Source organism: Miscanthus floridulus, chromosome 16, assembly GCF_019320115.1.
Source record: "Miscanthus floridulus cultivar M001 chromosome 16, ASM1932011v1, whole genome shotgun sequence".
In the NCBI taxonomy this organism is placed as follows: domain Eukaryota; kingdom Viridiplantae; phylum Streptophyta; class Magnoliopsida; order Poales; family Poaceae; genus Miscanthus; species Miscanthus floridulus.
In genome coordinates this window covers 30364946-30437034 of record NC_089595.1, presented here as the reverse complement: position 1 = coordinate 30437034, position 72089 = coordinate 30364946, and the positions used below count along the sequence as shown (strand labels likewise).

The following is a 72089-nucleotide window of genomic DNA, read 5'->3' as shown; positions in this document are numbered from 1 at the left end:
TGTCCCTTTCTAAGCGTCGAATAAACCGGTGAGAAAAATAACATTGTAAGTCTCTGGTACTCTTTTATGTCTATATTTGAACTATTTATATTGTATTTAGTGGATGGTCTTAATCTAATCCTTAAATTTATCGAATCATATTGTAAAATTTACGATATTACCAAATTGCTAAAATGAATTTACCGAATTATATATCAAAATTTTTAAACGGCATACCCTAAGTTAAAATCCTAGATTCGCCACTGCTCAGCGGAGGTCCAAGTGCTCCATGAAGGCTCATGCCATAAGAAGCACCGCCTGGCCAAGTGGCCATGGATGTCCATTGGTAGCGGTAGAGGCTCCAGCGCACGCGAAGGTTCAATCGCCGGAAGTCCAGCGAGGTTTCGGCGGCAACGGTATTTAACCCCGTTGGTGAGTTCTCAACGACCTACTATTTTATAAGCCTTTATTATTCACAGAATGATATCCTATCACTCCCTTGTGTCCAACCTTCGCTTGCGGGTCTTCTATCAAACATTATGTTTTAATCTCATGTCAACACATTAGCCATGACCTATGCAACTATCATATACTGCGCTCGAGTGGCAATTCTCAAGTGGCATAAAAATTAAAGCTATATCACGCTAACATGCAGGTTGTCACTACTGTAAAAACGTCCATGTTTACTTACAGGTTTCCAACCTCCATATAAGGTAATACTCACTTGTATAGATACTCCATTTTAACCCTATCACCTTCGTGACTGACTGCTACTCTACACCTTCACGTGGAAGTTTAAAACAATCTAGTAGTTGTGCTAACCTTCACCTTGAAGGGCAATACATCTATCTTGCAGGTCTCCATGCTTCACTCAAGGTAATGATTTTTTTTTTGCCGCACAAAAACTTGTTATACTTACTCGACATCATATCTTGGTTGTCGAAAAGATCATACCTTCGTTTATGTCATGCCTCGAATTTCTTATGCCTGTGTCGAAGCTTTCGCAATATAAGTTGCCCTGCAGGATTGTACCTTCGACAACACTCCACAACTTTTATGTGGTTACAAATTATTGGAATATCTATACAAACTAATCCACAATAAACGAATCCCATTCCAGTTTCAATCCATTTTGTAGGGAACAAGTCATCCGTTTTGACTCTCACACATATATATCCATGCCTTAAATATCACATTTTCACTATGTAAATGCTTGGCTTACCTTCGCACTTATTATGTGCAAGTATTCCCCATAAACAGGCACAGAGCCAGCGGTGGGGCTAGGGGGGCTCTAGCCCCCAATAACGCTCGCGAGCAAGCAAAGCCCCGTAGAGCTGCCGGCTAAAATTTCAGCTGTAGATGTACAGGTAGGAGGGGCTGAGATTTGCTGAGCCTCTTTTCTTGCTAATTGCCGTTGTTTAGCCCCTCCTAAATTTTTTCCTAGCTTCGTCCCTGCCCATAAATGCATCAAACATATTCATTCATCATATCATCGCATTGCGTAAGTATGTTGCATACCAAACTCAATTCGACCTCCAAAAAACAAAGGAGGACGAAGAGGGAGGCCACAAACTGAGCACACTCGCTAATAACCGCGCGAGGGGTTCATCACAACAAAACCTCACTTCGCCCTTTGAAAAACAAAGGAGGACGAAGAGGGAGGTCACAAACTGAGCACCTCAAAAACAGCCACGCGAGGTGCTCACCACAACATAAGATTCCTCTATGGAGTCGATATATGAAAATAACTTCAATTTGTTTTGCAGGGCTGCTAGTTTGCATGCAACTTTTGCAATGCAATTATAGCAAGTAGAATGTTTCTCTCAGAAAGCTTATCGACTTTAGAATGGTTCAACACCACAATATGAGATTCCTATGTAGGTCTTCGCCACGACTACAAGGGAAACTCCTCTCCCAGTGAAAAGAAAAGAAAACATGAGATTCGACTGCATCCCTGACACCAAGATCGACCTCAGTGACATCGACGTCACCTTCGTCAACACTTGGCGAGGGGCTTCGCCATTGACCTCGGCGACATCGACTTCACCTTTGCCAACACTTTGGCGAGGGGCTTCGCCATTGACCTAGACGATATTGACTTCACCTTCGCCAACACTTTGGTGAGGGGCTTCGCGATCGAACACGGCGGCATCGACGTCACCTTCGCCAACACTTCGGTGAAGGGCTCCGTCATCGATCTCGACGACATCGACGTCACCTTCGCCAACACTTTGACAAGGGGCACCGCCATCAACCTCGGCGACATTGACATCACCTTCGCCAACATTTCAGCAAGGAGCTTCGCCATCGACCTCGGCGACATCGACGTCACCTTTGCCAATGCTTCAGCGAGGGGCTTCTACATCGACCTTGGCGACATCGGTGTCACCTTCACCAACACTTCGGTGAGGGGCTCCGCCATCGACCTCGGTGACATCAATGTCACCTTCGCCAACACTTCGACAAGAGGTGCCGCCATCGACCTCGGTGACATGAATGTCACCTTCGCCAACACTTTGACAAGGGTCGCCACTATCGACCTCAGCGACATCGATGTCACCTTCGCCAACACTTCGGCGAGGGGTTCCACCATCGACCTTGGTGACATTGATGTCACCTTCACCAACACTTTGGCAAGGGGCTCCGCCATCGACCTCGGTGACATCGATGCCACCTTTTCCAACACTTTGAGAAGGGGCTCCGCCATCGACCTCGGTGACATAGACGTCACCTTCGCCAAAGGGGCTCCACCATCGACCTCGGCGACATTGATGTCACCTTTGCCAACACTTTGAGAAGGGGCTCCGCCATCAACCTCGGTGACATGGATGTCACCTTCGCCAACACTTCGGTGAGGGGCTCCCACATCGACCTCGGTGACATCAATGCCACCTTTGCCAACACTTTAGCGAGGAGCTCTGCCATCGACCTCAGTGACATTGATGTCACCTTAACCAACACTTCGACGAGGGGCTCTACCATCAACCTAGGCGACATCGATATCACCTTCACCAACACTTCGGTGAGGGGCTTCGCCACCGACCTCAGTGACATCGACATCGTCATTAGCATCAACTACAGCTTCAACTTTGCCCCACCATCACCTTCGGTTCAAGTGAAGAACCTCCTCTCAAGTTCATCATCAACACCTTCATCAACTAGGCACGAGACCTTCATCTGCTCATAAGCACCAGCCAAGAGGGGCTAAGGCGGATGCATTGGAGAACCAATTCAACCCGGAGGATATGTCTTACCTGGTGTTCATGAGCAGAAGGAGGCAAGCCCCGCCGGCTACGACAACTACTCCGGCTATGTCCACCTCGACAAATGTGTCATTATCGACCTTCAGTGACAACTCTTGCGTCTGTCCACGATTGGACGACTATGACAGCCAGTATGATTGCTTCAACTACTACGACTACTTCGGCTACATAGAGCTACCCCTAGAGAGGTGAAGACCCTTGCAGCAGCTGAGACAAGCAGGAATCATCCTGGGCATTTGGTTTTAGTTGACTTTTCGATTCGGTTTAATCGGTATAAAGAAACTTTAGTTTCCACAAAGTAACACTAGGTCGGTTCTATAGAAAAGAAAAACCGACAACTTTGGTTTCAGTTTTCTAGTTCAGTTTTCATTTTTAACCAAGCAAACCGATGAAAACCAGAACAACAGACACTACATTCTAGACTTTAGAGCTACAGCAGAGAACAGACACTGTAGGGTACCAAAATGTACCTCTGCTGTAGCTCTAAAGTCTAGAATGTAGTGTCTGTTGTTCTGGTTTTCATCGGTTTGTTTGGTTAAAAATGAAAACTGAACTAGAAAACTGAAACCAAAGTTGTCGGTTTTTCTTTTCTATAGAACCGACCTAGTGTTACTTTGTGGAAACTAAAGTTTCTTTAAACCGAATCGAAAAGTCAACTAAAACCAAATGCCCAGGATGATTCCTGCTTGTCTCAGCTGCTGCAAGGGTCTTCACCTCTCTAGGGGTAGCTCTATGTAGCCGAAGTAGTCGTAATAGTTGAAGCAATCGTACTGGCTGTCATAGTCGTCCAATCGTGGACAGACGCAAGAGTTGTCACTGAAGGTCGATAATGACACATTTGTCGAGGTGGACATAGCCGGAGTAGTTGTCGTAGCCGGCGGGGCTTGCCTCCTTCTGCTCATGAACACCGGGTAAGACATATCCTCCGGGTTGAATTGGTTCTCCAATGCATCCGCCTTAGCCCCTCTTGGCTGGTGCTTATGAGCAGATGAAGGTCTCGTGCCTAGTTGATGAAGGTGTTGATGATGAACTTGAGAGGAGGTTCTTCACTTGAACCGAAGGTGATGGCGGGGCAAAGTTGAAGCTGTAGTTGATGCTAATGACGATGTCGATGTCACTGAGGTCGGTGGCGAAGCCCCTCACCGAAGTGTTGGTGAAGGTGATATCGATGTCGCCTAGGTTGATGGCAGAGCCCCTCGTCGAAGTGTTGGTTAAGGTGACATCAATGTCACTGAGGTCGATGGCAGAGCTCCTCGTTGAAGTGTTGGCAAAGGTGGCGTTGATGTCACCGAGGTCGATGTGGGAGCCCCTCACCGAAGTGTTGGCGAAGGTGACGTCCATGTCACCGAGGTTGATGGCGGAGCCCCTTCTCAAAGTGTTGGCAAATGTGACATCAATGTCGCCGAGGTCGATGGTGGAGCCCCTTTGGCGAAGGTGATGTCTATGTCACCGAGGTCGATGGCGGAGCCCCTTCTCAAAGTGTTGGCAAAGGTGGCATCGATGTCACCGAGGTCGATGGCGGAGCCCCTTGCCAAAGTGTTGGTGAAGGTGACATCAATGTCACCAAGGTCGATGGCGGAACCCCTCGCCGAAGTGTTGGCGAAGGTGACATCGATGTCGCTGAGGTCGATAGTGGCGACCCTTGTCAAAGTGTTGGCGAAGGTGACATTCATGTCACCGAGGTCGATGGCGGCACCTCTTGTCGAAGTGTTGGCGAAGGTGACATTGATGTCACCGAGGTCGATGGCGGAGCCCCTCACCGAAGTGTTGGCGAAGGTGACACCGATGTCGCCAAGGTCGATGTAGAAGCCCCTCGCTGAAGCATTGGCAAAGGTGACGTCGATGTCGCCGAGGTCGATGGCGAAGCTCCTTGCTGAAATGTTGGCGAAGGTGATGTCAATGTCGCCGAGGTTGATGGCGGTGCCCCTTGTCAAAGTGTTGGCGAAGGTGACGTCGATGTCGTCGAGAACGATGACGGAGCCCTTCACCGAAGTGTTGGCGAAGGTGACGTCGATGCCGCCGTGTTCGATCGCGAAGCCCCTCACCAAAGTGTTGGCGAAGGTGAAGTCAATATCGTCTAGGTCAATGGTGAAGCCCCTCGCCAAAGTGTTGGCAAAGGTGAAGTCGATGTCGCCGAGGTCAATGGCGAAGCCCCTCGCCAAGTGTTGACGAAGGTGACGTCGATGTCACTGAGGTCGATCTCGGTGTCAGGGATGCAGTCGAATCTCATGTTTTCTTTTCTTTTCACTGGGAGAGGAGTTTCCCTTGTAGTCGTGGCGAAGACCTACATAGGAATCTCATATTGTGGTGTTGAACCATTCTAAAGTCGATAAGCTTTCTGAGAGAAACATTCTACTTGCTATAATTGCATTGCAAAAGTTGCATGCAAACTAGCAGCCCTGCAAAACAAATTGAAGTTATTTTCATATATCGACTCCATAGAGGAATCTTATGTTGTGGTGAGCACCTCGCGTGGCTGTTTTTGAGGTGCTCAGTTTGTGACCTCCCTCTTCGTCCTCCTTTGTTTTTCAAAGGGCGAAGTGAGGTTTTGTTGTGATGAACCCCTCGCGCGGTTATTAGCGAGTGTGCTCAGTTTGTGGCCTCCCTCTTCGTCCTCCTTTGTTTTTTGGAGGTCGAATTGAGTTTGGTATGCAACATACTTATGCAATGCGATGATATGATGAATGAATATGTTTGATGCATTTATGGGCAGGGAGGAAGCTTGGAAAAAATTTAGGAGGGGCTAAACAACGGCAATTAGCAAGAAAAGAGGCTCAGCAAATCTCAGCCCCTCCTACCTGTACATCTACGGCTGAAATTTTAGACGGCGGCTCTACGGGGCTTTGCTTGCTCGCGAGCGGTAGGGGGGGCTAGAGCCCCCCTAGCCCCACCGCTGGCTCCGTGCCTGTTTATGGGGAATACTTGCACATAATAAGTGCGAAGGTAAGCCAAGCATTTACATAGTGAAAATGTGATATTTAAGGCATGGATATATATGTGTGAGAGTCAAAACGGATGACTTGTTCCCTACAAAATGGATTGAAACTGGAATGGGATTCGTTTATTGTGGATTAGTTTGTATAGATATTCCAATAATTTGTAACCACATAAAAGTTGTGGAGTGTTGTCGAAGGTACAATCCTGCAGGGCAACTTATATTGCGAAAGCTTCGACACAGGCATAAGAAATTCGAGGCATGACATAAACGAAGGTATGATCTTTTCGACAACCAAGATATGATGTCGAGTAAGTATAACAAGTTTTTGTGCGGCAAAAAAAAAAATCATTACCTTGAGTGAAGCATGGAGACCTGCAAGATAGATGTATTGCCCTTCAAGGTGAAGGTTAGCACAACTACTAGATTGTTTTAAACTTCCACGTGAAGGTGTAGAGTAGCAGTCAGTCACGAAGGTGATAGGGTTAAAATGGAGTATCTATACAAGTGAGTATTACCTTATATGGAGGTTGGAAACCTGTAAGTAAACATGGACGTTTTTACAGTAGTGACAACCTGCATGTTAGCGTGATATAGCTTTAATTTTTATGCCACTTGAGAATTGCCACTCGAGCGCAGTATATGATAGTTGCATAGGTCATGGCTAATGTGTTGACATGAGATTAAAACATAATGTTTGATAGAAGACCCGCAAGCGAAGGTTGGACACAAGGGAGTGATAGGATATCATTCTGTGAATAATAAAGGCTTATAAAATAGTAGGTCGTTGAGAACTCACCAACGGGGTTAAATACCGTTGCCGCCGAAACCTCGCTGGACTTCCGGCGATTGAACCTTCGCGTGCGCTGGAGCCTCTACCGCTACCAATGGACATCCATGGCCACTTGGCCAGGCGGTGCTTCTTATGGCATGAGCCTTCATGGAGCACTTGGACCTCCGCTGAGCAGTGGCGAATCTAGGATTTTAACTTAGGGTATGCCGTTTAAAAATTTTGATATATAATTCGGTAAATTCATTTTAGCAATTTGGTAATATCGTAAATTTTACAATATGATTCGATAAATTTAAGGATTAGACTAAGACCATCCACTAAATACAATATAAATAGTTCAAATATAGACATAAAAGAGTACCAGAGACTTACAATGTTATTTTTCTCACCGGTTTATTCGACGCTTACAAAGGGACATGAATGTCTTGGCTATATCATTTTCGTCAACTTTAAAAAAAATATCTCGCTCAACGAAAGTGACTAGACAATCATTCAAAAGGCTAAACAATAATTTTCTATAAAAACCTGAAGAGCAAAGATTAAATTACCGTAAATACTGCAGACGAGACGTGCGAGAAATAGATGGTGATCCTCCAATTCAGAGCAGGGTGGAGGGCGGCAGCTGGCAGGCACCAGGGGCCAGGGCGCCAGGGCGACACCGACTCGACTCACCCGGTCGGGGCGTCAGGCGCAGGCAGTGTATTCCTCCGTGGCTCCGTATTCAAAATAGAAAACGGAAAAGTCGTGTACAGAGTCTGAGACTCAGAGCGCGCATACCGTATGGGTTCACTTGTCAAGTGGGCCGCGTTACATGGGCCTCCCGTCATCAAAGGATGGTGTCCAGGTATGCTTTTTCATTTTTCTTTTTTTATAAATACAGCATATACACTATATTATATAGTATATATATACCACTTGCAGCCGGTTTTGCCGGGTATGCCGGTGCATACCCGGCATACCATGTGGCTCCGCCACTGAATTTTGGTACCCTACAGTGTCTGTTCTCTGCTGTAGCTCTAAAGTCTAGAATGTAGTGTCTGTTGTTCTGGTTTTCATCAGTTTGTTTGGTTAAAAATGAAAACTGAACTAGAAAACTGAAACCAAAGTTGTCGGTTTTTCTTTTCTATAGAACCGACCTAGTGTTACTTTGTGGAAACTAAAGTTTCTTTAAACCGATTAAACCGAATCGAAAAGTCAACTAAAACCAAATGCCCAGGATGATTCCTGCTTGTCTCAGCTGCTGCAAGGGTCTTCACCTCTCTAGGGGTAGCTCTATGTAGACCGAAGTAGTCGTAGTAGTTGAAGCAATCGTACTGGCTGTCATAGTCGTCCAAACATGGACAGACGCAAGAGTTGTCACTGAAGGTCGATAATGACACATTTGTCGAGGTGGACATAGCCGGAGTAGTTGTCGTAGCCGGCGGGGCTTGCCTCCTTCTGCTCATGAACACCGGGTAAGACATATCCTCCGGGTTGAATTGGTTCTCCAATGCATCCGCCTTAGCCCCTCTTGGCTGGTGCTTATGAGCAGATGAAGGTCTCGTGCCTAGTTGATGAAGGTGTTGATGATGAACTTGAGAGGAGGTTCTTCACTTGAACCGAAGGTGATGGCGGGGCAAAGTTGAAGCTGTAGTTGATGCTAATGACGATGTCGATGTCACTGAGGTCGGTGGCGAAGCCCCTCACCGAAGTGTTGGTGAAGGTGATATCGATGTCGCCTAGGTTGATGGCAGAGCCCCTCGTCGAAGTGTTGGTTAAGGTGACATCAATGTCACTGAGGTCGATGGCAGAGCTCCTCGCTGAAGTGTTGGCAAAGGTGGCATTGATGTCACCGAGGTCGATGTGGGAGCCCCTCACCGAAGTGTTGGCGAAGGTGACGTCCATGTCACCGAGGTTGATGGCGGAGCCCCTTCTCAAAGTGTTGGCAAATGTGACATCAATGTCGCCGAGGTCGATGGTGGAGCCCCTTTGGCGAAGGTGATGTCTATGTCACCGAGGTCGATGGCGGAGCCCCTTCTCAAAGTGTTGGCAAAGGTGGCATCGATGTCACCGAGGTCGATGGCGGAGCCCCTTGCCAAAGTGTTGGTGAAGGTGACATCAATGTCACCAAGGTCGATGGCGGAACCCCTCGCCGAAGTGTTGGCGAAGGTGACATCGATGTCGCTGAGGTCGATAGTGGCGACCCTTGTCAAAGTGTTGGCGAAGGTGACATTCATGTCACCGAGGTCGATGGCGGCACCTCTTGTCGAAGTGTTGGCGAAGGTGACATTGATGTCACCGAGGTCGATGGCGGAGCCCCTCACCGAAGTGTTGGCGAAGGTGACACCGATGTCGCCAAGGTCGATGTAGAAGCCCCTCGCTGAAGCATTGGCAAAGGTGACGTCGATGTCGCCGAGGTCGATGGCGAAGCTCCTTGCTGAAATGTTGGCGAAGGTGATGTCAATGTCGCCGAGGTTGATGGCGGTGCCCCTTGTCAAAGTGTTGGCGAAGGTGACGTCGATGTCGTCGAGATCGATGACGGAGCCCTTCACCGAAGTGTTGGCGAAGGTGACGTCGATGCCGCCGTGTTCGATCGCGAAGCCCCTCACCAAAGTGTTGGCGAAGGTGAAGTCAATATCGTCTAGGTCAATGGCGAAGCCCCTCGCCAAAGTGTTGGCAAAGGTGAAGTCGATGTCGCCGAGGTCAATGGCGAAGCCCCTCGCCAAGTGTTGACGAAGGTGACGTCGATGTCATTGAGGTCGATCTCGGTGTCAGGGATGCAGTCGAATCTCATGTTTTCTTTTCTTTTCACTGGGAGAGGAGTTTCCCTTGTAGTCGTGGCGAAGACCTACATAGGAATCTCATATTGTGGTGTTGAACCATTCTAAAGTCGATAAGCTTTCTGAGAGAAACATTCTACTTGCTATAATTGCATTGCAAAAGTTGCATGCAAACTAGCAGCCCTGCAAAACAAATTGAAGTTATTTTCATATATCGACTCCATAGAGGAATCTTATGTTGTGGTGAGCACCTCGCGTGGCTGTTTTTGAGGTGCTCAGTTTGTGACCTCCCTCTTCGTCCTCCTTTGTTTTTCAAAGGGCGAAGTGAGGTTTTGTTGTGATGAACCCCTCGCGCGGTTATTAGCGAGTGTGCTCAGTTTGTGGCCTCCCTCTTCGTCCTCCTTTGTTTTTGGAGGTCGAATGGAGTTTGGTATGCAACATACTTATGCAATGCGATGATATGATGAATGAATATGTTTGATGCATTTATGGGCAGGGACGAAGCTTGGAAAAAATTTAGGAGGGGCTAAACAACGGCAATTAGCAAGAAAAGAGGCTCAGCAAATCTCAGCCCCTCCTACCTGTACATCTACAGCTGAAATTTTAGACGGCGACTCTACGGGGCTTTGCTTGCTCGCGAGCGGTAGGGGGGGCTAGAGCCCCCCTAGCCCCACCGCTGGCTCCGTGCCTGTTTATGGGGAATACTTGCACATAATAAGTGCGAAGGTAAGCCAAGCATTTACATAGTGAAAATGTGATATTTAAGGCATGGATATATATGTGTGAGAGTCAAAACGGATGACTTGTTCCCTACAAAATGGATTGAAACTGGAATGGGATTCGTTTATTGTGGATTAGTTTGTATAGATATTCCAATAATTTGTAACCACATAAAAGTTGTGGAGTGTTGTCGAAGGTACAATCCTGCAGGGCAACTTATATTGCGAAAGCTTCGACACAGGCATAAGAAATTCGAGGCATGACATAAACGAAGGTATGATCTTTTCGACAACCAAGATATGATGTCGAGTAAGTATAACAAGTTTTTGTGCGGCAAAAAAAAAATCATTACCTTGAGTGAAGCATGGAGACCTGCAAGATAGATGTATTGCCCTTCAAGGTGAAGGTTAGCACAACTACTAGATTGTTTTAAACTTCCACGTGAAGGTGTAGAGTAGCAGTCAGTCACGAAGGTGATAGGGTTAAAATGGAGTATCTATACAAGTGAGTATTACCTTATATGGAGGTTGGAAACCTGTAAGTAAACATGGACGTTTTTACAGTAGTGACAACCTGCATGTTAGCGTGATATAGCTTTAATTTTTATGCCACTTGAGAATTGCCACTCGAGCGCAGTATATGATAGTTGCATAGGTCATGGCTAATGTGTTGACATGAGATTAAAACATAATGTTTGATAGAAGACCCGCAAGCGAAGGTTGGACACAAGGGAGTGATAGGATATCATTCTGTGAATAATAAAGGCTTATAAAATAGTAGGTCGTTGAGAACTCACCAACGGGGTTAAATACCGTTGCCGCCGAAACCTCGCTGGACTTCCGGCGATTGAACCTTCGCGTGCGCTGGAGCCTCTACCGCTACCAATGGACATCCATGGCCACTTGGCCAGGCGGTGCTTCTTATGGCATGAGCCTTCATGGAGCACTTGGACCTCCGCTGACTATTTTGGTACCCTACAGTGTCTGTTCTCTGCTGTAGCTCTAAAGTCTAGAATGTAGTGTCTGTTGTTCTGGTTTTCATCAGTTTGTTTGGTTAAAAATGAAAACTGAACTAGAAAACTGAAACCAAAGTTGTCGGTTTTTCTTTTCTATAGAACCGACCTAGTGTTACTTTGTGGAAACTAAAGTTTCTTTAAACCGATTAAACCGAATCGAAAAGTCAACTAAAACCAAATGCCCAGGATGATTCCTGCTTGTCTCAGCTGCTGCAAGGGTCTTCACCTCTCTAGGGGTAGCTCTATGTAGCCGAAGTAGTCGTAGTAGTTGAAGCAATCGTACTGGCTGTCATAGTCGTCCAATCATGGACAGACGCAAGAGTTGTCACTGAAGGTCGATAATGACACATTTGTCGAGGTGGACATAGCCGGAGTAGTTGTCGTAGCCGGCGGGGCTTGCCTCCTTCTGCTCATGAACACCGGGTAAGACATATCCTCCGGGTTGAATTGGTTCTCCAATGCATCCGCCTTAGCCCCTCTTGGCTGGTGCTTATGAGCAGATGAAGGTCTCGTGCCTAGTTGATGAAGGTGTTGATGATGAACTTGAGAGGAGGTTCTTCACTTGAACCGAAGGTGATGGCGGGGCAAAGTTGAAGCTGTAGTTGATGCTAATGACGATGTCGATGTCACTGAGGTCGATGGCGAAGCCCCTCACCGAAGTGTTGGTGAAGGTGATATCGATGTCGCCTAGGTTGATGGCAGAGCCCCTCGTCGAAGTGTTGGTTAAGGTGACATCAATGTCACTGAGGTCGATGGCAGAGCTCCTCGCTGAAGTGTTGGCAAAGGTGGCATTGATGTCACCGAGGTCGATGTGGGAGCCCCTCACCGAAGTGTTGGCGAAGGTGACGTCCATGTCACCGAGGTTGATGGCGGAGCCCCTTCTCAAAGTGTTGGCAAATGTGACATCAATGTCGCCGAGGTCGATGGTGGAGCCCCTTTGGCGAAGGTGATGTCTATGTCACCGAGGTCGATGGCGGAGCCCCTTCTCAAAGTGTTGGCAAAGGTGGCATCGATGTCACCGAGGTCGATGGCGGAGCCCCTTGCCAAAGTGTTGGTGAAGGTGACATCAATGTCACCAAGGTCGATGGCGGAACCCCTCGCCGAAGTGTTGGCGAAGGTGACGTCGATGTCGCTGAGGTCGATAGTGGCGACCCTTGTCAAAGTGTTGGCGAAGGTGACATTCATGTCACCGAGGTCGATGGCGGCACCTCTTGTCGAAGTGTTGGCGAAGGTGACATTGATGTCACCGAGGTCGATGGCGGAGCCCCTCACCGAAGTGTTGGCGAAGGTGACACCGATGTCGCCAAGGTCGATGTAGAAGCCCCTCGCTGAAGCATTGGCAAAGGTGACGTCGATGTCGCCGAGGTCGATGGCGAAGCTCCTTGCTGAAATGTTGGCGAAGGTGATGTCAATGTCGCCGAGGTTGATGGCGGTGCCCCTTGTCAAAGTGTTGGCGAAGGTGACGTCGATGTCGTCGAGATCGATGACGGAGCCCTTCACCGAAGTGTTGGCGAAGGTGACGTCGATGCCGCCGTGTTCGATCGCGAAGCCCCTCACCAAAGTGTTGGCGAAGGTGAAGTCAATATCGTCTAGGTCAATGGCGAAGCCCCTCGCCAAAGTGTTGGCAAAGGTGAAGTCGATGTCGCCGAGGTCAATGGCGAAGCCCCTCGCCAAGTGTTGACGAAGGTGACGTCGATGTCACTGAGGTCGATCTCGGTGTCAGGGATGCAGTCGAATCTCATGTTTTCTTTTCTTTTCACTGGGAGAGGAGTTTCCCTTGTAGTCGTGGCGAAGACCTACATAGGAATCTCATATTGTGGTGTTGAACCATTCTAAAGTCGATAAGCTTTCTGAGAGAAACATTCTACTTGCTATAATTGCATTGCAAAAGTTGCATGCAAACTAGCAGCCCTGCAAAACAAATTGAAGTTATTTTCATATATCGACTCCATAGAGGAATCTTATGTTGTGGTGAGCACCTCGCGTGGCTGTTTTTGAGGTGCTCAGTTTGTGACCTCCCTCTTCGTCCTCCTTTGTTTTTCAAAGGGCGAAGTGAGGTTTTGTTGTGATGAACCCCTCGCGCGGTTATTAGCGAGTGTGCTCAGTTTGTGGCCTCCCTCTTCGTCCTCCTTTGTTTTTTGGAGGTCGAATGGAGTTTGGTATGCAACATACTTATGCAATGCGATGATATGATGAATGAATATGTTTGATGCATTTATGGGCAGGGACGAAGCTTGGAAAAAATTTAGGAGGGGCTAAACAACGGCAATTAGCAAGAAAAGAGGCTCAGCAAATCTCAGCCCCTCCTACCTGTACATCTACAGCTGAAATTTTAGACGGCGACTCTACGGGGCTTTGCTTGCTCGCGAGCGGTAGGGGGGGCTAGAGCCCCCCTAGCCCCACCGCTGGCTCCGTGCCTGTTTATGGGGAATACTTGCACATAATAAGTGCGAAGGTAAGCCAAGCATTTACATAGTGAAAATGTGATATTTAAGGCATGGATATATATGTGTGAGAGTCAAAACGGATGACTTGTTCCCTACAAAATGGATTGAAACTGGAATGGGATTCGTTTATTGTGGATTAGTTTGTATAGATATTCCAATAATTTGTAACCACATAAAAGTTGTGGAGTGTTGTCGAAGGTACAATCCTGCAGGGCAACTTATATTGCGAAAGCTTCGACACAGGCATAAGAAATTCGAGGCATGACATAAACGAAGGTATGATCTTTTCGACAACCAAGATATGATGTCGAGTAAGTATAACAAGTTTTTGTGCGGCAAAAAAAAAATCATTACCTTGAGTGAAGCATGGAGACCTGCAAGATAGATGTATTGCCCTTCAAGGTGAAGGTTAGCACAACTACTAGATTGTTTTAAACTTCCACGTGAAGGTGTAGAGTAGCAGTCAGTCACGAAGGTGATAGGGTTAAAATGGAGTATCTATACAAGTGAGTATTACCTTATATGGAGGTTGGAAACCTGTAAGTAAACATGGACGTTTTTACAGTAGTGACAACCTGCATGTTAGCGTGATATAGCTTTAATTTTTATGCCACTTGAGAATTGCCACTCGAGCGCAGTATATGATAGTTGCATAGGTCATGGCTAATGTGTTGACATGAGATTAAAACATAATGTTTGATAGAAGACCCGCAAGCGAAGGTTGGACACAAGGGAGTGATAGGATATCATTCTGTGAATAATAAAGGCTTATAAAATAGTAGGTCGTTGAGAACTCACCAACGGGGTTAAATACCGTTGCCGCCGAAACCTCGCTGGACTTCCGGCGATTGAACCTTCGCGTGCGCTGGAGCCTCTACCGCTACCAATGGACATCCATGGCCACTTGGCCAGGCGGTGCTTCTTATGGCATGAGCCTTCATGGAGCACTTGGACCTCCGCTGAGCAGTGGCGAATCTAGGATTTTAACTTAGGGTATGCCGTTTAAAAATTTTGATATATAATTCGGTAAATTCATTTTAGCAATTTGGTAATATCGTAAATTTTACAATATGATTCGATAAATTTAAGGATTAGATTAAGACCATCCACTAAATACAATATAAATAGTTCAAATATAGACATAAAAGAGTACCAGAGACTTACAATGTTATTTTTCTCACCGGTTTATTCGACGCTTACAAAGGGACATGAATGTCTTGGCTATATCATTTTCATCAACTTTAAAAAAAATATCTCGCTCAACGAAAGTGACTAGACAATCATTCAAAAGGCTAAACAATAATTTTCTATAAAAACCTGAAGAGCAAAGATTAAATTACCGTAAATACTGCAGACGAGACGTGCGAGAAATAGATGGTGATCCTCCAATTCAGAGCAGGGTGGAGGGCGGCAGCTGGCAGGCACCAGGGGCCAGGGCGCCAGGGCGACACCGACTCGACTCACCCGGTCGGGGCGTCAGGCGCAGGCGGTGTATTCCTCCGTGGCTCCGTATTCAAAATAGAAAACGGAAAAGTCGTGTACAGAGTCTGAGACTCAGAGCGCGCATACCGTATGGGTTCACTTGTCAAGTGGGCCGCGTTACATGGGCCTCCCGTCATCAAAGGATGGTGTCCAGGTATGCTTTTTCATTTTTCTTTTTTTATAAATACAGCATATACACTATATTATATAGTATATATATACCACTTGCAGCCGGTTTTGCCGGGTATGCCGGTGCATACCCGGCATACCATGTGGCTCCGCCACTGCCGCTGAGGCTTCAGAGCCGGGCTGGTTGAACCTTCTGAGACGTGGTACCTTGGTCTTGGAAGTGTAACTGTTAGTGCATAAATATAACGAGATGTCGGTTACAGGGGTCCTGCAATCATCAGTCATGCTGACGATAATGTATGGCATTGATAATATGATATGTGTTTAAGTTTCTGAACCTCTACATTCAAATATTGTCTGACGTACAGCATGATTTTTGAACCACTATCGAATATTGAAATGATCATCTCTGCCGTGCCAAGTATTGAAATGGTCCCCTTTGTCAGTTCAGGCAGAAGTGTGCATGGGAGCATCCACACTGAAGAATTGAGGAAACAATGCGGTTTGTTCTGGGAACAAGAACAATGCAGTGTGTCGAAATATGAAGTGAAGAGATTGAACTAGTTTAGCACAAAGATTTGTCATAGAGAGGTTTAGCAGTAAGAAGACTTGTAGTGATAGACTTTGTAGTGACAAATAATATAAGGTACCAATCCAGAATTCCAGATAGAGTTGTTTGCCGTCAATGAAATACATATGGATGAATGACATATACTTGTTACACCAAAACTCTGTTTGATAAATGGTATGATCATTCGGACATAGTGTACAAGAGCATGGATATGTTACAAAAATGGAATTCTTATAATGAAATAAATAAATATGGATGTTTGGAAATCAAAGTATGTTATCTCCAGCTCTACAGCAGGCTGCTCTTGCATTTTATCTAGTCCTGTTTGTGCCTCCATCACTATTTCAATTCGACTGTATGGTAGAACAAAGCTTTCAGCAGTGGTGCCTTCCCTTGCTCCACCTGCATGCAGCAGAGCAGAGAAACATTTGAACTAATTACTAATCATCCAACATTATCTGAAAATAGCACAAGGTAAAGGTTACAGCACAGACAGATTTGTCAAGACCAAAAAAGGAAGAAAAAAAAAACTAATAATAATGCAGCATTGCAGCTATGGAGATTTAACTAACAGAGAAACCCACCAAGAATGATCCCTGGCCAACAGTCCCTGGAGCAGCTGCATTTACATGGGGCTCCCTGTAATAGATTCATCTAAATTGAAAAGTTAATCACACGAAGCAATATAGAGGAACCTAAAGTTGAATGATATGAAGGTGACCATGGACCTCGCCCAGAACCACAAGGACCCGGCCGGCCATCACTAGCCGCTGGATCGGTGGCGCCGCGGGCCAATCCCACATCTGGGGAGCACCGCCACTGCCGGTCCCTGCCTAAACGGAGGCGGCACGGAGGGTGTAGTAGGAGAAGAGGTAGCGGGAGCCAGTAGTCCGGACCACCATTGCTGGAGGAGCTGAAGAACAAGCAGGCCGCGGAGGCGCTGGAGCACGCCGCAGAGCGGCAGTAGCAGGCACAAGGCGGCGTTCGTGGAGCTCGCGTCGCGTCCGCTCAGAGGCAGATGGAGACACGGCGGAGGCCCAGCTCTGGGAAAATGTATATGTGGTGGGCCATAGGCGGGCCGGGGGACGTGCACCGCGGATCAAAAGGGAAACTCGGTGTTGGGCCCCGGCGTAAACTTACGGTCTTCCTTGCCGCACGCGCCAAACTTGTTGTGGGCTTGTGGTTGTGGCCCGTACTAGTTAATTAGTACACCTTGCAATTTTTTTATAAAAAGAAGAAGAAAAAAAAAAGCGATTGCCTGATTGATCATGCTAGGGTCTGATACAAATCCCGACCATATTTATATATGGTCACGTAAACATCCTTCTCGTCCCAAGGTGTGACTCACTAACTCATGATTCTCTATGAAATCCTTTTGTTTGATTGGTAAGTATATAGTGCATCCACTAGGTCCAGGGGTATTACTTCTTGGTGATCGTCAACATATATAGTTCATCACGTAATGGCCTTTTTCACGCACCTCTCACCTCGTCGGTGGATAAGTCATATATATAGAGGTACATCGATTTATATCATGCGTCTAAAAGGACACTACATTTGTTTTGCGAGATAAAAAAAAGATGCTTTATGTTGCTCCAAGGATGAACAAGTTTGCTAGAGTTTCTTGTTTGAAAAACATTTGCCTTGGAGCTCTCTGCCCCTGTGTCATCCCTAGTGGCGACTCAGGTGATGACCCCTACTCCCTCCTCCCCTCTGTCTCTGTCTCGCGCCGCTGGATGTCCGCTTGCGGAGCACTATCTCCTTTCGAGAGAGAAAAGTATGACAAAATTTTTACCATCCTTTTTTTTTTAAAATATGTTGTAATACTAATGATTTCGTGAAAACTAGTATTGCAATACTTATCATTTCTTACTTTAGCCAAAATATTAATAGTCGCCTGAACTTTTATTCTCAATGTTTCGTCCTTTTCAGTATTGAATATTATTGGAAATTATTAGAAAACAAATGCTCAGCTGGAGTAGCTCAGTTGGTTAGAGCGTGTGGCTGTTAACCACAAGGTCGGAGGTTCAAGCCCTCCCTCTAGCGCATTTTTATGCTTTTTGTCCCCTTGGATTTTTTTTTTCATTCTCCTTACCTTTTATGCTTTTTGTCCCCTTGAATTGTTTTTTTTTTTCATTCTTCTTACCATGCTGTCACTGTGGATTTCTTTTCATTCTTTTATGCTTTTTGTCCCCTTGGATTGTTTTTTTTTTTCATTCTTCTTACCATGCTGTCACTGTGGATTTCTTTTCATTCTTTTATGCTTTTTGTCCCCTTGGATTTTTTTTTTCATTCTTCTTACCTTTTATGCTTTTTGTCCCCTTGGATTGTTTTTTTTTTCATTCTTCTTACCATGCTGTCACTGTCGATTTCTTTTCATTTTTCTTTTTCATTCTTCTTACCTTTTATGCTTTTTGTCCCCTTGGATTGTTTTTTTTTTTTTTCATTCTTCTTACCATGCTGTCACTGTCGATTTCTTTTCATTCTTCTTTCCATGCTGTTTTTTTTCTTAAGACCCTTTTTCATTCAACACTTTGCTATGATGCAAAACAGTTTGAGCATTGTGCAAAGCATTCAACACCTTCTAAGTTCTTTTTTTTTTACACCTTCTAAGTTCTTTTTTTTTGTGAAATGCAAATTCAATGTCCCTGAATTGGGAGAGTCATTTACAAACATACAAAGCACATGAACGTTGGTTTCGTTTTTAGGCCCCATTCACTGGTCTGAAAGCTGAAAAACACTGTTCCGGCTGAATTGTTGGGAGAGAAAAACACTGTTCCACCTAAAAAAAGAAGCCGAACAAGCCGAATATGGAGTAAGCCGAACAGAGCCTAACTATGATTGGTTATAAGACGACTTCACTATAAGAATGTGCCTTTTCCTACAGTTTCTATAAGTTCTATTATATATACTTTGCATCTTTTTCAATAGTTCAATCAAATCCCTGACAGGCGGCATAATCCTCAACCAACTAATAATTATCCACGCAGGTTAATTTGATAACTTTTGGAAGGGGGAGGGGGGTTGGAAATAAACTGATGGATAATGAGTCTGAAAGGGCTACTAACATCAATTTGCTAAGTTTTGAAACTGCACCATTAGAGCAATTCACAGTTTTCTGAAAGAGTTACCAACTTTTCCACCACTAACATGGCTTCCTCCATGCTGGTCTTGCTGGTTATCCAAATATGCAACTGCAGGCACCTGGTGGTCATGCATGTTTCGTGACTGGTCAGATACTACAGGGTACATATGTTGACGTAGAGTGTTTGGTTGCAGCATTTTAAACGTTTGGTTGAAGATTTTGCGGCGTTCAAAATTGGCCAGCAAGCCTGGCTATAGGGAAATGAAAATAAGATCTGTTTCTTTAGAGCTAGGCTCGTGAGATACAGCATATTCACAAGCAAATAATGATATTAACAGATAATTAGCATATTTTGAGGCATATTAGTATATTTAAAAGTAAGTTAAGGTTTAACATGATAAAATAAAAATACTACACGCTTACTTCAAGCAAAATAAATACTTTATTATCTTAGTATTTACTGTATGCTTCATACGAGAAACGAAGGTGCGAATCCTTGACTTCTACATAGAATGGTTCCATCTGCTAGAGCTCGTATTTAACGGAAGTGTCGATTCTAATTGTCTACAGGACTTCCCGAAATGACCTAAATAAATGAGTAAATGACATCTGGAGACCTCAGGTAACGGTTGAGCCTGCCTGTTTTAACTCTACAGATGTAAAAATAACTTGGTAGAGCCCATTTGTGCAACTTTGTTACTACATTGTGTTTTTTCTTTCTTTCTTTTTTGATAATGTACCTTTTTTTTTTAGAAACTTTTGATAATGTATTACAATATGTTTCTCCAGCTTGGTGATTTGAGCTCTTATCTTCTGTTCGTAAATGTACAGATAAGCATATACATAGCAGTGATTATCTGGAAATTTGACATGTACCGGTAGCAGTGGCCTTAGAACAAGCAAGCAACCGAGCTGTTCTACAATCTATCTATTCAGAACTCCAGAAGTACAAATATTCTGGTACAATTTTGTTGTGCTTTCTAAAACTACACTGAGCTGTTAAGGGCGCATGACAAAACCACAAGGGAAACGAAAAAGAAGACAAGGCTGCTAGTATTTGCAATGCAAAATCACATACAAGAAACGCAGCAGTTGCTGCTTCCTATGCAAGCTACTCAGAAAATTTTCCTCGAGGCGCTCGCCTCAAACTATCAGTAGCATAGATGTGAAAAGCAAATGGTCTACACGAGAACATCCTTAAGCTTGGCCTTCTGGTCATCGGTTAGGGTTTTCGGGAATAACACCTCGAATGTCACATACAGGTCACCTTTCTTGTTGCTTTGGTATAGTGGCATGCCTTCACCTTTGAACTTCCTGATCTCCTTCGGTTTGGTGATGCCCTGTGAATTAGCGACAAAATTGAGCCAGTTTGTTGCAGATGATAAATCATGTTGATGGGTGGCTGTCTTTACCTTGGTGCCAATTTCTACCAGATGGTTGTCAAGATGCTTGATGGTCTTCTCAAAACCAACCAGAGCTTGCACCTGCAATAGCAACATGTGCCCAGAAAAAAAAAACAGAAAACTGTGATTAGAGGGGATCTACAGCGAAAGAGTCAATGCATCTTGCATGGAAAACCACTAGATAGAATCATTAGACAGGTAGAAGTTGGTTAAGAGGATAATGCAATTTCAAAAGTACAAATGATGATACTGGTTCTTTAAGAGGGAAAGTTTAAGATGCAGTAGTATGTTTAGATCAAGTCTATGCTAAATTAGTAGCAAAATTACAATTCTGGCTTGTATTGAATTAACAGTCATCGGTAACAGAAATGTTTTTTGGATCATGTGAGATGACACCATGCTCCGGTCAAGACGCAGAACATGCACAGGACAAGAGAGGCCGGTACCAGGGATATTGTAACTGTTGCATGCAGGTCATTGCCTTCTCGTCTAAAGCGGCCGTGTGGTGCTGTTCGGATCCTGAACTGCTTGTAAGGTTATTCAATGGAAGCCCACAATTAGTAAACACGATGGTACACTAAGTAAATTTCAACCAAATAGAGACAGGGACAAAACAAACCTTCAAATCGCCAGGTTCCCCATCAATCTTAGGCTCGCCTTCCTCGAAAAACAAAACCTCCTGAAAAAAATCATATGATTCTATCAAATAAAAAATAAAAGTGCAGAGAACCTGTACATAATGAACCACTTAAGATCTTTAAATGTCTCTAACCAAGTGTCAGACTATGGCATATTAACATGCGACTGTTAACAGGCAAGCATACAAACTTAACAGTCCACAAAAAGTGACACATGGATTTATCAGATGTCTAAAACAAGGGAAATGTTCAGGCAGAACACTATAAAAAAATGACAACAAAAGGCAAAGGAAGACATTCAGATGACACCCTTAAATTAGCTTGTGAAGGGGAACTAGAAAAGAGCATGTCCTTTGTACTGTCACGAATCAGAACTATGGCATCTTGTCTGCAGAGCTGTCTTTAAGGAAACTTAAACATACATCAGAACCTGTCGTATTAATTTATTATGTTTTGAAGTAAGGGATAAGGCTGCAATAACTAGTAGCAATTCAACCCTAACAAGTCACAAGCAGCAGTGGTTGGCACTAGCAAAGCAGGAAACCAGCCAGTTTGTCTGAATAATCCAATGAATTACGAAGTTTGAGTTATGTAGTTTTAGACATTCACTGTAGTATTGTAATCAAGTAGTACATAATAAGTACACAGCATGTATCGTTTACCTACATGGCTTAATTTGTACGCTATATCAAAATTACAATATAGGACGAATAGCACATACAACAATATGTCAATATGGTACAGTCCAACCATGGTTAGAACTGGAGGACTGAGGGCATATAAAACAGCTTATACCTGTCCATCTTTCATTCCCTTCTCAATATCAACAGTCAAGAATTCACCTTCTCGTACAAATTTCACATTTGGACATTGGTCGCAGACCTTAGAAATAAGAAACATCCTCAGTATATCAAAACTCTCAATGGATTAAAATATAGATCATGAACAATGTAACTAGAAAAATACCTGTTCAGTCATCTGTTGATACATTCCAGGACCTATTTGTCGATGGTAAACTTCGTTCCTACAGTTGCAGCGCCTCTTTCCTGGTGTTGGCTTTATGACATTTTTCTCTCTCCAAACCTATGACACATTGAAAATAGAAAAGTAAATACAAATACTATATGTTTCCTTTATGCACAACACAGTACAGCTTTCTAAAAAAATAAACCAGAAACAGTATCTAATGGAAGCATTTTGTTAAAGCATGATTGAATGGCAGCAGAAAAAAATAAAAAGCAAGGCCAAAACTTAGCTATATACTATTACAGTCTGTCACCTAGGCAAATCATGTTACCTTTAATGAACCGCCCATGTACAAGTCCTCTAATGAAGCATCCAGTTCAACAATCACCTCATCACCTTTTAAAATTTGTTCTTCCTCCTCTTCCATCCCACCACCACCACCACCAAAAAAGCTGAAGAAAATTGTGAAAAAAAAATTCAGCAAGGTGAACACTAAATAATTGAAACATTAATGCTCAACCATTTGGGGTGCAGTAAGAACAGAAAATTATTAGGAACGACTAATTGAGGTGCATCTAGCTGAAGCTTTGCAAGAGACATGTTCTTATGAACAAATAGGCATCCAACCAAGCTATTTCTAGTCATAACTTCAAAATGATACTCTCCAGCCCAGAAAAAAGTAACCATTTTAGATTGCTGCAGTTCAGCCGTCTAAACTTGACCATCAGTACATTTTCTACGTGGAGATTGAAATATTGAAACATTATACTTTTGCTATCTTTTAGCCTACCCCAACTCGCTTTGGAGTCAAGGCTTTGTTGTTGTCGTTGCTTTTGTCTTCCACCTTTCACAAGTAAATTACAAGATTCGGTTTCCATGATTGTACTCAGGGAATTAACCAATGCCGAAAAGGACACTTCTCTATGACCCAAGGGAGTAGATATGTGGTTATGGTTGATTAGACACATAGTTGGTTGCTTGTTAAGAAATGCAGAAAAGGCACTCGTTTCTCCAACATTCCACAATATTCCCAGACATCACTCATCTTCCACTGGAATGATGACCAGCCAAGTGACACATTTGCTGATAAAAGAATCATTAAGGTGGTGCTCTCAAATCCTACAGAATGGAAGGTACACATTCCAGATGTGGTATATTCTATGGCAATGTCGTATCGGAAATTCCATCTTGCAAGTTAACACATGCCAATGAGTCTTCTTTTGGATAATCAAGTAAATACGAGCCAGGGTACTCCCTACATTTGGAATTTCATCCTAAACTGTGTGCACCTGCTATGTTGACAATTTTTTTTGGTATCATCTGTATGCTTAGATATCCATGTGATGCAAAATCTATGCTGACACATACAGACCAACCTAGAGGCAAGTGGGCAATACAAGCATGATCATTGATACTTCAGTAGCAAAACTTCTAGTTGATCTGTTGAAGCCTGATGCTTAGCATTCAGCTCACCTGCTAAAGATGTCCTGAATGTTCATTCCGCCGCCGCTGCCTCTCCCGCCTTGGAACTGCTTCAACCCCTCCTCGCCGTACCGATCATAGATCTTCCTCTTCTCCTGGTCCGTCAGCACCTCATACGCTGCAGCAAAATACATTTGTTAAATTTCCAGCGCAACTAATCAATTCCAGGTTATCCATTCAATTGGAAAGTACTCAGCGACTAGTACCGTTGTTGATCTCGGCGAAGCGCTTGTTGGCCTCCTCATTATCGGGGTTCTTGTCGGGGTGGTACTTGAGCGCGAGCTTGCGGTACGACCTCTTAATCTGATCCTCGGACGCGCCCTTGGGAACTTGCAGCACGTCGTAGTAGCTCTTCCTGCGCCATTGCCATCGATATTCAGTCAAATTAAAAAGCATTACTATCGATTAAACAGGAGGGAGTCGAGCACACAGATCTCGACCTGACGCATAACAAATAAAGAGTAAATGAAGCAGTAGAAAAAGGCTGTGAAATCTGGAAAAAAAACGGATCAAACCATCTACAATGGTGTTTTTTAGCGCCAAATCGGCCAGTAACAAAAAGGATTTTGAGATCTCGGAGAATCCACGCGAGAAACAACAGGTGATCCGAGCCCAGAAACCTACCCGGCGATCGCCACAGCGAGATTCAGGAGGACGAAGAGCGCGGCCGCAAACCGCGCCGCCCCTCCCTTCCCCGGCGCCGCCATCCCGCCCCCGCCTCCTTGAGACGCCTCGCCGCCCTTCTCCCCTCGGCCTCCCTCACAATCCGGTGTTTCCGCGAGGTTGGCAGCTAGGGTTAGCGCTCCCGCGCGTGGAGAGAGACAGCTCCTCCCTCGCCGTCGTATCCCTCCTCCTCCTCTTCCTCGCCGCCGGCGTCGTCGTCCTCCGTCTCCCGCAGTGGCCTTTTGGTTCCTGCGGTTTAAAACTTTCTAGAAGGAATCGGGTGCCTGTTCGTGGGAGAAGCGCGCGGGGGACGTGGAGCTCGTGACGTGGACCAATAGGGTGCGGACACTGGGCTCTCTGACGAATGGGGTGGGTCCACGTGGATACGGTTCGCGCTTTTGCGGTCAGCCGGAATTGCTAGGTGCACCACGAGCCGATGCACGTCACACGTCAGCAATGGACGGGAGAAGCGATGCGTTGACGTGGAGATCAGGTCAACGTTTTGCCATGCGTCACACCTCACACGGTGCGGACTTGTGGAATATAAACCGTGTGACGACCGCCGTGGAACGACGAAACCAAGTAGGGAGAAGCTAGCGGCTGGGCGTCAGCGGGAGGGCGCGGGCAGGACGACACGTCCACGCGATGCTGACGTGGGAAACGAATGAGGTGCAGAAAATGGAGAGACACGCGACACAAACATACACGAATGTTTAGATGTGCGCGTCTATTTGTGTCGCGTGCCTCTCTATTTTCTACGCCTCATTCGTTTCTCACATTAGCGTCGCGTGGACACATCGCCCTACCCGCGCCCTCCCGCTTTAGCTCCACTTCCCACGCGCACAAATGGAGAATGTCCCTTTACTTCAAGTTTACCTTGATTACATGCATTTCGCATTGCTTATTTAACATTGCCAAGGATTTTAACAAATCTATGGCCCGACATATGTAGGCACAATGGCCACCAAAAGAGTTTGAGCCCCTCGCTCTTGATGGCCGCAACTTCCCCATGGGCGATGGATCTCAAAGTGAGTCTGTCGTTGCGTGAAATGTACGAGGCAATTGTCCCTCCACAAGAGGGTGTAGACCCATTGGCTGCGCCTCTCGAGTACAATGCCTTATTCATCATAAGGAACCACATCCATCCGAATCTCAAAGCTGAGTATCTTATGGAGGAAGGCCCACGTGCTCTGTGGCTTGCTCTTCAAACACGGTATGAACAGCAAAAGACAGTCATCCTGCTAGAGGCTATAAATGAGTGGAACCATCTCCGTCTACAGGATTTTAAATATGTGGGAGAATTCAACCTTGCTGTTCACAAACTTAGTTCTAAACTGAAGTTTTGCGAAAAGGAACCAACTCATGCGGAGAAAATTAAGAAGACATTGTCTACCATGCTTCCCGCACAGATGATCCTTCAGCAACAATACCGTGAAAGAGTTTTCACTGTTTATTCTGAGTTAATTAAGACATTACGAGAGGCATAGTGAGCTCCTGCTTTAGAACTCAAATCTACGCCCTTTGGGCACTAAGCCTTTGCTCAAAGTACATGCTAATGCTCAAAATAAACCTCAAAGGAATGCCACTAACTGTGGTAATCCTGGAAACTTCAAAGAAAAGAACAAGCGCAAGAGGCAGCATAAGTCTTGTGGTGCTTACAAGGGAAAATATGTTTCTAAGTCGAATAATAACAAGTTTAACAAGTCTAGCACCTGTGACAAGTGTGGTTGCTACAGCCACCTGACTAAGAAATGTCGCACCCCTAAGCACCTGGTGGAATTATACTTGAATTTCATAGGACGAGGACGCTCCAATCAAGAACGTTCCAATCAAGGTGGACCATTGAAAGGTCCTAATGGCTAGAGAGGGTGAATAGCCTATTAAAATTTTCTACAACAACTCTTAACAAACCGGTTAGACAATTATGAGGCGAAGCAAGTGTTGCGCTATGATGGTGGGGAAACAGGCGGCTATGACCCACCTCCACGTTAGCAAAGACAAATTTGATTTTGGTTAAATTTAATCGGGACAAAAGAAAAAGAACAGGTATTGCAAGTCCATACTTCATTAATTCTTATATTTACATAAAAATTATGTTAATTACATCTCCGTAGAGAACACCTCTGATTAAGAGTTCCAACATGAGTACATGAAAAATAAGATTACATTATATGGCTTCCTATTACAAACTACAAAAAGAAAACAAAGTCTTCAGTCTTGTAGTCTCGGATGGATGGATGAATATGCATGCTTGGCATAGGCTTGAACTTGATGCATGTTATTTTATTTAAACATGGCATTTTCATTTGTTGAGGAGCTAACGTATGCTCCTTGTAGGATCGGTCGCTAGCTTGTTTAGCATTCTAGCAACCCATGATATGTAATCTATGCAAAATATTTGTGAATATATTATTATTTGTTCATATCATGATATGACGCTAAATTTAGCTAACTCAGCATGGGACATCTTAAACATGCCCCATATGCATATACGATCAAGAGGGAATGATTTGCTTATTTGTTGGACATTTCTTTGGTGCATAGTATCATGTATGCATGCACGTAATTTACTTTAAAGACTAAATTTGACATAGTCTTTTGGATCATTTAAGATCATGATTTAGCATGTTTTTTAGATGCCCGTTCATGGATGTACTCAGCATATGGTGCAATATTTTATTTAGGCTAAGCCAAAGTATTTATTTTGCCATGGCCTAGAAAGATATATTGCATCATTGACTCGGCCGAGGCACGTGCAATTAATTTATTTTATCAAGGTTAGCATGCATACTCATGGTATGGCATGCAACATTTAATTTACTAATGATGTTTGGTACCTGACCCAGAGAGCTTATGCCGGGCATAGATGACACGTGTGGAAATTATGATGAACATGACAAGGCCTATTTGGTTTGGGCTAAGTTCACGTGTTTGTAATGTTTGGTTATTTTATTTTTCCGTAGTGCTGCAGCTGGTTAATTAGCATCAACGGTCATGGCTTGAGATTTGACAGAATTCGCTTAGTTTATTATATATGGTTTAGCAGGGGTTCGGATGAAGGCCACCTAAACACATAAAAAGAACATTATTTTATAATCTATTGGCTAAGATAGCCACCCTCCGAGTGACCATTTGATTTTGTTTTGTCTTTGCAAAATTTATTAGATATGAATGCAGCGTATCTGGTGAATTTGACGCAACACTAAATTAGCACTTTTTTGGGTATATGTATATGTATATGTATATGTATATGTATATGTATATGTATATGTATATGTATATGTATATGTATATGTATATGTATATGTATATGTATATGTATACGCAGGTGGTTTGATCATGATGCTTCTCGTGCAAGCCGGAGCAGGCATGCTAATTAGACCAGAACGCAATGCTAATTTTCATGTAATCTTTATTTACAGACATAAGACATGCAGATGTCAATTGACTTTACGTGGTTGTCGGTAATCTTGGCAGGGATTTACTATACTTTTTCATGGACGCAATCTAGTTAAGAGCAAGACTTGCTTTTGACTTTATCAGTGAGATGCATACTGGTGTAATGCACGAATACATGAGGTGACATGCAGTTCGGACACTAGCTAGTTAGTTTGTACAGAAAATGCTAACTAGCCAGAAGATGAATATATTTATATACACTTATATACGCAGTATGTTGTTAATATCTTGTTTTTTTATATAATTTTATTTACACATATGATTGTTTCTTTGATTTGATAGAAACCCATGCATGATACGAACTGGCCGACGTTGCCGTGGCCAAACCACATGTAGATATGGAGCTGATTCACATCCATATCAAATTTACTATGATTCGGGTGGAGCGCGACCAGCAATTTTGTGCCATGAACCTTTAACCGGGTTGGAGCCAAGATCGCGTCCTACCGAATTTCACCAAGCCATATTTATCGGCCTTTCACACCTTTATCGGGGCATATCGCCCGTGCGCAAAGCGCCATCATGGCACTGTATAAGAGATGGACCTTTGAAGCATGATACCAATCAGAGTTACACCTATATACCATCCTTAACACCATGGTTAGCTCGATACCACTTGGAAATTTAGAAATAACAAACACTAGATAACATATGCATGCTAGTTTTTCATTTCATGATTCAATTCTACAACTAGCATACACCACACAAGCATGGATATTGAAATTTAAAAACTTGTGCTATGCAAGCAAATATATGAAATACACATTCAAATGCACCACACAAGTTCATGAGCTTGCTCCCCCTACTTGTCTCCCCCTACTTGTGTGCTCAAAATTTTAATTGATCCCTTTCATTTGTCATATCTCTCCTTATGTCAAATTCTCAATTTCTCCTCCTTTGTTATCTTTTTACTAACTTTGTACACTCCCCCTAAAACTATTTCTCCCACTATCACTTATATCTTTGTTTTTCTCCCCCTTTGTCATCAATGACCACAAAGGCTTAAATTATAGATAGGTAGGATTATCAATGTCAATCAATGGGTGAGGATCATTTTCCCAAATTTTGTTCAATCTAGATCATTTGCCAAAGATATTTAACTCAGTTTGATCCAAGGACAAGCTTCTTCACATCTCCAAATAAAGGTTATCTTGTACCATATTAAGTTAAACATTTAGAGCTCATTTTCTAGATCAAACACTAGGTTTACAAGCTCAGAAACATGTCATATGCTACCACTAGACCAAAGTAAGCATAGAAGCAATAGTGGTACCATACAATCATCAAATTCATTTGATTTTCATAAATGAGCCTATTAAATATGAAAGATGTCTAGATACACTAAACACGTCCTTAGCAAGGATGTATGCCATGCCAATCAACTTTTACCTTGGATTGCTTGAAGGGGAGACATGTCATATAAGTTGGGGGGGGTGCATCAACACATATTTGAGAAAATCCAATATGTTCAACTCATTCCTTAGCTTGCAAAACCTTTTCTCATCCAATGGCTTGGTGAATATATCGGCAAGTTGATCTTCGGTACCTACACTCTCAATGCAAATGTCCCCTTTTTGTTGGTGATCTCTTATGAAATGGTGGCAGACATCAATGTGCTTAGTTCTTCCATGTTGAACCGGATTGTTGGTTAACTTGATTGCACTCTCATTGTCACATAGCAATGGCACTTTCTTGAACTTGATTCCAAAGTCACTCAAAGTGGCCTTCATCCAAAGTATTTGTGCACAACAACTAATGGCGGATATGTATTCGACTTCGACGGTTGATAATGCAACACTATTTTGCTTCTTTGATGACCATGAAACAAGTGATCTTCCCAACAATTGACATGTGCCCGAGGTGCTCTTCCTTTCAACCTTGCATCTCGTATAATCTGAGTCGGACTAATCAACTAGCTCAAACTTTGCTCCTTTGGGATACCACAAACCAACATTTTGTGTATGCTTCAAGTACCTCAATATTCTCTTTATAGCCTTCAAATGACTTTCTTTTAGTGAGGCTTGAAATCTTGCACACATGCATACACTAAACATGACATCTGGCCTTGATGCGGCCATATAGAGTAGGCTTCTAGTCATAGACCGATATAATTTTTGATCCACCATATTGCCACTTGCATCACTATCCAAGTTGCCACTTGTTCCCATTGGTGTACTAATTGCTTTGCTATCACTCATGCCAAACTTTTTGATCATGTCCTTGATATACTTGTCTTGACTCACGAATGTACCATTCTTCAATTGCTTGATTTGAAGACCAAGGAAGTAACTTAACTCTCCAATCATGGACATCTCAAACTCATTAGCCATTATCTTTCCAAACTCTTCACAAAAGTCTTAATTGGTTGATCCAAATATGATGTCATCAACATAGATTTGCAACACAAATAAGTCTTTGCCAATCTTCTTGATGAAAAAAGTGGTGTCAACCTTGCTCATCATGAACCCTTTAGAGAGTAGAAAGTCCCTCAATCTCTCATACCATGCTCTAGGTGCTTGCTTCAAGCCATACAATACCTTCTTTAACTTGTACACATGGTCGGGCTTCTTGTCATCTTCAAAACCAGGAGGTTGCTCAACATATACTTCTTCATTAATGTAACCATTGAGAAATGCACTCTTGACATACATTTGATAGAGCTTGATGTTGTGGGTACAAGCATAGGCTAGCAAGATTCTAATTGCTTCCAATCTAGCAACTGGAGCATATGCTTTTCCAAAGTCAAGACCTTCAACTTGTGTATATCCTTGTGCTACCAATCTTGCTTTATTCCTTACTACTATCCCATCTTAATCTTGCTTGTTCTAAAGACCCATTTGGTTCTAATTACATTATGTCCCTTTGGTCTCTCTACTAATTCACATACTTGATTTCTTATGAAGTTATTCAATTCTTCATGCATAGCATTCACTCAATCAACATTCTTCAATGCTTCATCTATCTTCTTTGATTTAATAGATGACATAAATGAGAAATACTCACAAAATGAAGCTAATCTTGATCTAGTTTGTACACCTCTTGAAATATCACCAATGATAGTGTCCAATGGATGATCCCTTGTAATATTGGTTGGTTGGAGGATTAGAACTTAATTGCTTGCACTTGCTTGATCATTAGGTTGAGATGAAATATTAGCCACTTGATTTTGTTCATTGTCATGAGAGCCATTTGTACTAGCTTGATTTGTATCATCTTGCACATTTGAGTTAGAGAGCACTTGCACTTGATCATCTTCATCATTATTCACTTGTCTATGCCTCAATTCACCAACATCCATGTTCTTCATGGCATTTGAAAGTTGAATGTCTCTAACATCTTCCAAGTTCTCATTCTCCTCTTGTGAACCCTTAGTTTCATCAAATTCAACATCATGAACTTCCTTAAGAGTACCACTATCTAAATTCTAAACTCTATAAGCTTTGCTTATAGTGGAATAACCAAGTAGGAATCATTCATCATATTTCTTATCAAACTTGTCCAATCTAGTGCCTTTTTTCAAGATATAGCATTTGCAACAAAAGACCCAAAAATATGCAATATTAGGCTTTCTACCATTCAAGAGCTCATATGGTGTCTTCTCTTTCAATGGGTGACAATAGAGGCGGTTGCTACAATAGCAAACCGTGTTGATAGCTTCGGCCCAAAAAAATTGACTCACATTATACTCACTAAGCATAGACCTTGCCATATCAATGAGTGTTCTATTCTTCCTCTCAATAAGACTATTTTATTGTGGTGTGTACTTAGCCAAGAATTAATGTCTAATTCTAAATTCATCACACAACTCATCAATTCTAGTATTCTTGAACTCACTACCATTATCACTTCTAACTCTCTTGATGGTTGTTTCAAACTCATTGTGAATGCCTTTGACAAATGATTTGAATATTGTAAACACATCACTTTTGTCCACTAGAAAGAATACCCATATGTATCTAGTATAATCATCCACTATCACAAAGCCATATTTGTTACCACCAATGCTAGCGTATTGTGTTGGCCCAAACAAATCCATGTGCAATAACTCAAATGCTTTACTAATGCTCATCATGCTTTTCTTAGGATGACTGTTCCCAACTTGTTTATCGGCTTGACAAGAGCTACAAAGCTTATCCTTCTCAAACACAACATCTTTCAAGCCTCTAACTAAGTCATGCTTAACCAATCTATTCAATTGCTTTATTCTAATATGACTAAGCCTTATATGCCATAACCAACCCATGCTAGACTTAGTGAACAAACATATAGATAATTTAGCTTTACTAGCATTGAAATCAACCAAGTATAGATTCTTACATCTAAAGCATTTAAAGATCAAATTAGAGCCATCTACACTTATGATCTGTACATCATCTATCCCAAATATGCATTTTAATCCAAGATCACATAATTGAGCCACAAATAGCAAGTTAAAGTTCAAGCTCTCTACTAGCAACACATTGGAAATGCTCATATCATTGGATATTGCAATCTTACCAAGCCCTTTGACCTTGCCTTTGCCATTGTCACCAAATGTGATACTATCATAGCATTATTCCCATTGGTGTTGATTGAGTTGAACATTCTTGCATCACCGGTCATATATTGAGTGCACCCACTATCAAGAACCCAATACCTTCCTTCAGCTTTGTAATTTACCTACAAAAGAATATCAATTCTTTTTAGGTACCCAAACTTGCTTGGGTCCTTAAAGGTTAGTGACCAAGCTCTTTGGCACACAAATGGCTTTCTTTTTTGAGTCCATCCATGGTTTACCAATGAACTTAGCCCTTACACCATTTGCACCCTTGGTAAGCACATAGAAAGAATTAATCTTAATTAAGGATACATTAGCATTTATGCTCTTGTTCTTGCACTCATGCTCTTTATGACCAACCTGCTTGCAACTAGTGTAAAACCGATCATTGTTCTTCACAAACTAGTCTTGTGAGGAGCAAAGGCCTCCTTGCCTTTCTTAAGGGTATAGCCCAATCTCTCTTTGTAGAGAGAAACTCTTTGGCTACCCAAGCACATAAGCAAGTGGTCCTCACCACCATAGGCCTTAGCCAAGGTGTGAGTGAACTTATTGACCTCCTTCTTGAGCTTCTTATTCTCAACCATTAGTGAGGCATCATAAGTGAAACCATCACTACTAGATGAGGTGGAAGTAGAAATGCTACAAGAAGGGTTAGTGGGAGCAACAATGATAGGCATAGATAATAATTCATCAATTATATCATAAGTTAAGCCTACATTATAAGTCTCAACATGCTTCTTTTTATTTTGCTCATCAAGCAAAGAGGAATGAGCCTTTTCAAGCTTTTTATGAGCCTTGCCAAGCTTCTCATGGGCTTCCTCTAGCCTCTCATGAGATGCATTTAGCTCATCAAAGGTTTGTTTAAGGGCTTTTAGGTCCTTATGCAAGCTTTTGCATTCCTTTCTCTTGATGTCAAAGTGTTCTTTAGCATCTTCTAGCATGTCAAATAATTCATCTTTAGTAGATTCATCATCATCACTATCACTATCATTTTAATTATCATGTTCCTCATCACTTCCATCATCACAAGTTTGTACCTTAGTGGCCTTAGCCATGAAGCATGATGGAGTGTCAAAGAGAGAAGGCTTCTCATTGATAGCAATGCTTGCAAGTGCCTTCTTCTTGGTGGTCTTGTCATTATCACTATCATCATCATCACTTGAGGAAGCATCACGATCCCAAGTGAGTACATATGAACCACCCTTCTTGTTCTTGATGGTCATCTTGTCCTTCTTCTCTTTCTTTTCCTTCTTGTCTTTCTTCTTGTTCTTCTTGTCATCATCTTTGTCACTATTATATGGACATTGAGCAACAAGATGATCTTTGCTTCCACAATTGAAGCATCTTCTTGACTCTTCCTTTTTCTTGGATGAAGACTTCTTTCTTCTAGCACGATATCCCTTCTTCATCATGAACTTGCCATATCTCTTAACCAAGAGAGCCATCTTCTCATCATCATCATCATCCCATGAACCATCATCTTCACTTGATGATTCTTGCTTTGCCTTGCCCTTGGATGATGTGGCCTTGAATGCCACACTCTTCTTCTTGTCATCCTTCTTCTCATCTTTCTTCTCCTTCTTTTCTTCCTTCTCATCATTATCTTTATATGTATCATCGGTCATTATATCTCTCAACACTAGATTTGGTGTCATGGTGTCCAAACCACTCCTCACTAGAATAGTGACCAATGTGATAAATCTTGAAGGTAAGCATCTCAAGAACTTATGGGAGAAGTCCTTGTCCTTCACCTATTCTCCAAGTGCTTTGAGATCATTGACAAACACTTGAAGCCTATGGAACATCTCCGGCACACTCTCATCCTCCTTCATCTTGAAGCTTGCAAATTTCTCTTTGAGAATATATGCCTTTGCACCCTTCATGGCTTGAGTGCCCTCAAATGATTCCTCCAACTTCTTCCATGCTTCATGAGCTCTCTCAATGTTCTTGATTTGCTCAAATGTTCTTTCATCCAAAGCATCATGGATGGCACTAAGAGCAATGTCATTATTTTAAAGAAGCATTTCTTCGGCGGTGGTGGGAGCCACTTCATCATCAATTTCAATCTTGGTCTCTACCACCTTTTAAACCTTCCTATTGATTGACTTGATATATGTTGTCATCTTAGCCTTCTAATAAGAATAGTTGGAGCCATCAAATTGGGGTGGCTTCTTTGTGTTGTTGATTTAAGCCATTTTTACACCGAATGTTGTTAATCCTCAAATCACGGTGACCTCAGCTCCGATACCACTTAAAAGGTCTTAATGGCTAAAGGGGGGTGAATAGCCTATTAAAAATTTCTATAACAACTCTTAACAAACCGGTTAGACAATTATGAGATAAAACAAGTGTTGCGCTAGCCTACTAAAAATGCAAGCACCTACCACAATTCTAGTTTCTATTGTTTCTAACCATACAATGGCTAAGGCACTACACTAAGTTAGTGTACTCTCAAAGGCTAACTAAAGAGCCGTACTAACCAAACTAACAAGCTTTGACAACTAGCTACACTAAAGAACTTGATAACTAGTTTGCGGTAATGTAAAGAGAGAGAGAGAGCAAAATAATTATACCGTCGTGTTGAGGAATAAACCAATCAACCATAAGAATGAAACCAATGAAGACCAATCACCTCGGAGTCAAATGGTGACACAATTATTTTTTACCAAGGTTCACTTGCTTTCCAGCAAGCTAGTCCTCGTTGTGGCGATTCACTCACTTGGAGGTTCACGCGCTAATTGGCATCACACGCCAAACCCTCAATAGGGTGCCACACAACCAACACAAGATGAGGATCACATAAGCCATAAGCAATTCACTAGAGTACCTTTTGGCTCTCCGCCGGGGAAAGGTCAAGAACCCCTCACAATCACCACGATCGGAGCCGAAGATAATCACCAACCTCCGCTCGACGATCCTCGCTGCTCCAAGCCATCTAGGTGGCGGCAACCACCAAGAGTAACAAGCGAATCCCACAGCAAAATACAAACACCAAGTGCCTCTAGATGTAAAACACTCAAGCAATGCACTTAGATTCACTCCCAATCTTACAAAGATATTGAATCTATGATGAAGATGAGTGGGAGGGCTTTGGCTAAGCTCACAAGGTTTCTATGTCAATGCAAATGGCCAAGAGAGTGAGCTAGAGCTAGCAATGGAGCTTAAATAGAAGCCCCCATAAAATAGAGTTGTTGGCTCAATTATTGGGCTAACCACGCATCGATCGGACGGGTAGTTTGTGAGTACCGGACGCGGCACCGGACGCACCGTTTGTGTATACCAGACGCATTCGGTAGGTCAACCGGACATGTCCGGTCGCTCTCTGACCGCCATGTGTCTAGTTCAAACCAAAGTAGCCGTTGCTGCCCACACTCACTTACGACCGGACGCTTTGATCAGACGCTGAGTTAGAAATGACCGGACGCTGAGTCGCAGCGTCTGGTCGAGTCCAGAGAGCACCCGAGGCCGACCGGACGCGTCCATTAGAAAATGACCGAACGCTGAGCCTCATTGTCTGGTCGAGTCCAGTAAGCACCCAGGCATGACTGGATACGTCCGGTCATTCCGGACCGAACGCTGCCAGCGTCCAATCAACTGTTACACTGAACATCGACTTCGCTGATTCACATCGGACGCGTCCGATGTGGCGACCGGACGTGTCCGGTCACTCTATGACCAGCGTGACCAACTCCTTTTCAACTTCATCTTCTTCACCCTTACTCAAATATGCCAACCACCAAGTGTATCACCATGTGCACATGTGTTAGCATATTTTCACTAATATTTTCAAGGGTGTTAGCACTTCACTAGATCCTAAATACATATGCAATGAGTTAGAGCACCTAGTGGCACTTTGATAACCACATTTTGATACGAGTTTCACTCCTCTTAATAGTATGGCTATTGAACCTAAATGAGATCACACTCGCTAAGTGTCTTGATCACCGAAACAAAATGGCTCCTTGTAACACCCAAAATTTGCCTCTTTTGGAAAATAGGTTTAAAAGGATTTAATTCTGTATTTTGTGCACATGAAATGTAGAAATAAATAAATTTCTCATGAAGTTAAAATTTATCATAAAATAGTAACATGTATGTGCATTCATGTCGATGCATATTATTTTTTGAATGTTTGGTATTTATCAAAATTTTCAAAGAGAATTGAAATTTGAATTGAAAATGCTTTTGAAAAATTTGTTTGGAAAAAGAAAAAAAGAAATTTCTTTCCTTTCTCCCCTCCTCTGTTTTCAGCCCGAGCAGCCGCGCCAGCCCAGCTCAGCCTCCCCCTGGCGGCCCGCGCCGGCCTAGCCCCGCGTCGGCCTAGCAACCGCGCCGGCCCAGCTCCGCGCCCGCCAACTGCAGCCACGCTGCTCGCCTCAGCAACCGCCGTGCCCAGCTGTTGACACCCGGCCCCGCCCGTCAGCGCATTCCCCCACCTCCGTCCCGTGCCCGAGTAGCACGGAACCGACGCCGCAACCACACCCGCTCCACGCACGTCGTGGGAGCGCCCCTCCCCGCGCCCCGGTCTCTTTTTAAGCGAAGCCGAACCCCCACGCGTCCCCCTCTCGCTCCCTGCTCCAGTTTCGCCTTTTCTTTGCATTCGCCAAGCGCTGCCGAGACCACCACTGCCGCACGGAGAAGCTCCGAGGACCGCCGTACGCCGTACGCGTCGCCCGTCTTCCCTGAGCCGTCTCCGACCCCGATTTCCCCCGCTGTGAGACCCCCATGCTCCCCTCTACCTCCCCATGCCGTTTAATTCGAGTTTTGTGGCCCCTAGGGCTCTAACCGCGAGCGCCGATAGCTCTTGGCCGCCGGCCATGGCGCCCGCCGCTTCGGCCTTCCCCTCCGGCCACCTTTTTGGCCTAGCCGAGATCCCCTGCTCCTCTACAACTTCCCGGTGCTTTTGGATACGCATTCCATGGACCGTGGCCCCCGAACCGAGCTCGCCAGCGAGTCCTCGCCGTCGGCCATGGCGCCTGGCCGCCGGGAACACTATTCCGCCTAGCCCCCCCCCTTGTTCTCTCTCCCCTGATTTAATCCTAGCCGTCCATCGCGTGATCAAAGGCCCTGGATGGACGATACCCCTTCGCGGGTGAATTTATTAAAGAGCCCCTCCCTTTTCTCGAAATAGAACCCGCCATCCTTAGCGTATTTCCCTTTGTACGCTTTCTCGTTTTGAAAGCGTAAAGTTAACTGTTTTAGTTCAAAGTACGTTTTCAGTATTTACGGAAATGCCATTTGAACTGTTTTGCTTATAAAATCGTCGTTTTAGCTCTGAATTGAACCGTTCAAATTGCGTTAGCTTTGTAATTTCATGATCTACATGGTAGTACCACTGTTAATCAAGTTTGCAACTTTTAAATTTCATGGTTAGATTTAATTAAATATATTGCTATAGGAAATCCCGTTTAAATCATAACTTTCGCATTTTAGCTCTGTTTTTCGTGAACTTCGCATTGACATGATCGTAGCGAGACGTAGATTATTTTCACAAACATTTTATCTTGTTTTCTATACTATTGGTGTACTGTTCTAATTATAGGAATATTTGCTTTGCATGAATGCCTTGGAATGTTGTATGTTGCCGTGTTGGTCGTGTTCAGACGGTGAGGAGAACGTTGGAGACCAAGAATTCTTCGATGACCAACAGGACCAGCAAGAGTTTGTGAACCAAGGCAAGTATAGCATGGGATTTACCCTGATGCCTATTCACCATTATTAATTACTCATTTGTATGTGTCTAATTTTGATACTCGTAAGGACATCCTAGTGATTGATTATCCTGTTCCTTGTCTCCTATGGGTTATTTGCATATAGGTAGATTGCTAGTGCTCTAACTGAACATGATCTATACGATGATGAATGATTCTATGGAACTAAAAGTATAACATGATTTATAACAACTATTCTATAGGGCGAAGGTGCAAATGACTTTTGATCATGTTGCTCCCGGCCCTCCATAACGACTTATCTATCGGCAAAAGTTGGGACTGACAGTGCAACCGGGAGAGTCATATGGCTCTGACTTTAGCTCAGTAATATGATCTTTTCTAGCTAGTTAGAGGTTACCTTTTTTGGCGCAAATGGGGCTTGCCACGTTGGGTATAGGACTGCCTCTGTTCCTATGTGTATAGCCACGATGGATATGTGCCATAGGAAAGGGGGGGGTTCCTACATCTGCCTACCGAGGAAACCTAGCGGCCCTAACTTGTTAGAGAAACCTATGAAATGGCTTCATAGTGTACCCTGTCCGCTCACCTTGACAGTGACATGGGAGTAATTAACCCGGGCATATGGGAATCACGACTCGTGGTGAATGTGCACCACCTCTACAGAGGGTAACAAACTGTTATAATAGCCGTGCTCACGATCACGAGCGGCCCGAAAAACTCACAGAATAACTGGATACTTGTTGATGATCATTTAAGATGTTCTATGATGATATATGATACACTTGACCCTGATATATGTTCTTATGGGATTAAATGGGAGCTTAAGCATAATTTGATAATACCTGATGATAAAAGCTTGTCTTATTAAAAATGCTAACTGCAGTAAACCAGTGTCAACCTTTTTGAGCTTCATAGCCCCATGTTAACTTGTTAAGTACGGGAAGTACTTACGCTTGTTTATTTTCTTTATTTGGATAAAAATCCCGGATGGGTAACAGATGACAACGGGTATGAGGAATTTCCTGAGGATTTTAGGCTTGTGGTCAACCAGTTGACCTTCCCTGTGATGAAGCCCCATGAGAGAGTTATCTTTTTATATTCCGCTGTGTGATGTAAGACTATGTTATATTATGAATCTAATATAAGGGACACCGTGATGATACTTTATGTAATTTGTCAGCTTGTGTGTGTGATTGATCCCTGGACACACACGAGTTTTGTGCATTCAATTTTATCCTTAAAATTGGGTGTGACACTCCTATCATTTATACCTTTGCCTTGAGCCTTTTGTTTTTCTTTCTCCTTTTCTAAGTCCAAGCACTTGATCATCACCATGGAATTACCATCATCATGTCATGATTTTCATTTGCTTCACTACTTGGAGTAGTGCTTCCTATTTCATAATCACTTTGATAAACTAGGTTAGCACTTAGGGTTTCATCAATTCACCAAAACCAAACTAGAGCTTTCAACCATTTGAAGCACACTTCAACTCCCAAGCTGATGTCAACATGGAAGCACCTTTCCAACTTGACATCCCTAAGCAAGATGCCCCTAGGTGCTCTTACACCGCTCCTACGAGACCAAGCAACACCAAGGCACTGCCACCAACTAATGGGAACATTGATGACATGGAGAACATGATCGTGGAGTACACCTCTAGCTACATATTTGGAGACTTTAACTAGGCTCATATACTTTGAGATACCTTGCTACTTTATGCCATTATTGTGGATGATGTTTAAATTGTGGATGTTGTAATAGGCTAGTTGTTGTCCGTACTTTATCACTCACAATGGGTATTGTAATTTGTATTAAGCACAATTGATACCTATATATATATATATTTATGTATTCTATATATATATTTGTTGAGAAGTACTTGTTCAAATTCTCCATTTTGTATAGATTGTATGGGAGTCGGATCTAATGGATGAGGAAATGTGCCTAGTGGATAGCGGTACCACTAACTTTATACTCAGGGAGATAAAATATTTCCAAACTCTCACAAAGAACAAAGGAAATGTTTTAACAATCGATGGACGTAATACTTTAATAGTTGGCATTGGTTGGGCCACTATTATGCTCCCTATGGGTACATCGCTCACAATTCAAGATGCATTATTGTATCCTGATTCAACGCGTACCCTATTAAGTTATAGAGATATCCGTAAGAATGGGTTTCATGTTGAAACTTATGCGGACAACAATGAGGAGTTTCTTCTCAATACAAAAAAAACACGGATATGGCAAAGAGATACTTGAAAAAGTTCCCTCACTCCCGTCTGGATTGTACTACACATACATCAAACCCATACCACATGTTGCTTACAAAGTAATTTTCTAGAATGTTAACGCATTCCAAACTTGGCATGATCGCCTTGCCCATCCTAGTATCGGATGAGGAAAATTATAAGCAATTTTGTTGATCACATTTTAAGTGATGCAAAATTTTCCCAATCCTTAAATTTTGTGTGCACTGCATGTGCCACAGGGAAATTAATTTTGGGCCCTCTTATCTCAAAATTCATGCTGAACCTCTAAATTTCCTTGAACGCATTCAAGGAGACATATGTGGTCCCATTCAACCATTGTTTGGGCCGTTCATGTATTTCATGGTTCTCATAGACGCATCTACACGATGGTCTCATGTGTGCCTCCTGTCCACAAGGAACCATGCATTTGCCAAAATTGTTGCACAAATTATCAAACTTAAAGCACAATATCCTGAACATCAAATCCGATCAATCCGAATGGATAATGCTGCTGAATTTTCCTCACTTGCCTTCAATGGTTATTTCATAGCATTAGAAATTCATGTTTAGCATTTGGTCCCATATGTTCGTACTCAAAATGGGGTGGCTGAATCTCTCATCAAGAGAGTGAAACTTATTGCAAGACCTTTACTACAGAATTGTAACCTACCAACATTATGTTGGGGTCACTCAGTCTTACACGCTGCTGACTTGATTCAATTGCTTCCAACTGCATACCATGCAACCTCCCCGTTGAAACTAGTACGTGGAAATACACCAAATATTTCCTATCCGTGGAAGTTCAGTTGCGCTGTATACGTACCGATCTCACCACCACAGCGTACATCTATGGGCCCACATAGGAAATTAGGGATCTACGTGGGATATCAATCTACGCTGGTTGTATCTTCAACGAAGATAATTTCCTGGCATTAGGGGGAGAAATTTAAAACCACAAATAATGCTAGGAAATCAATTAGGATGCCACAGACATCTCCAATTCTGATCCACATACTTCTAAAACTAAACTTCAAGTTCAGAAGATCATTAATTTGCAACACATTGCAAATAATATGCCAGATGCATTTGTGGATTATAAAGGGTGTTACAAAATCCTATAATCCCATGAGAAATGTGCCGGAAAGAGTAGAGGTACCTAATAAAACTACTCAATTCCTAAGTAAGAGGGGGAGAAGTACGACTATTTCCACAGATGCAGCTTCTAGCAAGCAAAGGACATGGAAGAACAAATCATCTAGCACAGTAAATGCAACTCAACCTCAAGTTGAGAAACGCCCTGTGGAGGTTTGACCTTCACATCCCACATCAACAGTGCACTCAATTACTGATGTTGGGACATCAAAACACCCTGATGCAATCATTTTGGGAAATAATGATACATCTCAAGGGGTGCATGAAATTTCCATCAGCTGCATTGAATCTAAAAAATCATATGACAGAAAGTCTACAATTGTCGACATCTATTTTGCTGAGTCAATTGCAGAAATCATCCAAAATGATCCAGATCCTAAGACCATGGCAGAGTGCAAAAAGCACCCGGACTAGAATCAGTGGAAAGATGCAATTCAAGCGGAATTAATCTCTCTCTCTCCAAAAGAGAGGTATTCACTCATGCAATACCTACACCTCGAGGAATCTTCTCTGTGGGATTCAAATGGGGTTTCGTTCAGAAACAGAATGAGAACAATGAGGTGGTGAGACATAAAGCGAGGCTTGTAGCACAAGAGTTCACGCAGAGATCCGACATTGATTTTAATGAAACATATTCTCTAGTTATGAGTGGAATAACATTCTGATATCTTAAATCTTTGGCTGTTCAAAATCGTCCATCTATGCAGTTGATGGATGTAGTGACTGCATATCTTTATGGGTCACTTGATTCGAACATATATATGAGGGTCCCCGATGGAATCTCTATACCGGATCCAAAAGCAAATCGCAATATGTACTGTGTAAAGCTTCAAAAGTCACTCTATGGCTTAAAGCAGTCGGGAAGAATGTGGTATAACCGACTTAGTGAGTTCCTTCTGCAGAAGGTATACACTAACAATGGTGATTGTCTATGTGTCTTCATCAAAAAGTCCCAAACGGGATTTTGCATAATATTGGTGTATGTTGATGATTTAAATATCATTGACAACCCACAAGATATTGATGAAGCACGCAATCACCTAAAGGCGGAGTTTGAAATGAAGGATTTAGGTCAAACCAAATTTTGCTTAGGTTTACAACTTGAGCACCTTCCCACTAGAATTTTAGTGCATCAATCAATCTATATCCAAAAAATATTGAAGAAATTCAATATGGACAAATCACATCCATCCAAAACTCCTATGGTTGTTTGATCTCTAGAAATGGAGATGGATCAATTTAGACCATAGGATGATGGAGAAGAGATTCTGGGACCTCATTACCCTTATCTTAGTGCCATTGGAGCGCTCATGTATCTTGCAAATTGCACCAAGCCTGATATTGCATTAGCAGTAAACTTGCTAGCTCGACACAGCGCTGCTCCTACCAACCGTCATTGGATGGGAGTAAATCATATCCTCAGATATGTTAATGGTACAAGAGATCTTGGATTATTTTTCCAACGTAACCCAGATTCTAATATGATTGGATATACTGATGCCGGCTATTTATGTGATCCCCATAATGGCCGATCCCAGACAGGCTTTGTGTTCTTATACGGAGGAACAACTATTTCATGGAAGTCTTCCAAACAGACTTTGGTGGCTACCTCAACTAATCACTCTAAAATAATTGCACTATATGAGGCCTCACGTGAATGTGTTTGGCTTCGCAGAGTGATCAACCACGTACAACAATCATGTGGTATTGGTGCCATCGATTCACCAACCATTATGTATGAAGATAATGATGCCTGTGTTATACAGATGGAGACAGGCTACATCAAAAGCAACATAACCAAGCATATTTATTCTAAGTTGTTTTATCCACATGAATTAAAACAAATGGGTGAAATAGACATCTTTCAAACCAAATCATGTGATAACCTCGCTGATTTGTTCACTAAGTCCTTACCAGCTTCCTCGTTCCAGAAATGTGTTCAAGGAATTGTTATGCGATGTCTTCGAGATTTGCAAGGTTCAGAGGGAGAAATCTCCTAAATGTTGCCCCATCCAAACCATCATATTGCACTCTTTTCTTCGTATGAGTTTTACTCACAAGGTTTCTCATATAAAGTTTTTAATAAGACAATATTAGCATAAGCATATGTCGTATTCCCTATTTTCCCCATCGGAGTTTTTATGGAGATATCAATGACATATATTGTCCTCTAAACTATCTATGAGTTTTCTCCTGCAAAGGTTTTCTCATATGAGCTTACACTGAGACAATAATCATTATATACTGTATCACTTTCTCCTTATTTTTCTATTAGGTATAAAGGAGTTTTTAACAATATATCTATCAAGTATTTCTCCTCGTTTTTATCCTATAGAATTTTTTTAGGATTAATACTATTCATTGATCTCAAGATGCATTCGATCAAGGGAGTGTTGCAACTGCATGGTGGTTGCTCTCTCTCATCCCGGAACGCTCCTACGTCTTGGAACCGCTCCCAGGCTCCGGAACGCTCCCACGTCTTCCTCACTGTTCGAATCATCGGCTCTCGTGGAGCAGTTGCCTCCGTGCAAATCCATGGTGTCCGTACGGATGTATATATACTTTTCAAAAATGAATGAAAGAAATACTGGTTCACTTGGCATTAGGCCGTGTTCCATTTTACATTCCAACTTTACAGAGGAAACGGATCCTCGGAGCCTACACGCAATGCGTTTCACATGCCCCGGGCCCACGTTCTTCTAACTTTAGTGTTCCTTATAAATTATAATAACCGAGTAAGAGGTGTTTTAAATTAGTCACGGTTTCCACGGATGTTGGACATATACATAAAATATTAAATATAAACTAGTTACAAAATTAATTATATATTTTATAATTAATTTATGAGATAAATTCTTTGAGTCTAATTAATTCATAATTTTAATAATGTTTTACTACAGTAACATATGCTAATACCGAATTAGTTAGGTTTAAAAAGTTCTATCTGGTGAACGTCCTATGCAATATCCTTTCAACGCACCCCCAAAATTTTGATAGCCGGATGAAACACCCGCTACTATTAATCGGCTTCACTTCTCTCCCGATTTTTCATTCGAGCTCGCAGGTCGCATCATGGCGTCCCCTCAGATCTCCCGCAGAGCCCTCGGCCTCCTGCTCCTCCTCGCCGCCACGGCCGCGGTCGTCTCGCCGACCACCGCCGACGAGGTGGTGGCCCTGACGGAAGCCGACTTCGAGAAGGAGGTCGGCCAGGACCGCGGCGCCCTCGTCGAGTTCTACGCCCCATGGTTCGCCCCCCTCTCCCCTCCTCCCTCTCTCTGTCTCGTAGTCGGGCCGGATCCGTGGTTCGTTGGGTCTGGGAGCCTAGAGGCTGAAATGTGTCGGGCCAGTGTTACATCCTTGGAAATGTGTCGTCCTTACTCGAGTCTGTAGCATGTTTTTGTAGCTATGAATCCGTACCGGCTTGACAATTGAGTTGACCAGTTTGGATTCTTGGGCGAGATGGATCGGGTAGACATTGCTCTAGGGGAGCCAGAAGGCCTGGATCCTTCGGCTTCGTGTGTTTGTGCTTCTATTAGCTAAGTAGGAGGCTAGTAGTTCTAGCTGTTACGGATCCTTCTCGCTAAATGGGATTGGGATCCCAAACGTTTTCCTAGTAGATATGGGCGAGTGTTGCACCGAGACTCACGGGATCTGATCCTGTAACCAATTCGTATTGTTTGATTTTTGTTCTCTATGGCTGTAGTCTGCCTAGTGCTTTGGCTCATTAGTAGATGCTCATGAGAGCGGGGAAGGTCTTACTGCTAGAAGGCTCTTCAGTGCTTGATTGTACAAAAGAAAGGGTCAAATCTTATATTGTGCTGTGCTCGTGATCACTTGCTGGTAGTTCATGAAGCACTGGATATTTTGTTTCATTGCATTAGTGAGTACAGCATCCGCTTTAAGGTGATCTAAAACTGCTATGCAATCTGATGAAAATGAATGAATCACATGGATTATTTAAATGCCTTTTATTAGGCATATAAATCAGAACTCAGGATTTGGTTATGTTATACTTGGGTAGTTCTTCGAACTACAAATATAAATGGAGAAGGAGTTTTGATTGATAAGAGCCTCAAGGATGGGGTGGTGGAGGTGAGAAGACAAGGGGATAGGATCATATTAGTCAATCCCATTTAGCGAGAAGGATATCCAAGGAGCTCATACTGTGGGAATCATCATTGAATTCTTAGCGCTATGGGATATTCTCTCGGAGGTGGTTCTGCAGCCTGGAGTGGAGGATGCTCATATTTGGCGTCTATCGACATCAGGACAATATTCAGCAAAATCTGCATATGAGGGTTTCTTCATTGGCTCCACTGTATTCAGGCCTCGGGAGCGTATTTGGAAAACTTGGGCCCCAGGAAAATGCCGCTTCTTTATGTGGTTGGTAGCACACAACAAATGTTGGACAGCAGACAGGCTGGCACGCCGAGGTCTCCCACATCCTGCTCGCTGCCCCCACTGTGAACAAGAAGAAGAAACTATCAATCATCTACTAGTCTCATGTGTGTTTGCATGCGAATTTTGGTTTGTTTTGCTGCGAAGAATGGGTCTACAGGCCCTTTCGCCACAAGATGAACCCTCCTTTGATGATTGGTGGGCCAAAGCAGGATGTGTCACACAAAAAAGGGTCTACAGGCCCTTTCGCCACAAGATGAACCCTCCTTTGATGATTGGTGGGCCAAAGCAGGATGTGTCACACAAGAAGAATGGGTCTAGAATGGATGGTTCACACAAAAAAGGACTCAACTCGCTTATCATCCTTGGTGCATGGACAATTTGGAACCATCGCAACCGGTGTGTTTTCGATGGGACTCCTCCTAGCCTGGCTGGAGCATTGCTGCTCGCAAGTGAGGAACAGCGTTTCTGGAAGCTTGCAAAGGCTCAGGGAAGCTCCTTCCCTTCTCTTGAGCCTGTAGATAGCCAGTAGGATCCTTTTGTGGAGGTGAAGTCGTTTCCTATATTAGTAAAAGGCGCGTGTGTTTGTCTAAGAGCTTAGGAGTGTGAGTGTGTGTTGTAAGGGCTCTTGCCCCCCTTTTTTCTTCTTAATATAAAGATACGCAGTTCTCCTGCGTGTTCGAGAAAAAAAAACTTGTCATTAGTGATATGGTCTTAAACGTAATCAGTGCTTATGCCCCCAAAGTAGGCCATGATGAGAGTGCTAAGAGGCAATTCTGGGAAGACTTGGATGGCTTGGTTAGAGCGGTACCTAGTAGCGAGAAGCTCTTCATAGGAGGGGACCTTAATGGCCATGTAGGTTCAACAAGTGCAGGTTTTGAGGTGGCTCATGGAGGTTTCGGTTATGGTAGTAGGAACCAGGAGGGAGAGGATGTCCTTGACTTTGCTACGGTGTTTGATCTGATGATAGCCAACACTTTCTTTAGGAAGAGAGAGTCCCATTTAGTGACCTATAGGAGCGGACATTACTCTAGTCAGATCGACTTTGTCCTTACAAGAAGGGGGGATAAACGCGCTTGCGTGGATTGTAAGGTGATACCTGGAGAATGCGTGGTTTCTCAGCACAAGCTAGTGGTGGCTGACTTCTGCTTTCTGGTACGAGCTCGTAGAGTTAAACAAGCCAAGATTGCAAGAACAAAGTAGTGGAAATTAGAAGAGGAGGCATCAAAGGTCTTTAAGGAAAGAGTTATTGAAGAGGGCTCATGGAAGGACGAAGGTGATGCAAATAACATGTGGGAGAAGATGGTAATGTGCGTTCGGAAGGTTGCTGCAGAGGTGCTTAGAGTGACTAAAGGAAGTGGATGCGATTTGAAAGACGCTTGGTGGTGGAATGAAGATGTACAAAAGGCTATTAATGAAAAGAAGGAATGCTATAAGCGCTTGTACCAGGACCGGTGTGCAGACAACATAGAGAAGTACAAGGTGGCAAAGAAGATTGCAAAACAAGCGGTGGGGGAGGCGAAGGGGCGGGCTTACGAGGATCTTTACTAATGTCTGAATACGAAGGAAGAAGAGAAGGACATCTATAGGATGGCTAGGGCTTGTGATAGAAAGACGAGGGACTTCAACCAAGTCAAGTGCATTAAGGATGAGAGGGAGCAGCTTTTGGTGAAGGAGAATGAGATCAGACATAGATGTCAAGGGTATTTTGATAAGTTGTTCAATGGGGAGAATGAGAACTCCACCGTTCGGTTGGACGACTTGTTTGATGACACCAATAGGTGCTTTGTGCGTAGGATCCAAGAGCAGGAGGTTAGAGAAGCTTTGAAAAGGATAAAAGTGGGTAAAGCGACGGGCCCTGATGGTATTCCGATCAAGTTGTGGAGATGTCTCGGGGATTTAGCTATAGTATGGCTGACGAAGATGTTCAACAATATCTATCGATCAAACAAGATGCCTGATGAGTGGAGAAGAAGCATATTGGTACCAAAGCTGTGGGAGAGAGAGTTATCGAGCATCGACTGTGAGAAAAGACGTGGATATCTACGAACCAATTCGGTTTCATGCCCGGAAGGTCAACCATAGAAGCAATTTTCTTAATAAGACAAGTTATGGAGCGGTTTAGGAAGCAGAAGAAGGACCTACACATGGTTTTCATTGACTTGAAGAAGGCTTACGACAAGATACTAAGGAATGTTATGTGGTGGGCTTTGGACAAACATAAAGTCCCAACAAAGTATGTTACACTCATCAAGGACATGTACAACAATGCCATGATTAGTGTTCGAACAAATGATTGTAACATAGATTACTTCCCGATTAAAATAGGACTTCATTAAGGGTCGGCCTTGAGCCCGTATCTCTTTGCCTTGGTAATGGATGAGGTGACAAGGGACATTCAAGGGGATATCCTATGATGTATGCTTTTTTTTGCAGGAGATGTAGTGCTAGTTGATGAAAGCCAGGCATGAGTAAATAGGAAACTGGAGTCGTGGCGGCAGACCCTTGAGTCCAAAGGTTTTAGAATAAGTAGAACTAAAACAGAATACATAAGATGCGACTTTGGCAACGCTGCACATGAGGAGGGAGATGTAAGTTTGGAAGTTCAAATGATGCCTAAGAAAGATGCCTTCCGTTATCTAGGATCGATGCTACAGAAGGATGGAGATATTGATGCAGATGTTTGCCGTAGGATCAAAGCAGGGTGGATGAAGTGACGACAAGCATCTGGCATTCTCTGTGACAAGAGGGTACCATAAAAGCTTAAAGACAAGTTTTATAGAATAGCAATTAGACCCGCTATGCTGTATGGAGCAGAATGTTGGCCTACAAAAAGATGACATGTCCAACAACTGAGTGTTGCGGAGATACATATGTTGCGTTGGATTTGTGGTCACACAAGGATGGACCGAGTTCGGAACGATGATATACGTGATTGTCTAGGGGTAGCACCAATCGAAGAAAAGCTTGTCCAACATCGGTTGAGGTGGTTTGGCCATGTCCAAAGGAGACATTCAGAGGCACCAGTGCATTGTGGAGTCCTAAGTCAAGATATTAATGTGAGGAGAGGTAGAGGAAGACCGAAGCTGACATGGGGGGAGGCAATAAAAAGAGATTTGAATGGTTGGGATATACCTAGAGATCTTTGTTTGGATAGGAGTGCTTGGAAAGCAGCTATTGACTGCCTGAACCGTGACTAGGGGCTCATGTTGGGTTTCAACTCTAACCTACCTCAACTTGCTTGGGACTAAAAGGCTTTGTTGTTGTTGTTGTTGTTGTATACTTCGGTAGTTCTTTTGGAACTCAATTGTCTAAATTCCATTTGTTGAGAAAAGTTTTCAGCAAGTGATAGTGTTGCCAGCCAGATGAGTGTTTCAAATAACTAATATTTGATTGAAATATTGTAGAGTATACTGTAATCTGTAGAATCAATCACTTAAAATCTTGTCTTCTTTTGCAATCTCTCGCATATCCAAAAACCATTCTGTGAGCACAACTCACTTATCTGGAAATCTTTCTATGACCATTTGTTTTTAGTGATCTTTTCATCAGATACTGTTTTTCTGACCATCTTCTGTTTCTTAGGTGCGGCCACTGCAAAAAGCTTGCCCCCGAGTATGAAAAACTTGGCGCAAGCTTCAAGAAGGCTAAATCTGTATTAATAGCAAAGGTACATCTCACCTTGTTTAGTCTCCCTAGTGGATTGTTGATATTGCAACAGTTTTCATCATTTACATCCCACAATTTTCTATGTTATCAAAACTTGTTTGAATATCTAATTACATTTTTCTGCTACAATGAATCGACTGTTTTCTTCTTTGTATCTACTACCTAGGTTGACTGCGATGAGCACAAGAGTTTGTGCAGCAAATATGGAGTTTCTGGGTACCCCACAATTCAATGGTTCCCCAAAGGTTCCTTGGAACCGAAGAAGTGAGAATGCATAACTTCTGTTATGTACTTTCCAGCTTTTTTTTTACTGTGATAATAATGTTAAATCTACTCTTGTGCAGGTATGAGGGTCAACGTTCTGTGGAAGCCCTTGCAGAATTTGTTAACAGTGAAGCAGGTAGGCCTCGCCTGTATTTAAGAACAGTTATCAACCATGTTGTGTTGTTTTCTAATTACCAAATTGGTGGACAATGAAGCATATATTTTACATTTATCACAGTAGGGGCTTCCCCTAGTGTTATTCTTTCAAAAGAAACAAACAGGTTATTTGTAAAAGCACTAAATCTTGAGCAATGAATATCAAGTGCAATTACCAACATGTGCTATTTACTGCCATCCTTTGGCCCCTTTGATACTTATTAATATTATAGATGCTGTTAGTCATATTGATATATTTTTTTCGATTGTGAAGTTCGTTACTTTAATTATGGATAAGCCCCTAAGCCATTTGCTATCATGCAAAATCTCTTCTAGTTAATTATGTTTACTCACATGATGTCATCTTTATTTTGATCGAAGTCCTATCAAGTGCTACTTGTTGAAGAATCGACTATTGTCAACTAATTTGCACATTGTTCTAGGTACCAATGTCAAGATAGCTGCCATTCCTTCAAGCGTTGTGGTTCTGACTCCAGAGACCTTTGACTCAATTGTCCTTGATGAAACCAAAGATGTTCTTGTTGAGTTCTATGCCCCATGGTTGGTTATCATGCTCAACTCATGTCCACCTAAGTTCTTTTCATCACACTACTTTACTGAAATTTAATTCCATCGATGGCCCTCCTGTTTATAGGTGTGGTCACTGCAAGCATCTTGCTCCGGTTAGTAGAGAGTATTAGCTTGAAAATTTCCAAATTATTGCAGCAGATCTTCATTTTTCAGTGGACTGAACATGTACTTGTACTTGATTTAGGTTTATGAGAAGCTGGCTTCAGTTTTCAAGCAGGACGACGGTGTTGTGATCGCCAATCTTGATGCTGACAAGCACACTGATTTGGCTGAAAAGTATGGATTCTGACTATAGTCTATTTCAGTGGTTATGTACATTAGCTTTCTGTCTTTAGTTTAACATGGTTGGATTTTTTATCTTACACTGTGATTGTGATGGAATTTTTTCCTGAGGAAATACGGAAGTGGTTCTTTTGTAAATTGACAGACTGTTAGGGATAACACAACCTCTGACTGAATTTATAATAAGTTTTGCTACGTCTGTCCTTTCTTCCATGATCACGGCAGAATTTTAATAATATATGTCACCTTTGCAGGTATGGTGTTTCTGGTTTCCCCACATTGAAGTTCTTCCCTAAGGGAAACAAAGCTGGTGAAGATTATGATGGTGGCCGGGACTTGGATGACTTTGTCAAGTTCATTAATGAGAAGTGTGGCACCAGCCGGGATTCAAAGGGCCAACTGACTTCAGAGGTTGATCAAAATTAAGCAAATTCACTTTGGAATCAAGCTGACGAAGTATGAATCTGATGCATTCTGTTCATTGCTTCTGTAGGCTGGGCTTGTGGCAAGCTTGAATCCTCTTGTGAAGGAGTTTGTCAATGCTGCTGATGACAAGCGGAAGGAAGTCCTCTCTAAAATAGAAGAGGATGTTGCTAAGCTCAGCGGTTCTGCTGCCAAGTACTTCCTTCCACCTTTCCCTCCACCATGTTTGCAAGCTACATGATTGGTTAACATTTTTATGTAGGTAATACCATTGTCAAATTACAAAGTACTAACTATTTTGCTTCTAAACCAGGCACGGAAAGATATATGTGACAGCTGCAAAGAAGATTATGGACAAGGGCTCTGACTACACTAAGAAGGAGACTGAGAGGCTTCACCGCATGCTGGAGAAGGTGTGCATATAAGTTTCCATCCCCCATTCAATCTGTGAACTATATTACTAATTCAGAAGCTAATTTCCATATTTTATCGTATTGCAGTCGATCAGTCCTTCCAAAGCTGATGAGTTCATCATTAAGAAGAACATTCTTTCGACATTCTCCTCTTGAAGGTGATGACTCATAGCCACGGCCTGCCAGTGACTTGAGCTGAGCTGATAGTGGAACTACCCCTTGTGAGGAAAGGAAAACAGAAGAAATCGGATGATATGAGAGAAAGGTGGTAGTGAAAGTCAAGTAGTGGCAGAGCTAGTTCATGCACGTAGATCCCTTTTGTCTTTTCTGGTTCCAGGGATTGACTTCGTACTCACAGTTTACTTCACACAGAAGGAGGTTTATGTAGCCATCCTGTGATGACAGCCCATACTTTGTTTTTGATCCAATAAATTGGTTATTCAGCTTCGAGTTATTTTGCCCTAGTGTAATCTGGTGAAAGGTGAAATCTTGATGCATCTTATTTGGATTGGTCACTCTGTTAGCTGGCAACATGGGAATTACTTAAATTGTTGTTGGCCAGAGGGTCACTCGTGTGCTTGTGATGCCAGTTGCGGTTGTTCTAAAAAAATAATTCATCCGGTTTGTTTGGCTTATAAGCTTTACTTTTTTAGCCAACGAACAGTATTTTTCTCTCACACTAAATCAGCCAACAGTACTTTTATCCATGGCTAATCAGCCAAACAAGCTCAAACGAACAGGACGAATGTGCTGATTCACAATACTTGAGGTCGAGTGTCTGCTAGAACTTAACTGTTCCTTATCAGAACAATTTTCCTGTTTGCTACTTGAGTTGCATTACAAGGGCTAATGTGCCATTTCAAACAATTTTGTCGGTGAGCTTACAATCTGATGGCATTGCAACACTCCAAAGGTTAATTTCACTCTAAATATTACAATGTCGCTAGTCAGAACGCTGATGCTCAAACCACGGACAACAGTAGATAAGACAACCATCAAAACTACAAGTTAAGCAGAGCTATAATCCAAAAAATTAATGTGAAAGTGATACAGTATGTTCCCTGTGCTATGTATTCTTGTCCATACGGGTATCAAATTTACTATGGCTCTTATCTTCTTGCTTAAATTTTAGGTCACTTGGACAATCATCTGATGTGCAGTTGTTGATGTAATCTATCTTGTGCTCTGGTCGACCAAAATCATGGTCAGGCCTCTGGTACGCGATTTCGTCAACGATTGACTTATTGCAAGATGATCTTTCTGTCCTTTCCAAATCCTCTAGATGTTCATGTTCATGCTCATGTTCATCTTCATGCTCATGTACATGTTCTTGTCCTTGTCTCATGCCGAATGATAGGTCGTACGAATGGGGTCCCTGCACCCTCATTTGCACTGACCTCAGTAGTGCTGTTCGCCTCAAATCTGCCCCGTGGCACATGTCATTCGGTGAGGATGGGAACCGGCCTTCATTATCGGAGCCACGCCGAGCATGAGAGCAGACTACTGATGAAAGGGAGCAGCTTGGGAGAGGGTATGGGTTTGAAGGTAACAAAGGAGATTGTGGTCTCTAGTGTCAGTGAGGAGATGACATTGGACTAATTGAAGGGCTGATCATCGCATCAGGATGATTCCCACTGGGGTTTAATTGAGTGTCATAGCACCGGTAATAATCCGAGTCTTCTGACATTGGCGAGTATTGGGATAATATCTCATCCCTGAAAGGAGGCAAGTATGATCATTCAGTATGAAATTCATATCATCAATGCAGCACAATATAATTGCTGAGAAGTAGAAGTACCAAATCAACAGAAGTAAAACCCACAAAAACAAGATGATGTCAGTGTATTTTTATGCTTCCTGACCACAGTTCCCACATGGCTAACCAACTACCAACAAAGTGTGACGGAAATCAACATTCATAGCCACACGCACCATTCAAGTACTAACATTAACTACATATCGATAACTTGACATGATCTGGAACATTAAAGAGACCTATTATGTTTAAAATATGTTCAATACTTAATTGCTTACATGTGAGTGCAACCACTGGAGCAATTATGTGTGAGCGATCATACTATCTCCGGAATCTCCAGATTTACAAACACAGAGACAAAATAATTTCTGTAACCATGTATAGTGAAAAACCATGCATACATGTTCTGTTATAGCATGGAACTTAGTATGAAACAGGTAAAAAGTATGAAGAATCAATTATTGATTTCAGAAGATACTAAGTTGCAGTGGCGTGCAAACATAAGTGTCAGTTAATTCAAGGCAGAAATGAGATGGAAATGGCAATTGAATCTGACAACAAACTAGCATCCATGCTACAAAGGCTACTCTATAATTATATATTCAGTAGCAACTGCACTAAAGCCTTCTCTAACAACAGTTTTGTTGCTTGCTAACTGTACTAAAAGCAAAGGCCAGATTTCTTGACTTGCACAAATATTTCCTGTTACCTAAATTCTCAGTTAATGAACAGGCTTTCTCCAATTTGTTTAGGAAAACAGGGAAATTGGGGTGCTACATATTTAGAATTGGATGAGAATGCAGGTCATGCATTTCAGGGGAAGATGGATTAGCAACTTAAAACAAATGGAACACTAACACTGTCTCATCTGTCATCTCACAACTAGTCTCAGATGAAAAATAAATTTTGAAAGATTCATTTCTGGAGAAACAATTGAATAACACTAAGATTAATGGGCGATATTGCGAGATTGAGGATTGTAATTTATTCTCGTCTTGTCATTTTCAAGTTTCAAGCTTACTGCATGACAATACCGCAATGCATGGTGGAGTATGCATACATAAACAATCATTTATAAATTGTTTGTAATTAATGTATAAATTGTTTGTAGTTTCCTCAAAAAAATGTATAAATTGTTTGTAATTTATGTATATGAGATGAGAGCACACAGACCTGAAGCACGAAGCAGTCTCTGACCTTGCAGGGGACTCCATGATGTTGTCAGGCAGAGAATCCCCAACAGACAGTCCATTCAGACTGGACGCCATTATCTGCAAACGATTGCGTATCAACGAACAATACATTGGTGTCAAAAAAAAAAAAAACCCCGAACAATACACAGGGCGGGGAGGATAGATAATCAAAACATCAGAAAGCGAATTGCTCAGCTATTCTGATTTGGAGAGGAGAAGATGAATGCAGAGGAATGTGCGGCTTCGGAGCTACCAGATCACCTGGGCTTCCCAAGGAATTGGAGAAAAAAGCAGCAACGGTTGTACAGAGCAGGGGCTGAAAAGCAAGCCGACATTCCACAAATGAGGCCAGAGCTAGGTTTTAACACCACCCAACGTTGGAGCCAAAGAAGCACAAATCGAAACAAAAGCAGAAGACTAATACAGCAACAGACCGCAAACAGTCAAATCGGCCCGAGGAACCATCCAATTCGAGGAATTAACAACCAAATCATGGAGCCCAGATTGAGAAGCAGAGCAACACAATCGATTCGAGACCGGCAACGGCTGTATCGGATGAATTGGCCAAGGAACCACCCGGAACCCGCACTCCTTTTCCGCGCACTCCCGGTGCCCAGCCTGAGAACCAACCACCCAGATTAAAACGAGAGGGAACGCAGTGGAGCAGGGCGTGGAATGGGCGACCGACCTCGCTGAGGTACCGCTTGTGGGAGTGGAGATTGTCCACGTACACGTCCTCCTCCGGGTCCCGCCCGCGCTTCCCGCCGCCGGAGGACGGCGGAGACATCGCCGCCTCGCCGCTTCCGCCCGCCATTCGCAGGCGCGAAATCACGGGGCCACCAGCAGCGAGCGGAAGAGATGGGGAAAGAGGGAGGGGAAGGGGAAGTGACAGCACACACTCACGAGTGCATGCCCACGATAATATTTATTGATTTACTATTATTTTTTTTTATTATTAATGTACGAGTATGACACGATCCTTCCAATACAAAGTATCGTGTCAAGGTTTCATAGGACAACAGTAACATTTAATTGTTGGATGATATTCGTGATAAAATGCTGGAATGAAACCAAAAGCTCTTAATATAGTTTTGTTGCACTTTCATTCGCTTGAAAACAGAACCAGCTAGTTTTATTACGCAAACTCTATTCGGTGATCGGTCGTGCTACGCTTGGAGCGTGCGACCGGTCGACGCTGCCAAAATTAGGGAGGGACGGTGGGGTTAGGGTTTTGCGGCCCTGCGCCACGTCTGGCAGCGGCCCGTCCGACTGCGTCGGTGTGCTGGTCGAAGCCTAGGAACTGAGGTGTTGCGACCTGTCAAAATTCAACACATCACTTATAAAAAATCCAAAGAACCATCAGTTACCATAGTCCCAACAGACACGCCAAACATAATTACTTTGAGCTGTCATCTATTAGACATTTTGATTCATGAAAGGTGATAGGAATCACATGGACAAGAAATGGTGGGAAATGCAGGAGCGAGGTGACCATGTTGCTTGAGTACTTAACGTTGGACAAGTTGGTCAAATGGCAACTTGTCATGATCAGATCAGTAAGTCTTACTTGCAATATATTTCTAATTAGCTAGTGAACACCAAAGAATGAGTATCCATTGACAGGAATTCCTCTGGTGTATTTTTTCTTCTCTTTTTTCCGAACGATTTTTTTTCACAGGCCAATCACAAGAATTTTTGTCATTGGGTTATTTGTGCAGCTATATTAACCGGTGCAAAACTACTAAGTTCATTTAACAGAGAAAAGTATCTGTTGTATTAAAAATGTTTGGACACATGCTAACATGGTCTAAACGGCTATAGTGCGAATCCTACCAGCTGCTCCCAAAATTAAAAAAAGGCAAGTATGCCAGTGGGATTCCTATCATAAAGGGAATAATCAGTCAGAAACGCTTAGTGGGTCATAGGAGGGGATTCCGACCTGCTTACTTATTCCTACGGGTGAATTGAAAAAATAATTGACGATTTATGTTGTTTCTACCCTTATGTTTGATTCATTATTCAGAAACGCTTCTGGTTGATGAACCATCAATGTTTAAGCACAAAAAAAAGGAGGCTAGACACAAGTAAGAACGAAAAGGAGGCAGGATAATCAACACGAATTAACACCTGCTCTTTGTGGCATCGAAAATGGAAGCATTCATGCCAAGCATCTCGAGGTCCGTCTTCTTTGGTGGCTCTGGTGCACGCCCCGGAGACCTGCCTGCAAATTCATCCACTCCCAAATTAGGAATCAGGTGGAGACACGGATTTTGACCTCCACTCCCCCCAAATTCATCCACCGTTTCCAAGCGCAGCACCGCGGGCAGCCACAGCCCAGTGCGGCACCTCCCCACACCAGCAGGCGCCACCTGTGATCATGCCACCGCAGTGCCGGGAGCCTTCCACGAGCGTCGACTACGCCGAGGCGAGCGTGCTGCCACCGGCCGTGCGCGCCTCTAGCTCAATCCCGGCGGTATAGGCGCTGGCGTCGGGGCTGCACGAGGCGGCGCTTGGTAAACTTCACGAGTGCGTGGTCATCAGGGAGGACCGTGGGGGCAAGGCAGCTGGAGAGGAGCCATTTCGGGTGCTCCTATGCCACCGACGCTGCGCACTGCTGGGGTCATGCACCGGGCTGTCTGGCCTTTTCCGCGGTGCCTCCACACGCCGGGGCTCGTGTGTACCTCCTCCGCGTGATGTATGGGGAGAGAGGAGTAGAGGAGGACTTGGTCGCGTCGGAGGCCTCAACCGCGCCGCTAGGGTTTGCCCTCGCTGGTGCCCATGTGGTAGCGTGGCATAGGGTTAGGCCACCGGAGCCGGGCAGAGGGAGGGGTGGAGCGCGCGCCACAAATTAGAGCCGGCGAGGGCGGAGCGGAGGCTTCGCGGCGTCGGCGGCGCCGTGGCTACCAGCGATGACGGCGCTGCCTCAAGGGTGGGGGGGGGCTGGAAAACGCTAGCCGCGTCGGGGTAGGGCGGACATGGAGTGTGATGGCGTGGGCGAGCGCGGTAATGGTGCGGCGGCGTGAGGGCAGAAAGAAAGAGGAAGCGTCGGCGTGCGTGAGCGAGCGGGGACATGGAGCGGAGTTCTCATGCGCCGGCCTGATTCCATGTGGGATCTCACGCGATGGGGAGGCGCGACGCGCGAGCGGGGAGATAGAGCGGAGATCGCACGCAGGCAGACCGACGAGGTGAGGTGATGATTGTGGCACAAAACGGTGTGCACTTTTTACTCTTTTTAATTGTGATATATATATAATATATATATACATGCTATTCTACACCCTAGGTGTAGAATACTATTCTACACCAAGCTGTTATACTGAGCAAAATTCAGTACTGTTCAGTAGTCGCGTTTATATATATATATATATATATATATATATATATATATATATATATATATATATATATATAGGGAGAGGCTATTCAGTAGCCGGCTACAAAATAAGTTATTCTGTAGCCACCTCCATTTACTATAATTTTATATACTAATTTACGATAATGTCAATACATATTTACGATAGTTGGGTTACTATAACACATGGGGATATTTACCATAACATTATAGTAAACCACTTAGTAAAGAGTTACTATAATCTCGTAAATTGATATAGTAATTATCGTAACTCAAAGTGGCTACAGAATAAGTTATTCTGCAGCCAGCTACAGGATAGTAGTTCTATATATATATATATATATATATATATATATATATATATATATATATATATATATATATATATATATATATATATATATATATATATATATATATATATATACTGTTTTGCTATAATACACTTGGGTACATCCTGTATATAGAATGCACCCAGGCCGGCGGGCGCACCAACTTGGAGCAACCCGCGCGCCCAAGCGAATACATGCATGCATGGAATTTTTTGTTGGTTTGAATCTTTGAAAGAAATTTTCTCCTAAACCGTAACCCCAAGTGACAAACCGTTTGTTTGCATCCGACTCAAAAAAATATTCTGAGCAAAACTAGATCCAATATGTTGCAATTACGTATTTGAAAAAAAAACTTTATCAATACAACCTTCATTGCAACCAGTGCTAAATACGCTATAGCCAAGTTGCAATTGTGTTGTAGAAGTGCTTGCAACTCATAGTACAACATATTACAATTACGTATTTTAAAAAAAACTTTATCAAATACAGCCTTCATTGCAACCAGTGCTAAATACGCTATAGCCAAGTTGTAATTGTGTTGTAGAAGTGCTTGCAACTCAGAGTACAACATATTGCAATTACGTATTTGAAAAAAAACTTCATCAAATACAGCCTTCATTGCAACCAGTGCTAAATACGCTACAGCCAAGTTGCAATTGTGTTGTAGAAGTGCTTGCAACTCATAATACAACATATTGCAATTACGTATTTGAAAAAAAACTTCATCAAATACAACCTTCATGGATCTCGTTTTGTTAAGCATATTTTTCCAATAACCTACTTCAAACTGAACTAAAATCGGATATATGGTTTAGAAGATATCGCATTTTTTTTTTGTTTGGAATCAACAAAAGATTTCATACATGCATGCTTCCTGGTGGGTGGGTTGAGCTGTTAGGTGGCATCACGTAGTTGGTTGTCTCCATTTAGTTTTGCATGCAGGAGCGTGGACTTACCTCGCGCTCACCGCTCGCCGCGCTCCGCGCGTCTCGGGTGCACTCGCTTCACAGAATGCACCCAGGTGCATTTTAGCCTCGTTTATATATATATATATATATGATACCAAATAACTATTCAGTACCTGGGATCTATGAGCCAGGCAAACAGCCCCACCCCTCGGTTCGGGTTGAGGCTCTCTGGCCCGGCCCACCCACCCACCAGGTCGAGCGCGGCACAACAACTCCTAAGCTCCCCCACCCCACCCACCATTTCTTTGCGGTTTCAATTTGCATACCCCATCCACTCGGTCGTTCCCTCAGTCGCTCACCGCGCCGGCACCGCCCGTCCTTTCCCTCTCCCTACCACCGCTGCTAGCTGTGCCGTTGCCTAGCGCTCCGCCGTGCCGGGTGCCGTCGGCGTGCCCCAGCACCCCGCCCCGCCGCGCCGCTCCTCAGCGATGTGTGCCATTATCGAAACGCCGCAGACACAGCGCGCCCGTCCGCGCCCTCGCCGTAGCGCTGGTGTTGCTTCACCGTCTTGCGCCTGCCGCTCCTAGACGAGTGCACGGGTGCTGTGGTCTGTGGTCTACGGTCGGCCCTATCGGGGGCGGCGCGAGCAGGTGAGCCCTGGCCCCATCTCTCCTGCCCTAAACTCTATCTATCTCACTCCTCGCAGATCCAAGGTGGAGGCGCCCTGATTCGCGTGTGCTCTTGTTTTGGCTTGAGGTCAGTGCGCCTGCTTGTGTACGTGGACGGAGATGCCAACTGCGCCTTAGACGGCATGCCGGAGCTCCTCCCAGATCAGGACCCTGCCGAGATCCGCACCAGGTGAGTAAATCTCAACTTCGTGTGTCCTCCCGTTGCTCATCTATTACGTCGTATCTCGCCTATGTGCGTGCATGTGTTTGACTCAATTGCTCATCATATGCTCGATGGAAAGCACCAGAGACAACCATGAGTGTCCTGTTGTAGTTGTCTGCGTGTGCGCAGTTGCGCCATGAGAGTGACATATCAGTTTGCATAATCGCATGGTGCTAAGGGGTGTCTTGCCGAAATCGATTTCTAACTACGTTGATTCCCAAAATGTTTACTGCATGCTGCATCTGCCTTGCCACTTTGGAATACATTTTTTAGCTGGTATTGCCACTTCCCATTACGTGGCCATAGAATGCCCAGTTTTTTTTTCTATCTTTCAATTCAATGAAATCACTAATAATGAATAATGATGTTAAATCTATGCTTGTTTCTCATGTTGAATATGTGCCCCACAGGGTCTTTATGGTGCACTCTTTTGTCTTTGGTCATTGGTAGTTTGCCTTGTGTTTGAGAGGCTTCTATTCATTTCTTCTCAGGTTTGAAAATTGTTAATTTGATCATAGTTAACAAGCTCAAGATAGTGTGTGGGAATATTCCATCAGGCAAAGGAGCATGATTGGTCTCTTTTTGGAAGAGATTTATGACAGTTTGATTTGTAGGTAGTTGGGAAGGATTCTCGGAGTTGTTAACTATTATTTTTTATCTTCTTACAGGTACAAGCCAGATGTAAATTAAAGGGATTTGGACTCATAAAGGCCAGAAGTGACGGGTTATTATTCTAATTTGGTAACTACTATTTTTTTATATTATATGTAGCATTCCTGGTTGAAAATGACATGCTAATGCTTGGCAGCTGAACCATATAGTTGTCCTGCATTTAACAACTATCAATGGCACTTTTGTTTGCACATGTATAAAGGATCAACATTTTGCCATCTGCATCCATGTGAATATGTTTGAAGTTCTCCTTTGTCTGGCAATAACGAACTGGATATCGAACCTTGATCTTTGCTCCCTCTGATTCCAATTGCAAGTTGTAGGATCTCTCTTGGTCAAATAGCCAATTTAATTAATCATCAATATGTCAAGACTGTGTGGATTGAGAACATAGAATTAGTACTTCTGGATTCTTCATTGAAAGCACATTTACATTGAGGGAGGGTTGTGTGGCCGGCTGGTCACAGGAGGCAGGCTTGAGTGCTGCTCTTTGAGGCTGTGAGTTCAATTCCAGTAGGTAGCAACATTTAAGTCTTCTTGAAAGGCCCGGACTCTCTCGACTCCCATTTTTTTAAAAAATGGTTACATTACAACATATGTATTTTTATTTGAGGTTACATATATTCTTAGAAATCAAAAGTCTAAATGTCACATTTTAAGCTGTGGTGTTGATGCAGGTGTCAGCAGATGAAAGAGCGGACTCGCGAGGTGGACCACGGAAAGGAGATGTGAGCCGGTGACTGCTATCATGGTTACCTCGTGCAGCAGCTCTGTGGCCTGTGCAAGCCTGCAAGGTGAGGTCGCCCCACATTATGGTTTGCCTTTTTCTATTACCTTCTGAGCTGATGAGTTCACACATGTTGGGCCCGTTTAGTTGATGGCTCGTGACAGCCCATTCGAAGTTATGAAGAATTTTTCTTGCTATCTACCACTAGTACGTCTTGTAATGCTGAAATTGCTATCTGACATGGCAGAATGTTCCAATCAGGATGGCTTAAGTTGATGCTCTTGTTAGTAATATGAACGGATCCAAAGTCCATTTTTTTGAAAAAAATGGATGAATGTGTGGCAACTCGGTGATTATTTCAGCTCCCAATTCTGTTTTTTCCTATTCTAATTTCCAGATTTGTTTTGTGAGTCAGTAGTCTATTGCCACTACTAATTTGCTTGCAGATGGGACACCCTTTCCGTTCGAGGATTTTTTAGTGAGCAGCGCTGCTTGACTACTCATATATAAGGTCATTGTAGCATCCGGTTTCAAGAACAAAACCAGATACACACCATATATGAGCCCAGGAAGTTAAATCTCACATATAGCTACAAATAAGGGTAATATCAATAGACAATGCTCAATATATAACGTACTTAGTATAGAGAATATAACCTTAAATAGCAAACAGCGGAAAGACAACTCCGATCTTCGGGTGAAGACTCCAATTCCATAGGGATCTTCGGGTGAAGACTCCAATTCCACAGGGACAACTGACTGGTTGATCACAAGCCTAATTCCTCCAAACTCTAGCAATCTGGTACCCATCCGGGATTTTTATCCAAATATTTGAAAAGTAAAGCAAGCGTAAGTACATATCGTACTCAACAAATATAACATGGGGTTCATGAGGCTCAAAAGGCTGACACTGGTTTAACTGCGATTAGCTTTTAATGAGTCATCTTTTAGCAATTGGGTGGCAACAAGTTCATCACAAGCCCATAAACACATGATCAGGTAAACATGAATAATGAATAGCATAAACAATTAACCATTAGTGAGCATCTTCATCATCCATATCATTAGTGTTCATCATCTATTCTGTAAGGGTTCCAAGGCCGTTCGTGACCGTGAGCACGACTGATATACCAATTTTACACTATGCAGAGGTTATACACTTTCACTGTGAGTCATGATTTACCCTTTCGCTCGAGGTCGCGATCCTCTTAACCCACTACCAAGGAAGGTCGGCAAGGTTCACTATGAAGCCTTTCAAAGGTTCATCTAACAAGTTAGGGCCGCTAAGGTTTCCCCATCAATAAGCATGAGCCCCCTCCAAGGAGTGACTAACAAAATACTAAGAAACCAAAGTGTACCCTCTTGGCAGGCCGAGATCATACAAATCGGAGCCCCTCTTACGCCATAAAGGTAACCACTAATAAGCTAGAAAAGGTCCTCATACTGAGCTAAAGCCAGAGCCATATAGCCCTCACAGCTGTACTGTAAGTCCCGGATGATCACTTACAGATAAGTCCTTAGGGAGAGGAATATAGAGCACCATAAAACAGCCCATTGCTCTAGCCCCCTTTGTTCCATGTTGCTAAAAAGCATCTTTTAAACGTTTATTGCATATTCCATTAGTCTAGTTACAAGATCATGGGTGTTAGTTGAGCACTAGCAAAGCTACCCAATGCATATCCCATAGGTGTCAAGGTACAAGATATCAAATATCTAGGATATCCTTATTGACAACAAGGTAGACACATGCAATATGAATTAAGTGATTAAAGGTGAATAGGTAACAAGGATGGTCCCATACTATACTTGCCTTAAAACACTGATCCTTCGGTAAGCTTTAATCTTCAATGTTCTTCTTCTTCTTCTTCTTCTTGATCACCACGTATATCTCACCGACTGGACGTAATCATAAAGCACCACACAAGCATCCATACAATCATACACGAAGCAAACAACAGAACTAAATCAGAATAGTACACCAATCATAGAAAACAAGTAAAAGAGTTTGAAACACGATTCAACATATCGCTACGAACACAGTCGTGAGAAAAGCACTCTAATCGGAGCTACGGTTGAAAAGATATAACTACCGAGAGATCTGCTTTATACGCGGAAAAGAAAACTATAGGCTTCGTTTATTTTAACTATATAGAAGCTTATATAAATTGAATTGAATCAAATTTAGATTCGAATTATAAAACTAAAGTAAAACAATTCATATTTTATTTATAAAATCCAGTTGTATAATTATTAATCAAATTAAAGTTTAAATCATGAAATTCCAGAAATAGTGATATGGTAACCACCGTTACTAACGTGTAGATCTCATTGCTATGAATCTAACGCAACTTGAATGGGTCGAAACGGATCTAAAACGTAGAAGATATGAAATAAACAAGATTTCCTTTAATAGAATAATAGATTAAATCTAACCTCGAATTTCAAAAGTTGAAAACATACTTAACAGTAGTATGAACACGTATATTATGAAATTACAAACCTAACGCAAGTTGAACGGATCAAATCGGAGTTACGGTTTAATTAATACAAATGCTCAAGGTATGAAGTTTGAACGATTGGAAGGAGATTTTCATGTAAAAGATACTAATATATGTACGCCATTCAAATTAATATTTTATTTGATCATTTATTTTCATATTTTTATAACGGCATAGAAATATTATATTAATAATAATTTCTAATCCTTTGCAACAATATAAATTTAAATAAATACCAAAAGAATATTAACTTTGGAGCTATACATACTCAGTCTAGAATTTATTATACACCAAAAGAACATGACTATCGATGAGCTCTGAGAAACATATGATGAATGGACAAAGAAGATAGCTCGCATTGATCTAGAAGAGACGGAGTAGAATTTTGAATAAAGAAATAGCTGATGCATGATTAAGTATATGTAGATAAGGCATGTAGACGTATATCATACATGCAAAAGCAGCATGCAGCAGAGTAGTCAACGCAGAGAGGAAGGCATGGAGATGCTCACCAACGAACATAGGCAGCGTCGTTGATGGCCCTGCATGGCTGGACGTGAAGATCAAGCAGGACGAGACGAAGGCTGCAGCTGGAATTTCATGCATGCGGTCGTGCGCTTCCATCAGTGATTCCGCAGCTGCCAACGGCCAAGGCGACGGACTTGCGACTTGAAACGGGATGGGGAGAGGCGTCCCGGCCGGCGGCTGCTATTTAAGAGAGCCGGTGGCTTGGGAGGCAAGGCAATGAGAGGAGGCGTGAGCAGCGCGGAGTCGTGGCAGCGGCGGACGCGGACTCGGCGACGGAGTCCGACCCGGGTACGGTTCAAAGTTGTTGAATATAACGCTGACATGCAGGGCCCACCAGTCAGCGAGACCGAGCGGAGAGAGGACGGCGCAGACTCGTGGTTGCTGGGCTGGCCCTAGGGAAGAAAGGTATAAATAAAATTTTTCTTTTCTATTTTCTTAAACACATTTTCAAACCGAATTTTATTTTAAATTCAAATTCTTTTAAAATTTGATCAAACCCAAGCATCATAAAAATAAATATGCAGCAACATGTATGCACCAACATGTTTCTAAACCTTATAATAAATTTTAATTTCATGAAAATTTTTATTTCCTATGTTTGAATGAGCACAAAAATCTAAAATTAAATCTTTTTAACCCTATTTCAAAAAAGAGCAATTTTTAGAGTGTTACAATCATTTCTTCCACAATAGTTTATCCTAATGTGCAACATACTAAATCAGAAAACAGGTGTCATGCTTCCGATCGATTGGGCATAACCAACGCTCCTTCTCATTTGAGTACATGGGAAATTATGCTAGATATACAGTCATAGCTGTCAGCTTTCTCGTTGCTAATCATGAGTTTGGGAAGGATCTTAGTCCTTTGTGTTTAAGATTTGTTTGCAGTAGATTATTATAGCCTTCATTCTCTAGTTTCATTACAACCATACACAGTTGTAGACCATTGCCCTTTTTTATCTTGCTATACAATATATATATTTCAATATGGTGCTACTGGTTGTCTGTTCTTGATTATTATTGCCTTTCTTCTCTGGTTTCATTAGTCATTATAACCATATTTTGTACAACGATATTTAGTTGATATACATAATTATTTTAAACCTAAAATTAAATTCAGAAGTCATTAGGAGCTTTTCTTGTGCAGCCAAGATGTTCTAGAGATGAGGCTCCTCCGCTTCCTGTGAGCGGCGTCTCCTTCCCTTTTCCTCGAGCGATGGCTGCTGTTGCTCCCATTATCTAGAGAAGCAGCATCGGATCGATTCTACCCAACACCTTACAGCGGCTACTGCTCCCCATCATCCCAAGAGCTGGCGGTGGCCACACAACCGTTGGATGGCACCGGCAATCCAAATCCTGTCTGCAACAGCTTTTCCTCCACAATGTGCCGGATTTCTTCGTATGAACTTCACAAATGAACTTTGTCAAGTCAGGTAGCACTCTACCCTCCCTTTATTCGACTTTCCTATTTTGTTTGTTGATCACCAACATTGGTGGCGACTGTTTGCGGTTATCGATTGTTTGGTGATGCTGATGCATGCTCCGTGTTTGTGTGAATGTTACTATACTGAGTTCTCTCACATGGTTAGTCCAAGAGTGAGTTTTTTTTACTTTGGCAGATTGCTTCTAATATTAAATTGCCTATTTAGAAAACAAATCCACAAGTTGTCATTAATCCATTTAGATAGTAATTAGGATTTATCCAAATGATAGCATATCCACGTTCAGTATGTGATCCCGTTCAAAAAAAAAACTTTCAGTATGTGATTCCATCTTATATAGTGATCTGTTAGTTGCGTATCTCTCCAATTATTCTGAATTTTCATTTGACATGCCATGGCCTGAAATTGGGGAAAGATACCTTTGTAATAATGTAGCACAATTATCTCTATTCTGATAGTTTGTGAGGCTGCAATGTTGCGTCACTGGAGTTTTGGCTTCTAAGCTGGCATCCCCAACACAAGGTTTAAACTCACATTTGCTTTCAATGTAAGCACAACATTTCCAAAACATGAAATAGTTCCTGATTCGATCTTTAATCCAATTTTGTTATTTAAAATCAGTGTAGTCTGTTTCGTAGTAGTCTCATGTCCTGGACACCTCGAGAAATGGCAACTGTGAGCATGGGATTGCGATATTCATGTATGCAAAACCTTCTCCATGCTCCTCTCAAGCTCATATAGATTTTACTGATTATACATGGGAACCTTTTTTCTTCTTTTCTTAGGTATCCATTTAAGTTGACAGTCTCAAGAATGTTAGTCCTGATTCAGTTCAGATCTTACTAGATAGGAACAAAAGTTGATATTGTATTTTTGTAACTCCTTGTCATTTTTCTTAGATTATATACCATATTGCTTTGATGCTTCTGTTTGTGAGTACAGGTTTTAACTAAATCTCCTGTCAACTAGCTTTTATTCCCAATGGCTTGTTTGATCATGCAATCCATAGCTGATAATACAATGCATATATCATGCCCTGCATGTGGTTATATGGCTCAATGCCAATTCAGCTTCCTTCATAGTGGCATCATTAATCTAGAGTGTTTGCACGGTTATTTTATTTTTAAATCATAATGCCATTATTTGGCAATTGGGACAAGGAAACTATATGATAGACTCCAAAAAAAATTAAGTTTTTCGGTGCACACATGGGTGTTAGCTGTCACCATTTACACAGTTTGATAAACTGCCTTTTTCTTGAGTCACATTGAACATACCAATATTTGAAGATAGATAGGATTTTACATGTACATTTGACATTATTTGCCACTAGGAACCTAACTCGATGCGAGATTACATTGAGTTCATGTTTTTGCGTCCACACATGGTATTATTTTCAATCAAGCTCCATTGGATGCAAATTTCCCTATTTTTCTTGCCTAATTCCAGGAGTTGAGGTGCATGATCCCAACAATATGGCGAGATCCACTTTGGTAACTCTTTTTTGCCTTTTGAACTAGAAGGGTCATGCTTTAGTTAAAAGGCTTTGCATGTGTGGATGTTCTAGTCCTGGGCATATATGGATTCTTTTTCATCTCTTGCTAATTTTGTTCATGTGACCTAGTTTTTTTAGCTAATATCATTTACAATCTTGATCAGTAGGTGTGTATTGTTTGCAAAATTAAAGATATTGATTTACTGCAGTTCAGCTTGTAATGATCGTTCTTTCTTTTTTGAATATGTACTCATCATCTTTAGTCTACTGTTTGCTATTAGTGATATTTGTTACAATATAAGAGCATATAAAATGCAGGTGCAAAAAACATATATTTCAGATAGCATAGGTGCAATTTTTAGTCCAAATGAGTCATTTGCTTCTCACTTGTCTAAACTGAGCCTTAAGCTATCGAAGATGGCACAATAGGGCATAGCATATCATGTGTCTTTGCTTCTCTGGTACCTAGGTCAATGTGAGTATTAGACAACATAGATGCATTCCATTAGTAAATTTTATCTATCGGCAAGCTGCAGTTCCATCTTTTGTTCCTTGTATGCTTGTTTGTGCATCACATGAATAAATAGTTTAGTTCAGATTTGCCCATCACTAGTACCTGGGCAGTGTGCTTGTAGTAGTAGCTCATCTGAGGCAAGTATGCCAGGAAAACAGAGCTTATGGAGTAGAAAACATAGCAAGGCAATTAGAGTAACCTCGCTTGTTACCTTGAAGTTAGCACATCACTTTTGTGCATTGCCTCGTGACACTACGCCAGATTTGCACATCACTGCTGGCATCATCACTACCGGATTTGTGAGAACCGGCAGTGATGTACCTTCACTGCCGGTTATGAGCTTGAAAATGAAAAAATGATTGGGGCTGGGCTAAAACCGGCAGTGAAGGACCACATCATTGCCGGTTTGTGGCTTGAACCGGTAGTGTTTTGGTGGCCACTCATCACTGCCGGTTTAAGCCAAGAGCCGACAATGATTGAGCTCTATCACTGTCAGTTCTAGCCAAGAACCGACGGTGATAAGCCTACAACACAAAAAGGCTGCAGCCGTCCTGTCCTTCATCCTCTCTTCCATCCCGAGAACAGAGGCGCGCGTTTGGAGACCCTTCCCTCCATTGTTGCGGCTGTTCTTCACCATGAAGCTAGTGCTTGGATTTTGAAGAATGGCTTGATCTTTTTGCTTTAAGGTTAGTAACAAACATCCACTCCTTTGATTTTGTTGCTTAATTAGCTTCGTTTTGATGGCTACATTGCTTGATTCTTATTCTAGTTCTTTCTCCATTCTAGAGAGCACTTTTTCAATTGGACATTTGTGCAAGGCTCAAATTGTGGTGAATCCATCATCCAAACGATTGGTGTCTATGAACACATTTAAATTCCTAGCTAATTATTCCATGGTGGTCAAGATCATCATTGTTAGTATGTGATGCTATAATTAGTTCTTAGAAGTAGAGTAGAATAGATGTTCTTCATTATTGCGTAATAATTGTTTTTACTATGATTTTCAATTTACAGGGCCGGGGTTACCAATTTCAATTTTTCAATAATTAGTGTACAATAATGTTTTCCAAAAATGGTACTTTCGAGCTACAATTGTTGTTTATAAAGCTCGATTTCTTATTAATTCTTTGTAATTACTGTCTCAGTATTTTTTTTGTGCAGAGATAGATCGAGAGTGGATGCATCTGTCCCGAACGGACAAGCGATACATGCATGGCATTAGCCAGTTTATCACTGATGCTAAAGCCCATGCTGGGAATGGGAACCCTGTCTTCTACCCATGCAAAGATTGAAAGAATCATAGGAACTTTTGTCAAATTGAGTCTATACGATCGCACTTGATTACCAGGGAGTTCATGCCAAACTATACGATATGAACTATGCATGGTGAGGTTGGTGTGAATGTTCTGTAGGAAAACGATGATGATGTGGATATGCCTGACGTAGCCATCCACGATGCTGATGAGGAACCTGGTGTCAATACAGAACCTATGGCCACAGTTAATAATGTGTTTAGGAATACGTTAGCTGACGACACCGAGGATAACGATGGCATTTCTCAGCTGCTACGTAATGTAGGGACCGGATGTCTTAGTGAAAGACAGCTGAGAAAGCTAGAGAAAATGAGACAAGATGGCAAAACACTATTGTATAGGAATTGTCTAATGAGCAAACTGAAAGCCGATATCATGCTTTTAGAGTTCAAATCGACAAACGGATTGAGCGATAAAGGCTTCGACCAGTTGTTAGGTATAATAAGGAAAATGCTCCCAGAAAAAAATGAGTTGCCAGAAAAGACATACTTGGCCAAGCAAATGATCTGCCCCATCGGCCTCGAGGTTGAAAAAATCCATGTGTGTTCCAATGATTGCATATTGTACCATGGAGAAAAATACAAAGACTTGGACAAGTGCCCCAAGTGTGAAGCTCCACGGTACAAGTAAGGGCCGTCAGATGAGGGTACCAAGATCAGAGGAGGTCCCGTAAAGGTTGTTTTCAAGGTCGTAGTTTAATTGGGTTCTAATTTTAATTTGTACGGCTTTGTGTGTTTAATTATTGTCATGCATGTAATTCGTGTAACATTTATCGAGCAACTAGAAATATACATTCCGATGTCGTATTCATCTCAAACTTTTTCTTAGGCTTGCACATTCCACGTGTGAAGGAAACACCAAGTTTGGGATTTTCCGAAGATGGTTTGCTACTTTGTGAGGTTTAATTGAATTTCCGCGCGACGACACCGTTTAATTATAGGTTGAACTGAGTCTACCCACGAAAAGATCCAGAATGGTGCCAAACTTCTACACATGCTCTAATATGCCCTAGGGATAAGAATTTTGTGGAGGTGGATGACAAAATCTATTGGGTCCAAGATGAAATTCACCCTCTTTTGTCTCATTCGGCACAGAGAAAAATATAATAAATAAAAAAATGATCAGAAAAACGTAAGATCCCATGTGGGGTCTTAATTTGGGTGTACATTCTTGCAAAAAAATTTAATCCATTTTGACATAGACGGAGTATACATGCTTCACAGAGGTATATGTGCTCTTTCATCGAACCATGACCATACACATAGGTTATCAAGGTTTCTATGGTTTATATGTATTTTGGTGTCGTATTGGTCTCAAACTTTTTCTTAGGCTTGCACGTGCTACGTGTGAAGGAAACACCAAGTTTGAGATTTTCTGAAGATGATTTGCTACTTTCTGAGGTTTAATTGAATTTCCCCGTGACAACACCGATTATTTATAGGTTGAACTGAGTCTACCCACAAAAAGATCCGGAATGGTGCCAAACTTTTACAGACTCTAATATGCCCTAGGAATAAGAATTTTATAGAGGTGGATGACAAAATCTATTGGGTCCAAGATGAAATTCACCCTCTTTTGTCTCATTTGGCGCAGAGAAAAATACAATAAATAAAAAAATGATCAGAAAAGCCTAAGATCCTGTGTGGGGTCTTAATTTGGGTGTACATGCTTGCCAAAAAAATTTCAAGCCATTTCGACATAGGCTGAGTATACATGCTTTACAGAGGTACATGTGCCATTTCATCGAACTATGACTATACACATAGGTTATCAAGGTTTATGTGGTTCATACGCATTCCGGTGTCGTATTAGTCTCAAACTTTTTCTTAGGCTTGCACATGCCACGTGTGAAGGAAACACCTAGTTTGGGATTTTCTAAAGATGATTTGCTACTTTTTGAGGTTTAATTGAATTTCCGCGCGACGACACCGATTAATTATAGGTTGAACTGAGTCTACCCACGAAAAGATCCAGAATGGTACCAAACTTTTACACAGGCTCTAATGTGCCCTAGGGATAAGAATTTTGTGGAGGTGGATGAAAAAATCTATTGGGTCCAAGATGAAATTCACCCTCTTTTGTCTCATTCAGCACACAGAAAAATATAATAAATAAAAAATGATCAAAAAACCTAAGGTTCTGTGTGGGGTCTTAATTTGGGTATACAAGCTTGTCAAAAAAATTTCAAGCCATTTCGACATAGGAATATATATGCTTCTATTTATTCAGTATATAAAAGATATTTTTGAATATATATAAACATCACTGTCGGTTTCAAAAAACCGGCATTGATGAGAATAAACCGACAGTGATGCTGGTTATCACTGTCGGTTTATTTTGAAAACCGACAGTGATATATAAAAAATTAAAAAAAATTGTGCCAGCCCTCGGGTTCGAGCTCGGGTCTCGGGCTGCAAAGTTTAGAGACTTAACCGCTACGCTAGTATAGGATGTGTGCCAAAGGTTATTTATTTTTTTCCTTTTGACCTTTTGGCCGCTTAATAAATTATAAAATAGAACAAAAAAAATTTGGGCCACCTGGGACTCGAACACGGGTCTCGGGGGCTAAGTTGAGGGGTCCTAACCGTTGCGCTAGTAGGAGGAGTTCGAAAAAAACTAAAAATTATCCTACTTAACAACTAACTACTACACCACTTCACCGCCAGTTTGTAGAATGACCCGACAGTGATATACCCCCATCACTGTCGGTTTACAATCAAAACCGATAGTGATGAGCTATTTCCCGAAGTAAATTAATAATTTATAAAATAGAACAAAAAAATTTGCGCCGCCTGAGACTCGAACACCGATCTCGGGGGCTAAGTTGAGGGGTTTTAACCGTTGGGCCAGTAGGAGGAGTTCCAAGCA

At 42.6% G+C, this 72089-nt stretch overlaps 3 protein-coding genes and 1 non-coding gene across 5 annotated transcripts; 2 read left to right on the top strand and 2 right to left on the bottom strand.

Annotated features, from left to right (window-relative positions):
- Positions 1 to 18065: 18065 nt before the first annotated feature.
- On the top strand, positions 18066 to 18139 carry TRNAN-GUU (transfer RNA asparagine (anticodon GUU)). Its single transcript has one exon. It is a non-coding gene; the product is annotated as a tRNA-Asn (tRNA).
- Positions 18140 to 20076: 1937 nt separating this feature from the next.
- On the bottom strand, positions 20077 to 24601 carry LOC136512728 (dnaJ protein ERDJ3B-like). 2 transcript variants are annotated; one of them, XR_010773189.1, is made up of 11 exons: positions 24292 to 24601; positions 23874 to 24022; positions 23659 to 23785; positions 22517 to 22637; positions 22186 to 22302; positions 22015 to 22101; positions 21201 to 21260; positions 21028 to 21105; positions 20591 to 20662; positions 20257 to 20518; positions 20077 to 20225 (listed from the first exon to the last, which is right to left on the bottom strand). XR_010773189.1 is itself a non-coding variant. In XM_066506729.1 (10 exons), exons 1-10 carry the CDS (start codon positions 24372 to 24374, stop codon positions 20360 to 20362), a joined length of 1053 nt encoding a protein of 350 aa, XP_066362826.1. In that variant the 5' UTR covers positions 24375 to 24601; the 3' UTR covers positions 20077 to 20359. The 2 variants fall into 2 exon arrangements, 1 of the variants encoding a protein (XP_066362826.1); XM_066506729.1 differs by having other exon boundaries at positions 20077 to 20518.
- Positions 24602 to 44398: 19797 nt separating this feature from the next.
- LOC136512053 (protein disulfide isomerase-like 2-1) lies at positions 44399 to 52071 on the top strand. Its single transcript, XM_066506058.1, has 11 exons — positions 44399 to 44650; positions 49389 to 49473; positions 49639 to 49736; positions 49817 to 49872; positions 50336 to 50453; positions 50548 to 50575; positions 50668 to 50759; positions 51020 to 51176; positions 51259 to 51383; positions 51502 to 51601; positions 51689 to 52071. Exons 1-11 carry the CDS (start codon positions 44478 to 44480, stop codon positions 51755 to 51757), a joined length of 1101 nt encoding a protein of 366 aa, XP_066362155.1. The 5' UTR covers positions 44399 to 44477; the 3' UTR covers positions 51758 to 52071.
- Positions 52072 to 52378: 307 nt separating this feature from the next.
- Positions 52379 to 55436, bottom strand: LOC136512526 (uncharacterized). Its single transcript, XM_066506488.1, has 5 exons — positions 55239 to 55436; positions 54985 to 55168; positions 54812 to 54866; positions 54531 to 54614; positions 52379 to 53316 (listed from the first exon to the last, which is right to left on the bottom strand). The coding sequence occupies exons 1-5, from the start codon at positions 55362 to 55364 to the stop codon at positions 53175 to 53177; spliced, it is 591 nt and encodes a 196-aa protein (XP_066362585.1). The 5' UTR covers positions 55365 to 55436; the 3' UTR covers positions 52379 to 53174.
- Positions 55437 to 72089: the final 16653 nt, after the last annotated feature.

Excerpts from the sequence above, each read along its gene's own strand:
- LOC136512526 (XM_066506488.1), bottom strand. The coding sequence starts at position 55,364 with ATGGCGGGCGGAAGCGGCGAGGCGGCGATGTCTCCGCCGTCCTCCGGC. Across the intron at positions 55,169-55,238 it reads ACAAGCGGTACCTCAGCGAG|GCTGGGCACCGGGAGTGCGC; the intron begins GTCGGTCGCCCA and ends GTTGGTTCTCAG. Across the intron at positions 54,615-54,811 it reads CAATTCCTTGGGAAGCCCAG|TCTGAATGGACTGTCTGTTG; the intron begins GTGATCTGGTAG and ends AATGGCGTCCAG.
- LOC136512053 (XM_066506058.1), top strand. The coding sequence starts at position 44,478 with ATGGCGTCCCCTCAGATCTCCCGCAGAGCCCTCGGCCTCCTGCTCCTC. Across the intron at positions 44,651-49,388 it reads GTCGAGTTCTACGCCCCATG|GTGCGGCCACTGCAAAAAGC; the intron begins GTTCGCCCCCCT and ends TCTGTTTCTTAG. Across the intron at positions 51,177-51,258 it reads AGGGCCAACTGACTTCAGAG|GCTGGGCTTGTGGCAAGCTT; the intron begins GTTGATCAAAAT and ends TTGCTTCTGTAG.
- LOC136512728 (XM_066506729.1), bottom strand. The coding sequence starts at position 24,374 with ATGGCGGCGCCGGGGAAGGGAGGGGCGGCGCGGTTTGCGGCCGCGCTC. Across the intron at positions 22,102-22,185 it reads ATCAACAGATGACTGAACAG|GTCTGCGACCAATGTCCAAA; the intron begins GTATTTTTCTAG and ends CTTATTTCTAAG. Across the intron at positions 21,106-21,200 it reads GGGAACCTGGCGATTTGAAG|TTCAGGATCCGAACAGCACC; the intron begins GTTTGTTTTGTC and ends CCTTACAAGCAG.